Source organism: Drosophila willistoni, unplaced genomic scaffold, assembly GCF_018902025.1.
Source record: "Drosophila willistoni isolate 14030-0811.24 unplaced genomic scaffold, UCI_dwil_1.1 Seg533, whole genome shotgun sequence".
NCBI classification, from domain to species: domain Eukaryota; kingdom Metazoa; phylum Arthropoda; class Insecta; order Diptera; family Drosophilidae; genus Drosophila; species Drosophila willistoni.
The window spans coordinates 1-60,968 of record NW_025814461.1 but is presented as its reverse complement, the minus strand read 5'-3'; the positions used below and the strand labels follow the sequence as shown (position 1 = coordinate 60,968).

Genomic DNA, 60,968 nt, shown 5'->3' with positions numbered 1-60,968 from the left:
TGATTCAAATAAAATATTTAAAACTATAAACAAAAAACACTACTATAAAAATAGTATAACTTTCCCCAACTTTGTGATTCCCAAGGCACCCTCCAAAGTAAAAGGGAGCAAAACAGCCTCTGGTTTTCATACTCAAAAAAAAAAAGGAGAACAAATAGCTAAACGATACATAAGCTGTTTAAACCAACACATAAGTTGTTGTACAAATTTTTTTTTTTCGTGTTCTTATTGCGCTAGACGGTTATATGTGCCCACAAGTTTGTGTGTATGTGTAACCGGAACCTGCTGTATTGGACAGAGCTAATAAAAAAAAAAAAAAAAAACCCACAAAACACAAAAAAAAAAATTTAAAAACAAAAAAAAATAAAAAAAAAATATAATAAAAAAAAATAAAAAAAAAAACAAAAAAATATATATATCAATTTTGAAACAACAATAAAGATGTTGAATACACATAAAAGTTTGTCTATTCAAAAATAATAATAATTTTTTTTTATTAACAAGGCTTAATCTGGTGAAATTCACGGCTGACGACTGTCCGCCCTTAGTTGGACTACTGCATCGACCAACAATCTCAGCTAGCTTCAGCACAACCGCGAAATAAAACAACAAATATTTAAACCCATCATTTCATCGCTTGCCACACGGAGGGAAAACAATTCGTGAGTCAACAGATTCAAAAAAAGAAGAAGTTGGGACTACTGCAACGAGCAACAATCTCAGTTAGCTTCAGCACAACCGCGAAATAAAACAACAACTATTTAAAACCATCTTTTCATCGCTTGCCACACGGAGGGACAACAATTCGTGAGTCAACAGATTAAAAAAAAAAAAAAAAAAAAAAAAAAAAAGGAAGGACACCTTGCTTACACATAACACTAATTACAATAAATCATAAGTAAGAAAGATATATTAAGCTACGATTAAGTTAAAAAGTAAGAAACACGATCTAAGAGACTAGATAGTAACAAAACAAATTCAAAAAAAAAATAATTTTTCGAATTACCAATGAGTTTCGAATTATCAATGCCTTTAGATCAGGAGATTCCTCCAGACCAACCCACTGCCCCCCAAACACAGGAGCCATTGGGTGGGTTTAAGATATCCGATTTATTACAATTGATTCAGTCTATGCCTGTATATGAGGGAAATAAAGAGGGACTAAAAGAATTCATTAAAGAATTGTTTCTTAACCAATGTCTAACCACTTTTCTGAAGGGACTTCGTGGACCTTTAGGTTCAATAGTTCGAGGCAGAGACCTCACGGATATCGTTACAGCATATGAAATAGCAATTGCGGAAAAGGAAGTTTATACTAGTCAAAGAGAAGCTAGGCGAATAAATCAGAGCTTTGAAAGAACAACGTATAATGGTCGAAATTCGGAATCGTTTGGGCCCCGAAACCAACAAAAAAGGGAGAGAAATTGGTCTCAAGAGGGAAAAACAAATAATTACAGTAACAACAATCAAAGACCATTTAAACAAAAAAAGTACGACAATGAGCAACAAAGTGACCGACAGAGACAGAAAAATTGGGGAAACTATAGTACCCAAACTAGAAATTCCAACTTCTCTAACCAGTCTGCAAAATCCAACACAAACAACAGTAATCAAATAAAAAAAAGAGATGAGTTGCACAACATTAATGATGACCAAAATTTTCAGTATGTAGCCTCAACATCCAAGCAGGCTACATAACCAAGCACACACATGGCTCGATTTTACCATATGTTCAAATTCAATTCCCATTTGGTAAAAAATTAAACCTTTTGATCGACACAGGGTGTACTACTTCTTTTATTGACCCTCAATTTGTTCCAAGTGAACAACATATTAAACTAACCGAGCCAAGAATTATAAAAACAATTATAAATACACATGCACTATATTCAGCATGTTTACTAGACATGTTTAATGAATTTAACCAAAATGGTACACTAAAATTTTTATTATTTAAATTCCATTCATTTTTCGATGGCCTTATAGGAGTCGATTTACTAAAAACATTGAAAGCAAAAGTAGACTTAGAAAATTTCGTGTTGATCACACAAAATGCTAAACTCCCAATACTCACAAAAGAAAATTTAGCAGGAGAAAAGCTAGAGATTGAGCATTCAACCAGAAAACTAATCAAGATCCCTGTTAACCTTAAAGAAGGCACTTTTCTTTGTCAGGAAATACAACTAGATAATGACCTTTTTATTTCAAACGGATTATATTCAGCAGAAAATAACTTCAGTTGGGTCGAAATAACAAATTACTCCGACTCACATAAAAGTATATGTTTTGACCACCCCTTCAAGTAAATTCATATTCCAAGGGTCAGCATATAGAAGTAAACATCGCTTTCCAAAATGATAATGAAACAGATTTAAGCTCATTTGATTTTAACAAAGTAATTAGAACTGCACATATCAACTCAGAAGAAATCCAATTATTAAAAGACATTTGTGTTGAATTTTCTGACATCTTTTATGACGACAGTAAGCAACTATCATTTACAAACGAAGTCAAACATAAGATTTTGACTAAAGATGATATCCCGATTTATACAAGACCCTATAGGTATGGGTTCCATGAAAGAATTGAGGTAAAGGAACAATTAAAAAAATTACTCGATAATAAAATAATAAGACATAGTCACTCTCCTTGGAGTGCACCAGTTTGGCTTGTGCCAAAAAAAGCCGATGCCTCAGAAAAAAGAAAGTGGCGTCTAGTTGTAGATTTTAGAAAGCTAAATGAGAAAACCATAAAAGACAAGTACCCTATGCCAATAATAAACGATGTCTTGGATAGAATTGGGAAATCGAAATATTTTTCAATACTGGATTTAGCCAGTGGTTACCACCAGATAGAGATGCACAAGGACGACATCCAGAAAACAGCATTTTCGGCGGAGGGAGGACATTACGAGTTTATCAGAATGCCCTTTGGCCTGACTAATGCACCTGCAACTTTTCAAAGGGTAATAGATTCCTTATTTGGTGACTTATTTGGAACCTGTTGCCTTACATATATGAATGACATCATTGTTTTCTCGCCATCCTTACAGGAACATATCCAACATTTAAAAAAAGTCTTCATGAAAATTAGAAATGCAAATTTAAAATTACAACCGGATAAGTCTGAATTCTAGAAAAAGGAAATCGAATATCTGGGTCACATTGTTACCCCCGAAGGGGTAAAGCCAAACCCGACAAAGATTGAGACAATAAAGAAATTCCCTTTGCCTACTACACAGAAACAAATTAAATCATTCTTAGGTGTCATGGGTTATTATAGAAAGTTTATTAAAGATTTTGCTAAAATAACAAAACCACTAACTAAACAACTGAACGAGGACTTTATCAAAACTTTCGAATATTGTAAAACCTTGTTATGTAATGACCCGATCCTAATATACCCTGATTTCGATAAACCGTTTATACTTACTACAGATGCCAGTAATGTCGCTTTAGGGGCTGTTTTATCTCAAGGAAACTTGGGATCGGACAAGCCAGTTTCATTCGCTAGCAGAACACTAACGGACACCGAGGCGAACTACTCTACCGTCGAAAAAGAGATGCTTGCCATAATTTGGGCAATTAAGTATTTTAGACCGTATCTTTTTGGTCAAAAATTTAAAATTGTCACTGACCATAAGCCCCTGACATGGCTTATGAGTTTCAAGGAACCAAATTCCAAATTGGTGAGATGGAAGCTCAGACTGTTAGAGTACGATTACGAAGTTATATACAAAAAGGGGTCTCAAAACGTGATTGCTGACGCCTTGAGCAGAACAACACTTGATATCAACTTAAATGACCAAGAATCAGTCGAGGCGACATGTGAGGAAACCGTACATTCAGGCCTGGAGAACATTTCACAACTTATAGGAATTTCGGAAAAATGTTTAAACGATTTTAATATCCAAATTATCCTTAACAAAGATCCAGTTTCTAACATCAAAATCGAAAGCCCGTTTAAAAACAAACTTCGCCGCATTATATCAGAACCCATTTTTAATAAAAATGTCGTGATTAGAATTTTGAAAACTATTTTAAAACCAAATAAAACTTGTGCAATTTTTACCACTGACACAATATTCAAAATAGTACAAGAGGTTTTTTCACAGTTTTTTTCAAACAGTACACTCTATAAACTTGTTAGATGCACAGAGTTTTGGGAAGAACGTACCACACAGGATGAACAAGAAAAAGAAATTAGAGACTATCACTATTATAATAATCACAGGGGAATTGATAAAACTCTAGCCCATTTAAAAAGAACAATATATTTTCCACATATGAAGCAAAAAATTACAAAAACAATAAACAATTGTGACTTATGCCAAACCCTGAAATACGATAGACATCCGCAAAAAGTTCCCTATCAGGAAACAGAGGTTCCAAAACCTATTCCACTAAGTTTTGTCCGTCTTTGTATGTTAACTGTATTGTCTTTTCTTAATATTTCTTGTTTTATTAGTGATACATCAGCTCCTGTCTCTAATAGTAATTTTATTGTTCCTACATCGTCAAAGTTTAAAGTTATGTAGCTATTAAGGTTGCAATTTAAATTATATATTTTATTTGTTCGATTTTTTACACCAGAGGACTTTCGGAGTTTTCCGAATTTTCTTCTACATTTGTAAATCTGACATTATTATTTTGTTGTGTTTTAGGAGGATAATTAGTTTTGGTATTTCTATTGTTATAATTTCTTCGATTATAATTATTACTATAGTTATTGTAATTCCTAGTATTGTTATAGTTAGTATTATCATTTGGGTTTCTATTTTGGTAATTATTATTATAATTTCTATTATTATTGTACGAGTTCCTATTTGTGTAATTGTTTTTTTAGTATAAAACACGCTGTGATCTTGTTCTATATTTGTAGATGTATTTACAAATTTAGCTATAACATCATTCATTTCAGTAAAATTGCCTGCTTCTATTATTGTTCTGACCTTTTCGTTATCGCAGTTCTTTATGATTGATTTCACTGCTGTTTGAGTTGCATATTTCTTTGCTGTTTCAGGGTTTACGTTGTCTGTTATGAATGCGCGTTTCAATGATTAAGTAAGATTTTCTATTTCTGACATAAATAAACTTGCGTTCTTGCCATTTTGTTTTAAATTCATTAATCTTGCCTCTGCTACCTGAACTGTTTCACCCTTAATTTCTTTCTTTAATGTTTGGATTATTGATTAATTCCAGTGAATCTATGAAACTTTGAATTGTTTCTACTCCACCATCATACTCCTGAATCAGCTTAGAAGCTGTATTAGGAAATTCAATCTTTGTTTGTACCATCTTTGGTTTTGTATTATCTTGAATGTTTTCTGGGTTATCTTTTACAGCTGGTTCTCCTGTGTCTTTTGCTACTAGAGGTTCAAAAGTTGCTTCTAGATTCGAATCTACCGGTATTGTGAATTTTATATTATGTTTTGTTGCTATACTTATTAGTTTTTTATTTAAACTGTATATTAGCTCAGTAAAGCTGTTACTGCTAGATTCATTGCATATGTCTGTACTGCTACTCTTTATTCTATTGTAACTGTCGAAGATAGTTTCAAGGTGCTTATTTATGGTTTGCGGGTGTATATAAATTGTTTTATTTAGGCACTTGTATGCTTCTGAAATTTTTCTTTCAATATTTCTATGTTCTGGTCCATTGAAATTTTGTTACTTTTGGTTTTATCTTATTTTAATTCCCTTAAAATAATTTTGTTATCTTAATTATTTCATTTTCTGATTCTTCTATTTTTTTTCTTTGTTATTGTTTTTTCAAATTGTTTAAAATTCTATTTGCTAATATTTAATTATTTCCAAAAAAAAATTTTGTAATTTTTCTTATAGGGTATTTAGACTTCGTTATTGGGCAGTTTTGATCTTGTGGAGCTTGCTGCGATCAGAAAGCTTTATGTGTGCTTGCAAGCTTTGTGAAATTTTAATTGAGCTTTTTTTTTATAAGCTCGCTTTGATCGTGGCAAGCTTTACAACTGTGCTTATGTTGTTTGTGCAATTTTGAGTGCACATGGTTGACATGTGCTCTTTGTTAGGGTATGTTGGGGTATATGCGGCTGATTGGAATTTAATATTTAATTGTATAAATATATGTTTTTTTTTCTTTTTGTGTATTTTTCAATTATGCATATGTATATGTATATATGTGTATATATGTATTTTTTCTTTTTTTTCTTTTTTTCTAGGGTATTTTTGGGAATGATAGACTTATTCAAAAAAATTTTTCGGACAATATATTAGTTTTTTTCATTTTATTTTTTCTTTATTTTGTTAGTAATTATTTAATTAATTAATTATTTATAGTGGCAGCGCAAAAATCGCCTCTTGCCACAAAGGTGCCTACATATAGCACACTTTTTGTTTCGGGAACCGGACCTGGTGGCCGCCTCGGCGCTTCGGGCTTAACACCCGGGGCGATGGCCGTCAGTGCGTCCTCTTCTCTCCTCCTTCTAGCAAGCTCTGCTCTTGCTGCTGGTTGCCTGGCACGGTACTCGTCTATGCTTAGCGGCCGTGGGCCGTCCAGTGGGCACTCCTCCAATGCCTTCTGGAGCGCTTCCTTTGTATCCTTTGGCATTTGTTAATGTAGTCTGTCCTGATTTTGCCTTTTTTTTCTTATGGCAAGGATTTTTTTGTATTATTATTATTGCCTTTTTATTTATTGCCAATGTAAGGCAGGATAGCCATGAAATAGGCGAAGGCAAGGTTTGACTTGAAGTGATTTATTGGGGCCGCAAGCCCGGTATTTATAGGAGAACGTTTACATTGGTCTTATGGCTAGTGTCCTTAACGGTACTTAAAGCTAGACATTATGCTTAAGTTCTAATTACTTATAATCTATCCCTAAAAGTATGTGGCCTAATCTTATCCCTAAAAGTATACTACACTTGTTGAGGACACTATTAAACATCTATTAAGAGAAGCTCATTTGCAAGATGAGTGGACCAAGGCAGTAAAGACACTAGTCCAAAAGGAAAGCTATGAAGACTTCTATGTAGAGAACGAGATTCTCTATAAAGACCTATATAATATAATTGTGGCAATGGAACATGAGATTATTAAACTTGCACATAACCAGGGTCAATTTTCCGTCAAGAAAACGCAAGAGTTGATCGAGAAATCGTACCATATTCCCGAATTGAGAGATAAGGTTATTCGTGTGGTACATAGATGTGTGGAGTGTATTTTTGTTAACGCAAAAGCTGGCAAAAGACAGGGATATTTTACTTCAATAGAGAAGGGTGACAAACCACTTTGTTCTTACCATATTGATCACTTCGGACCAATGAAACTTAGAAATAAACGGTATAATTACTTGTTGGTTATTATAGATAGTTTATCTAAGTAAGTTTGGTTGTATCGCACCAGGAGCACAGGCGTAGATGAAGTGATACGGTGTTTAGAAGTTCAAGCAACAAACTTTGGGAACCCAGTACGATTGATATCTGATAGAGGCGCAGCTTTTACATCGCACATCTGGAAAAAGTATTGCGAGGATCACGACTTTGTGCATTTATTGATTACCACCGGAGTACCGCGAGGAAATGGGCAGGTTGAAAATCCTTTCAAGATAAGTGATTTGGCTGCTATTAAGCGTACCCCATATGGCGTTGGTCTGAAACTTAACGTTGGTCTGAAACTTAAGCAATTAAAAATCATGGAAGATATGATGTAGAGAAAGTCGGGCAGGCGGAAGGGCCCAATAGGACATCAACTGTATCGCAATAAATTGTGAAATTGTTGGTCGAATTCGGGTCGAATGTACCGTCAGAAGGGCCGAATGTGGGAAATGGCATTGAGAGAGAGTAGTCCAAAGTGATAGAAGAGAAAAGACAAACACGTAGTGGCCGAACATTCTAGTAGTAGTAGAGAGAGCATAGCATAGGATCATTACATAAGTTGAGAGCTTGTTAAAAAGGCCGTAAATCATTTCTCAAAGAGACTATCAACTGAGTCGCACGACAAGTAGTCCAGTGTCACCTGATGGCTTTTAATATTTCTTAACATTTCGTTTGGGATTAACAGATGAAAAAAAAATTGTTTTGATTTATATTTGAAAAGTTTAACGAAATTTTGATTTTAGCACCTTTGTAAACGACATTATTTGTTTTTTCGTGAAAACATGAATTTTTTAGATTAAGGCCAAATAGTCAAGGATTTGTCCTGTGATTTGTTGATCGTCATGGCGAAGGAAAGAAGAGTCAGGATCCTTGGAATACGATTTTCCTCATCTTAAAATTTTTCTTTAAGTATTGACGCGTGAATCACATCGGTCATCAGTTTTCTTATCAACGCTTTCCACTGCACATCCAAGCAGTTTAAAATACCTGTGTATTTCGCCGGTAAAATAGTCATTCGACCAACATTGAATATACACTTCCAAACGCAATTCACCTTGATTCAACCGAATAAAATTAAGGTGCTTCGTATTGTTTCGACATGTCAACGCAATATTGTCGAAGTAATAATTGTCAAAATTTTTACGAATCAGCAAACGGTATGCGTAGTATTTCATCGATCTAACCTTCTTGGTAGTTTCCTAACCTGAAACAAATTTGGTAAAAATTGTATTTTAGAACACCTAATACGTTAACGGCATTGATCTTACCATTCAATAAATTTTTCATTTTGATATTAAAGTTATATTCATCGTCACCTTGCCTTTTTTTTAACGTAAATTACCTTAAATGTTGGATTATATCATGTTCTTCGATAATTTCAGCCCCAAATAAAGTCACTTGGAAGCAGACATTGTATTTCGAAGTGTTCGCTAGAAAATTTCATATTTCTAGTGTTTCGCCATAAAGTAGGAAACACAATGGCACTGTTGGCGGGACCAATAATAACAATTTTACTTTACCACTAAGGCGGCACAAACCAGTCGTTTTACTAGCAAACTTCAATGAGCTACAATGCCACAAACTAATCGATGCAAGCTGTAGTCGATGGTGCAATCATATAGAAAGTCTGCTCGACTCAAATCTATTCTTGAACCATTTCTTCTTCCACTTATTATATTACTATATTATTGTTAGGACCTATGCTCTGTATTGTATATTTGCCTGTGTATTTGTTTTCTAATTTATGTCCTGTATCATTTTTATACCCTTGCAGAGGGTATTATAAAATTGGTCAGATGTTTGTAACGCACAGAAGGAGACGCTTCCGACCCATAAAGTATATATATTCTTGATCAGCATGAGAAGCTAAGTCGATATAGCCATGACCGTCTGTCCGTCTGTCCGTCTGTCCGTCGGTGCGTACGCGTTTTACTCAGCCATCTTAAGAGCTATCGGGATGAAATTTTTTTACCCGGGTGAGATAAAGTATGAAAATCTTTGGGATCGGACCACTATATCATATAGCTCTAGAAGAAACATTTTTGCAAAAATTGGAGTATCCCCATGAAATTTACCAATATGATAGTAATAGATATAAAATGTCAGATCCCAAAATTTGAATCTGATCCGATAAATAGAACACAAGTTACAGTCAATATAAATCGGTTCATACGCTGCCGGCAGCGCTGCTTGCTGCCTACTACTGCCATCATCAAATCAACAGAGCACACGCATACACACACAGACGCAACGCTACATGAACTGTATGTGTATGCGTGCCGTGCTTTGCTTAGAAAATGATGGAAGAAGAAAAACTTGTGGTAAAAAGAGAAATAATATTTTGTTTGTGTACTGATGAATTGAGTTGCAGGGAAAGAAATTTCAAAAAGGAAAAATATTATTGCCAAGTATACTGCAAGGGTATATAAACTTCGGCATAGCCGAAGTTAGCTTCTTTGATATTTTAAAAGTATTTCTTGTCCTTCAGTTAGCGATACTTTTTTTGTGTTTTTATCATATGTTTCTTTTTGTAATGCTTTAAATTTTTCGATAAGCAGTTTCGCTCTATTTTGTGCTATTTGTAAGTTAAATTTTATTTCTTGTAGTCGATGGTGCAATCATATAGAAAGTCTGCTCGACTCAAATCTATTCTTGAACCATTTCTTCTTCCACTTATTATATTACTATATTATTGTTAGGACCTATGCTCTGTATTGTATATTTGCCTGTGTATTTGTTATCTAATTTATGTCCTGTATCATTTTTTAAAAGTATTTCTTGTCCTTCAGTTAGCGATACTTTTTTTGTGTTTTTATCATATGTTTCTTTTTGTAATGCTTTAAATTTTTCGATAAGCAGTTTCGCTCTATTTTGTGCTATTTGTAAGTTAAATTTTTTTTCTTTATTGAAATCATCAATGTTGTAAATGGGTTCTACCGTTTCAGACGAGAATGGGACAGTTTTAGGATGTTTTGCAAAGACTAGTTCAAAAGGTGCATAACCATGTACGGTGGATGGAGTGGTGTTAAAGCAATATGTGAAGTATGCTATTTATTCATCCCAATCGTCTTTTTTTATGGATATATATGACCTGATGTATTCATTGAAAGTTCTATGGCTTCTTTCTACTGTTCCAAGAGTTTTTCCAAAAGAAATCTCTTTTTATTTTTCCTAGTGTTCTGTTTCCCCGCAGTGACCTCCCTCTATTGGGTCATTATGATATTTATTTAATGTATTTCTTATTTCTTCTTTATTTGTTATTACTTTTACTTGAGGTAGAACTGCTATTTCTAAATGTTTTAATGTGTCTTTTCCTTTTTGTTTTAGTTCATTAGGTGTAAGTGACCTAAATAGTTTTTCTGACATGTCTATCTTCAGTTTATAGATTTTTTGAGCACCGGCTTCTTTTTCAAGCCTTGGAAGGAATCGATCTAGATCTATTCTTCCACTAATGATCAAATCGCCTATGTTGAAGGAGAGTAATTTTTCTTTATTTTTGGTAATAAAACATTTGCATTTTTTGAATTTAATTTGCGCGTATTTTTTGGCTTCGTTAGGATTTATTATTTCATATATTCTTGGTGTTTCTATTCTGTTATTGTTAATTTTGTTTTCCTTATGTATTAATTTTTTTGTTTCTGATCTTGTTGCTACTTTAAGTATTTTATTAGTTTCTATGTTTTTTATATTTTCAAATTCAATTCTGGAGAGAGCATCCGCTGCGAAATTTTCTTGTCCCCTGATGTATTCTATAGTAAAATCGAAGTCTTCTAAATCTAGCCTTATTCTAGTAGGCTTTGACGATGGGTTTTTTAGAGAAAATAGGTATGTTAATGGCTGATGGTCAGTTCTAATTCGGAGTTTTTTCCCGTATATGTATGGTTTGAAATATTGAATTGCCCAATGTATTGCTGTTAATTCTTGCTCGATTGTTGACTTATTGCTTTCGCCTTTTGTAAATGCCTTAGATGCGTATGATATGGGTAATTGGAGTCCATCAAATTCTTGGCTGAGGACGGCTCCACATGCGATCTTGCTTGCATCAGTTGTGATACAGAATTTTTTATTAAAAATTATTATGGATATTGGAGTATTTGTGGGCTTAATAATTTGTTTTTTAAGTATTCAAAAGCTGCTTGACAGTTTGCATCCCAGTTAAATTCTACATTTTTCCTAGATAATCTATTGATAAATTGTGCATGGTATGCAAAGTTTGGAATGAATCTACGGTAGTAATTACAGAATGCTACAAATCTTTTGGCTTCGTCGCCATTCTTGGGAGTCGGGTAATCTTGAATCGTTTTGAATTTGCTTTCGTCTGGTAAAATTCCTTTATTTGTGCATTTGTGTCCTAAAAAGGTAACTTCATGTCTGAAGAAAGAGCATTTGTCAGGGTGCATTTTAAAGTTATATTTTCGGCAAGTTTCAAAAACATCCCTTAAGTTTCTGATCATGTGACTTTCAGAGCTCCCAATTACAATTAGATCATCCATATAAAGGAATGTTTGGGATGGTAATAGACCCGTGAATGCAAGGGACATCATTCTTTAAAACGAGTTTGGTCCAATTTTTAATCCGTATGGTAATCGTTTGAATCTGAATGAGCCCTTATCTGTGGAAAATTATGTTATGTCCCGAGATTTTTCTTCTAATTCTACTTGATGAAATCCTGACATTAAGTCTAAACAAGAGAAGTATTTAGCGGGTCCTAGCTGGTCAAGGATATCGTCCATTCTGGGTAGTGGGAATGTATCCGCTACTAGTTGTTTGTTAATTTTTCTATAATCAACTACCAATCTCCACCGTTTTTCCTTGCTGCCAGGTAGCGACTTTTTAGGAACCAATAAAATCGGACTATTGAACTCAGACATTGATGGTTCAATAATATCATCATTGATCAATTTGTCCACTTGTTTATTGATTTCGTTTTTTTGACTGTGTGCTATCCTGTAGTTTTTGGTGTAGACTGGTGTTGTGTCTTTGAGTCTTAATTTTTGTTTATAGAAATTGTTGGACGATATTTGTTCAGATTCTATTGCGAATACATCATCAAATTCTGAGCATAATTTATGTAGAGGTTCTTTCACGAAATCGGGAAAATGGGGTGCTAGTTTGTTCATTATTGTGGAGTTATGTTTTGAATCATGTTGTTTGTCTATTTTTAAGATTTCATAATCGGACAGTTTTTCATTTAATAGGTTTATATTTGTAATTTTCACGTCTGTGTTGTTAGTATTTAATATGCGGACATATGGGTTAGTCTTAGAAGCAATAGTGTTTGCGACGAATACCCCGGGTGTAATTCTTGATTAGGGATAAAGATGTTATTTTTGTTTGAGGATATTGTAAGGGTACAATTTTTTCTGTTCTAGGTGGGATATGGAATACATGTGTGTTTTGACTGATCCCTATATTGATTATAATTTTATATCTTGATTTATATGGATCTATTATCAATTTGTTGGTGGAATAATTGAGTGTGCAATTAAATTTTTTTATAAAGTCAAGCCCCAAAATTCCGTCACATGGGATGGGGAAATCATTTTCTATTACTTGGAAGATGTGTACCGTTGAGAGGTTGCTGATCTTTAGTTTGGTTTCGCCTATTGTAAATAGGACGTCTTTGCCTATTCCACTAAGTTTTGTCCGTCTTTGTATGTTAACTGTATTGTCTTTTCTTAATATTTCATGTTTTATTAGTGATACATCAGCTCCTGTCTCTAATAGTAATTTTATTGTTCCTACATCGTCAAAGTTTAAAGTTATGTAGCTATTAAGGTTGCAATTTAAATTATATATTTTATTTGTTCGATTTTTTACACCAGAGGACTTTCGGAGTTTTCCGAATTTTCTTCTACATTTGTAAATCTGACATTATTATTTTGTTGTGTTTTAGGAGGATAATTAGTTTTGGTATTTCTATTGTTATAATTTCTTCGATTATAATTATTACTATAGTTATTATAATTCCTAGTATTGTTATAGTTAGTATTATCATTTGGGTTTCTATTTTGGTAATTATTATTATAATTTCTATTATTATTGTACGAGTTCCTATTTGTGTAATTGTTTTTTTTAGTATAAAACACGCTGTGATCTTGTTCTATATTTGTAGATGTATTTACAAATTTAGCTATAACATCATTCATTTCAGTAAAATTGCCTGCTTCTATTATTGTTCTGACCTTTTCGTTATCGCAGTTCTTTATGATTGATTTCACTGCTGTTTGAGTTGCATATTTCTTTGCTGTTTCAGGGTTTACGTTGTCTGTTATGAATGCGCGTTTCAATGATTTAGTAAGATTTTCTATTTCTGACATAAATAAACTTGCGTTCTTGCCATTTTGTTTTAAATTCATTAATCTTGCCTCTGATACCTGAACTGTTTCACCCTTAATTTCTTTCTTTAATGTTTGGATTATTGATTAATTCCAGTGAATCTATGAAACTTTGAATTGTTTCTACTCCACCATCATACTCCTGAATCAGCTTAGAAGCTGTATTAGGAAATTCAATCTTTGTTTGTACCATCTTTGGTTTTGTATTATCTTGAATGTTTTCTGGGTTATCTTTTACAGCTGGTTCTCCTGTGTCTTTTGCGACTAGAGGTTCAAAAGTTGCTTCTAGATTCGAATCTACCGGTATTGTGAATTTTATATTATGTTTTGTTGCTATACTTATTAGTTGTTTATTTAAACTGTATATTAGCTCAGTAAAGCTGTTACTGCTAGATTCATTGCATATGTCTGTACTGCTACTCTTTATTCTATTGTAACTGTCGAAGATAGTTTCAAGGTGCTTATTTATGGTTTGCGGGTGTATATAAATTGTTTTATTTAGGCACTTGTATGCTTCTGAAATTTTTCTTTCAATATTTCTATGTTCTGGTCCATTGAAATTTTGTTACTTTTGGTTTTATCTTATTTTAATTAAAATAATTTTAATCTTAATTATTTCATTTTCTGATTCTTCTATTTTTTTTCTTTGTTATTGTTTTTTCAAATTGTTTAAAATTCTATTTTCTAATATTTAATTATTTCCAAAAAAAAAATTTTGTAATTTTTCTTATAGGGTATTTAGACTTCGTTATTGGGCAGTTTTGATCTTGTGGAGCTTGCTGCGATCAGAAAGCTTTATGTGTGCTTGCAAGCTTTGTAAAATTTAATTGAGCTTTTTTTTTTAGAAGCTCGCTTTGATCGTGGCGAGTTTTACAACTGTGCTTATGTTGTTTGTGCAATTTTGAGTGCACATGGTTGACATGTGCTCTTTGTTAGGGTATGTTGGGGTATATGCGGCTGATTGGAATTTAATATTTAATTGTATAAATATATGTTTTTTTTCTTTTTGTGTATTTTTCAATTATGCATATGTATATGTATATATGTGTATATATGTATTTTTTCTTTTTTTTTTTTTCTAGGGTATTTTGGGAATGATAGACTTATTCAAAAAAAATTTTTCGGACAATATATTAGTTTTTTTTCATTTTATTTTTCTTTATTTTGTTAGAAATTATTTAATTAATTAATTATTTATAGTGGCAGCGCAAAAATCGCCTCTTGCCACAAAGGTGCCTACATATAGCACACTTTTTGTTTCGGGAACCGGACCTGGTGGCCGCCTCGGCGCTTCGGGCTTAACACCCGGGGCGATGGCCGTCAGTGCGTCCTCTTCTCTCCTCCTTCTAGCAAGCTCTGCTCTTGCTGCTGGTTGCCTGGCACGGTACTCGTCTATGCTTAGCGGCCGTGGGCCGTCCAGTGGGCACTCCTCCAATGCCTTCTGGAGCGCTTCCTTTGTATCCTTTGGCATTTGTTAATGTAGTCTGTCCTGATTTTGCCTTTTTTTCTTATGGCAAGGATTTTTTTGTATTATTATTATTGCCTTTTTATTTATTGCCAATGTAAGGCAGGATCGCCATAAAATAGGCGAAGGCAAGGTTTGACTTGAAGTAATTTATTGGGGCCGCAAGCCCGGTATTTATAGGAGAACGTTTACATTGGTCTTATGGCTAGTGTCCTTAACGGTACTTAAAGCTAGACATTATGCTTAAGTTCTAATTACTTATAATCTATCCCTAAAAGTATGTGGCCTAATCTTATCCCTAAAAGTATACTACACTTGTTGAGGACACTATTAAACATCTATTAAGAGAAGCTCATTTGCAAGATGAGTGGACCAAGGCAGTAAAGACACTAGTCCAAAAGGAAAGCTATGAAGACTTCTATGTAGAAAACGAGATTCTCTATAAAGACCTATATAATATAATTGTGGCAATGGAACATGAGATTATTAAACTTGCACATAACCAGGGTCAATTTTCCGTCAAGAAAACGCAAGAGTTGATCGAGAAATCGTACCATATTCCCGAATTGAGAGATAAGGTTATTCGTGTGGTACATAGTTGTGTGGAGTGTATTTTTGTTAACGCAAAAGCTGGCAAAAGACAGGGATATTTTACTTCAATAGAGAAGGGTGACAAACCACTTTGTTCTTACCATATTGATCACGTCACCAATGAAACTTAGAAATAAACGGTATAATTACTTGTTGGTTATTATAGATAGTTTATCTAAGTAAGTTTGGTTGTATCGCACCAGGAGCACAGGCGTAGATGAAGTGATACGGTGTTTAGAAGTTCAAGCAACAAACTTTGGGAACCCAGTACGATTGATATCTGATAGAGGCGCAGCTTTTACATCGCACATCTGGAAAAAGTATTGCGAGGATCACGACTTTGTGCATTTATTGATTACCACCGGAGTACCGCGAGGAAATGGGCAGGTTGAAAATCCTTTCAAGATAAGTGATTTGGCTGCTATTAAGCGTACCCCATATGGCGTTGGTCTGAATATAGTCAAGGATTTGTCCTGTGATTTGTTGATCGTCATGGCGAAGGAAAGAAGAGTCGGGATCCTTGGAACACGATTTTCCTCATCTTAAAATTTTTCTTTAAGTATTGACGCGTGAATCACATCGGTCATCAGTTTTCTTATCAACGCTTTCCACTGCACATCCAAGCAGTTTAAAATACCTGTGTATTTCGCCGGTAAAATAGTCATTCGACCAACATTGAATATACACTTCCAAACGCAATTTACCTTGATTCAACCGAATAAAATTAAGGTGCTACGTATTGTTTCGACATGTCAACGCAATATTGTCGAAGTAATAATTGTCAAAATTTTTACGAATCAGCAAACGGTATGCGTAGTATTTCATCGACCTAACCTTCTTGGTAGTTTCCTAACCTGAAACAAATTTGGTAAAAATTGTATTTTAGAACACCTAATACGTTAACGACATTGATCTTACCATTCAATAAATTTTTCATTTTGATATTAAAGTTATATTCATCGTGACCTTGCCTTTTTTTTAACGTAAATTACCTTAAATGTTGGATTATATCATGTTCTTCGATAATTTCAGCCCCAAATAAAGTCACTTGGAAGCAGACATTGTATTTTGAAGTGTTCGCTAGAAAATTTCATATTTCTAGTGTTTCGCCATAAAGTAGGAAACACAATGGCACTGTTGACGGGACCAATAATAACAATTTTACTTTACCACTAAGGCGGCACAAACCAGTCGTTTTACTAGCAAACTTCAATGAGCTACAATGCCACAAACTAATCGATGCAAGCTGTAGTCTCGTTTCTAACCTAGCCGTTTCATAGGCTGTCCTCTGTGCTCTTGTGTTTGAGAAGCACGAATTAATGCCCTTCCTCGTTGAATACTAAAGCGGCGCTCTTCTCGTATAATTTCTCCTTGTTCATCGGATTATCTAGAACCTGGCATAATGATTAGATTGCCAATTGGTTTGGTTTGATAATATGGGTTACTAAACACTGCACAAAACACGATATTCGAAATTCTATTATGTTACTACACAAAACACAATATTCGAATTTTTCCTTTAGTTTTCACATTGTATATTACAGAGCACTACAATGACATTAAAATAACAGTTGACTTTATTTAAATTGACTGTTAGAAAACGTTTGTAACGGGAAAAGAAATTGGCTGTTTTAAGGGGTTTTCCGACAAATATTTAGTGTTTTTAAGATGTATTCTGCTATTCGGGGGGAAACAAAACCGAAGGCATCAATAACCACGAAGAGTGGTTCAGCAGATCTCGAGTTATATATAAGTGGTGTAACTCACACGAATAAAATTGAATAGAATAGAATAAATTTTTAGAAATATATTTCATGAACAACATGAAAGAACAACTTGATCGACGCCAAGGGAGTAATGCAGGAATGAAGCGAGCAATTATTGAAGACTTGCAGTGTCTGCTTCATGAACATCATGCGTTGGTCAGGTTGTTTAAAAGTGCTTTAGAGCGCATGACTATGACTATAAAGTTGATGACTATAAAGTTGTCATCAAAGCAAATAAGCGACCATCTGGAACACACGAACGCACATTTAATGCTTCAACAGTAGACGAAGTTGCTATCCTGATTGTTGGTGAACAATTGGAAAAACGCGATTTTGTGCTTACATGTCGCGATACTGGGCAATTACAACAAATATCTGAAACTCATCGATCATATGACGCATTGCAATACCTACTGATGTTTTGGCAAGGAGAAGATGGATATTATTTTAATATTAAATTGATAAATCCATTGAATGGTAAAGTATCAGTATCTTAATAATGGTTAATGTCTGTATTATTTGTCTTTGAAATGGTTAATTATCAAATTTTTAATTTCAGGTGAAGAAACTGCAATGAAAGTTAGCTCAATGATTTATTATGCATATCGTTTGATGATTCGACAACTATTTGCTGCGGTTTCGTCGATCGTTTCAGCAGTATTGCGTTGACATGTATGTAAAAATAGAAACGGAACGTTTAACATTTATTAGGTTGAACCAAGCCAAACTGCGTTCTGAGGAGTACATTCATTTACTTGATGCAGTTAGTTCTGAAGGAAATGCAGCTAATATTGGTCGATTAACTATTCTGCCGGCGACGTACATTGGTAGCCCACGTCATATCCATGAATATGCGCAAGATGCAATGACATATGTTCGTCTTTACGGCCGGCCGGCCAGATCTCTTTATTACTTTTACCTGTAATCCAAAATGGATAGAAATTACTCAATTGCTGCTTCCCGGATTACCATCAAGTGATAGACACGACATCACAGCACGTATATTTAGGGTAAAAATTCGGTCCCTGATGAACTTTATTGTTAAACAATGCGTCTTTGGATATACTCGATGCTGGATGTATTCAATCGAATGGCAAAAGCGAGGACTGCCGCACGCACACATTCTTATTTGGTTAGTGGAAAGAATTCAGCCTGACCAAATAGATGATATCATATGTGGCGAGATTCCTGATCATGAAGTCGATCCAGACCTACATGATGTTGTTACTACTAATATGATTCATGGACTTAATTCATGGAATTAACGGAGGAGACTGTTACTGGCAACGATGGGTATCCGCTGTATCCGCGTCGATTACCAGATGACAACGGTCGAACTGTCACAACGAAAGTGAAAAGAATGGATTTCGTTGTTGACAACAGTTGGATTGTTCCATATTCGCCACTTATTTCTAAAACGTGTAAGACACATTTCAACGTTGAATACTGCAATTCAGTTAAGTTCATAAAATATATTTGCAAAAATGTCACGAATGGCAGAGATATGGCGGTTTTTGGATTGCAATCCTCAAATACCAACGATAAAATTTCACGCTATCAAGTTGGTCGTTATGTGAACTGTAATGAAGCGATTTGGCGTATATTCGCATTTCCAATTCACGAACGTCATGCTACTGTTATGCCTTTGGCGGTGCATCTCGAGAATGGTCAACGAGTATATTTCACGGCTTCGAATGCTACGCAACGTGCTGAAACACCTCCAGCAACTACATTGACCAGTTTTTTTGCAATTTACCCAAGCGATCAGTTTGCACGAACATTGCTTCATCCAAAAATTTTCAAAGACGGAAGCAAGGTGATGCGGTTCCTGGGTATCCAGATGTGCGTTCTACTGATGCTCTTGGTCGTATGTATACAGTTCATCCAAAGAATGATGAATGTTTCTATTTGCGGTTGTTGCTGGTAAATGTGCGTGGGCCAACTTCATTTGAGACACTACGAACTGTTAATGGTGTAATATTTCCAACATATCGTGCTGCATGTGAAGAATTGAACTTATTAGAAAACGATACCCATTGGGATATGACAATCGCTGAAGCCATTATCTCTGCATCTCCAAGTCAGATACGCACATTATTCGCTATAATAATTTCGACATGTTTTCCATCAAACCCATGTAACCTGTGGCACATATACAAGGATAGTATGTCAGAAGATATTTCACATAAAAGTCGTGTCAGTTCCAGAAATCACGATATTGAGATGAATGAGGAGATACGTAATTGTGCTTTACTCTTGATCGAAGATATGTGTTACCTCATGTGCGGTAATCTATTAATGAAGTTAGGAATGCCAGCTCCAAATCGTCAAATGAATGACGCATTTAATCGAGAATTGGAACGAGAACGTGAATATGATCACCAGGAATTAGATTTAGTAGTTCAAAGGAATGTACCCCTGTTGAATTACTGTTTTGGTGAAATTCAACATAGCGGTTGCAGTGGCTTCTTCTGGAACAGCAGCCACATTGTTAGGATGCCGTACGGCTCATTCAGCATTCAAATTACCGTTAAATCTTCAAACTATTGAAGATACGTGTAATATTGCAAAACACTAAGCAATGGCCAAAGTTTTAGCGGCATCGAAAATCATCATCTGGGACGAATGCACAATGGCGCATAAACGTGCATAACAAGCCTTAACCGAACATTAAAAGATTTACGCAATGACTCGAGATGTTTTGGAGGAGCAATGATTTTACTGTCTGGCGATTTCCGCCAAATACTGCCAGTAATTCCAAGATCTACGGCTGCCGATGAAATAAACGCTTGCCTCAAATCGTCAAATCTATGGCGCTATGTGAAGAAATTGCAGCTGACAACAAACATGAGAGTTACAGTGCTTAATGATACATCTGCTGAAGATTTCTCGGAGCAATTGCTGACTATCGATATTGGTCAAGTACCTGTCGATGAATCGAGCGGATTAATATCATTTCCAAGTAATTTCTGTAACATTGTCTCATCAAAAGACGCACTTATCAACAATGTATTTCCAAATATTATTTCTAACTACAAAAATAATGAATGGTTGAGTGAGCGAGCAATTTTAGCGGCTAAGAATAAAGATGTAGATGACCTGAACTCAAAATAAGATCATTGGAACAATGCATTCATTCAAATCAATTGACTGCGTCACTGAAGATGAAGCCACCAACTATGCAATTGAATTTTTAAACTCTTTGGACGTGCCTGGCTTACCACCGCACAATTTGCGCCTAAAGGTTGGCTCCGTAATAATCATGCTTCGAAACATAAACCAACCAAAACTGTGCAACGGTACGCGTTTGGTGGTTAGTAAATTGATGAACAATGTAATTTACGCTACGATAATGATAGGAAAATTCAAAGGTGAGGAAGTTCTCATTCCGAGGATCCCGATGATCCCAACCGATATGCCGTTTGAATTTAAAAGACTTCAATTTCCTATACGTCTTGCATTTGCCATGACCATCAACAAATCACAAGGCCAATCCTTAAAAGTTTGTGGTTTAAGTCTAGAACATTCATGTTTTTCCCATGGTCAATTATACGTGGCATGCTCACGGGTCGGAAGACCATCTGCGTTCTTTTTCTTTGCGCCTGATAATAAAAAAAAAAATGTCGTGTATCACAAGGTACTTAAATGAAGAGCAACCTATGTACTAAATACAGAAATAATAATGAATGATTAATGTAGTTATTTAATTTTTTTTAATATTTTTTCCAAAATAAAAAACACAATCTGCTTATTTATTGTCATTGTTAAGGCGGAACAAAGTTCGCCGGATCTCTAGTTAATAAATAAATAAATATAGTAACGATCATTAAATCAGCGCTACATATATATACTGTGTGGGGTCGGAAACGTTTCCTTCTGTGCGTTACAAACACACATATATCTTTATTTAGTCATCAATAATCATTATTATTAATCAATAAATAACTTCATAATATTACTTTATTTTCTAAAAAGGGAAGGTATAGTATATTCATACCAAATATCATTTATTTATTATTTTATTTATTATTTTATTTTTTATTTATTTAATTATTTACGTCAACTAACCACCAGTCGACGAAAAAGCTTAAGCTAAAATATAGATAACAAATTAATTAAAGAAGGTGGGGGTGTTTTATTTGCACAAGGTGCCAGCTATGTCGCGATTCACAGCCGGTGTGGTCAGGGATGAGTTGCAAGCAACCCAAGTCCAAAACATATTCAGCAGTTTCGTCGTAGATAAAAAGAGTAGTTAGTCAGACATCTACTAAGGTGAATAAGAAAAAAGTTTCTGGTCCGACGTGAGAGAACACAAAAATATAGGGTATCTAGTAAATTAGAAGAAATGACTTTACCGTTGACTAGTTTATGGAGAAAGAGAATGCCACATACAAGCTTACGGTTGTAAAGTGAAGGAAGATTAATAAGAAGTCTGTCAGAATAAGAAGGTAGGCGAAGGTAGTCCGGGTAATGCGAACTTAAGGAATTGCTTCTGAACCGATTCAATACTACGCTCGTGAACATCATATTGAGGGTTCCACACTGGCGAGCAATATTCTAGAGTAGGGTGAACTAACGAAGTATATAAAACCTTTGTTACGTAAGGTTCATCAAAACCTTTGGTCCAACGTTTTATGAAACCATAAAGACTGCATGCTCTATTGACAATTGAAGAGATGTGAAAATTAAATGAAAGTTTTGGGGTCAAACATAACTCCTAAGTCTTTGAATGATGGTACACAATCTAACAGAACAGACTTTATAGAGTAATGTGCTAGGATCGGAGACAAACCACTGAATGTCATAGGAGAACACTTTAAGGCATTAAGATGTAATTTATTAACGTGGCAGCAATCACGCGCGTTGAGATATGATTGCAAGTACTGTTGGAAAGAAGAATAATTATAGAAACAACAAATCTTGACGTCATTAAGCCGTGGTGTACAAGGGTGGTCAATTCTAAAAGGTTGGTAAGCGACTGTCTGCCACAGATCGCAGAAAAATGAACGAATGTATGTGTCGCTGTGTTCTCGTTTTGCATATGTATGTGTACACTCGTCGGTACATGCTCAGGCTTCGTAGTGTGTGTGACGTGAAGTTGTACATTGTACAACATCGCATTTCAATGCGAAAATGAGATGCGGGCTTAACTTCAGAACTCGACGGCACTTTACAAAGTGTCGACGTGGCTCTGTTGGTAGTGTGCTCGCTTGGCGATCGGGAGGTCGTTTCCGACCCCATAAAGTATATAAATTCTTGATTAGCATGAGAAGCTGAGTCGATATAGCCACGTGTGCGTACCGTCTGTGCGTATGCGTTTTACTCAGCCGTCTTAAGAGCTATCGGGATGAAATTTTTTTTTGGGTGTTTTATTATCCGGGTAAGATAAAGTATGAAAATCTTTAGGATAGGAAAACTATATCAATAGCTCTAGAAGAAACATTTTCGCAAAAATTGGAGTATCCCCATGAAATTTACCAATATGATAGTATTGAATAAAATCTCAGATCCCAAAATTTGAATCTGATCGTATAAATAAAACACAAGTTTCAGTCAATATAAATCGGTTTAAACGCTGCCGGCAGCGCTGCTTGCTGCCTACTACGTCATCATCAAATCAACAGAGCACACGCATACACACACAGACGCAACGCTACATGAACTGTATGTGTATGGGTGTGCTGCAAGGGTATATAATTAAATATTCGATTTTCCCAATAAGGAAAAAAAGATATTTTTCGTGAGTTAAAAGCAACGTACTTTATTATTTGAAAGAAAACTTAGAACTGATTACAAAAATGTCTTATGGTTATATTTATAGCTAAATTTGGGAGCCCTTTGGTGGCGTGGTTGATATTTCGACGATTTGATTGGTCCGATTTTAATTGCTGAGTTAGCGTTCTCACGCCTTTGGTTGTTAGGGGGACAATTATTATTTCAAGTGTTCAATTGTTTATGTTAGTTTTTATGGATTAACGTTCATACGCTTTGGTTTTGAGGGGGACAATTATTACTTCAAGTGTTCAATTGTTTATGTTAATTTTTATGGATTAGCGTTCATACGCTTTGGTTTTGAGGGGGACAATTGTTTATAAAAACGGATGTTTACTTTAACGTTATGAATTTTAGGGGCCGAAATTTTTATATGTTATTGGGTATTGGAGTCAGATATATGACTCCCCCATCCTAAAGAAAATAGCCTGTCCTCAGGCGGATACATTGGGATATAGCGAGGGGTTTTTCTCAGCTGTAAATATTGGAGTATCAATTTTGTTTATAATTTGGGACTCGATTTTTTCAACAATTGGGGTTTCGATTATGTCTGTGGGACCACGATTGTTATTTGATCGGAAATGCTTAATTATTAATTTTTGTGGCATTGCCTTAAACTTATAGATTAAGTATGTAATAGTTTGAAATGCAGTATAATATTTCGTATGTTCGTTAATTATCTCTTTTGTTTGGATAAAGGAAATAGGTTCTAGCCTGGTGATATTGTTTGTTACATAAATGCTTTGGCTATAGTCAAACAATGAATTTATTATTGATATTTCGTTTAGTTGTAAGGCACAAATCGTAAATTTTTATTATGTTATTGCCTTCTATTATTAATTCGTTGTTTACGCAATTTTGATTAAGTTTAGTTTTTGGTAGATTCCATGTTACAATTATGTTTGGTTCAATGTAATTAGTTTGAAAATTCTTATATGTCTTAGTGTATTTACAAGTGGTTGGGATTTGATTTAAAATGCTTTTTGCTATTTGTTTTGTGTTTTTATTGAACAAAGTGTTGTTATTAAAATAGTATTTATCGTATGAATTTTCTGTCAAAATATTTTTATTCTCGTCTGGATAAGGAAGTATCTCAAAGATAGGGGTTTTTATTATTTCTTGAGGAATGTTTGAAATGATAAATATCTCGTTTGAACTTGGTTTAAGCCAGGTGGAAGTTTTTGTATTCAATAGTTTTTCCGAATTAACATGACTTAAGTGATTATGTTTTAAAAGTTTTGGGTTGAAAATTCCTAATCTAGTGAGCTGCATGCCCATTTCTATGTCTTCAATGTATTCTGTGAAATGCTCAAAATTAAAGATTAGAACTTCTAATCTTACTTCTTTTTCTTTTTCTTCCCTGAGGCTGTTTATTACTTCTAAACCTTTATTAACAGTGTCTATTACGTAATTTAGTTCGTTTGCTTGTACGCTATTGCTTTCAAGATTATTTATTTTTTCTTCTAATTCATCTTTATCTTCCTGATCAAGAGTACCAAAAAGATATTTGTATATTGAACCAATTCCGTTAATTAGTCCTCGTTTATTACGTTTTACAATGTGTATTCCATTAATTTCCCTACTTAGTTTTTCTGTTAAGTATTGAATATGGATTAGGTCTTTAAATTCTTGTGCTTGTTGCATTAAATTATTATATGTAATGTCTATTAGAGTTAAATTCACTTTTAAATAATGATATTCAAAGTTTGTCGGTAAGTCGGTGTGTGTTTGTATGTATATATCTGTGGATATGTGATGGGACATCTCTCTCTTTCTTTCTCTCTCTCTCTCTCTCTCTTTCCTCTCTCTCTATCTTTTCATTTGTGATAAAGTGAATACGAAATTTGCATACGTTGGCTTTATAGACAAAATGAAAACTAGTTCGAGTTGGAGTTTTAGTGTTTACGACGAGTATATCATCCAAATTGTTAGAGATCTGCATTTGCCTCCTTTACTATTTCACCCATCATCCCTTCAATTTGTTCAACTAAATTCCAACCAAAAAAAAAAAAGAAAAAAATGAAATATTTGTTTCAACCGCTTGATTGCGGTACTAAATGAAATTATGGCATTAATGTATATGTAAGAGACATATGTACGAGAATTGTAATGTAAATTATTTAGCTGAACTTGGCAAATGTTTTGAAGACTATTCATTATGAAACAGTTAAAAAGACCTTGTTGAGCTTCTAATAAACTTTTCGATACGAATATTTTCAGTGGTTAACAAATGCAATCCTATAACTTGTATACCACTCACAGGTAATGTTGTTTCATTTTTTAAAGAATTAAAATCTTCACTCCTTTAGTTTTTTTGCACAATTCAAACTCGAGAACTAATTAAACTCAACTCTTGATAAAGACTTTATTTAAAGCAGCTTTTGATCCGTTCGTGCAACAACTTGCCATCACTTATCCCCATAGCATGAAAATTAAAATTACTTTGGTTACGTCAAATAATGTTGCCGTTGGGTGAAGGCTGCAAAATGATTGCTAGCAAAAAACAAAAAAAAATGGACTGCCAAAGCCAATGCCGCCAACATCTTCCTGGAGCCCCCAAACAATTTATTGTGGCTGCCGGAAGAAAGTGCAGGTAGTGATAAATATGACATGGGCAAGTATTAAAAAAAAACAACAACAACAACATGAAAAGCAAAACAGAAAATTAGCCAAAAGATAGCTGTAAGGAAAGGATACTTTGATGGTTTTTTAATTATGCCGGAGGCGGCAACACATTTTCTGGGCAAGGCAGCAGAGCTTTGCTTAAAGGTAGTTGGCTGTTCGAGCTTGAAACATTGTAAAATCTTCATTATCATTCAAGAGGATCAGTCACGACTCATGTATTTCAAATCTTCTTAGTTGGCTAGTTTGATTTTACGCTTCTGGCTTATAAATTGGTTTGGTGGACTACAAAGTACTTAGAGGAAGCCTCAAGTTCAACTCCTCAGCGTTTTTTTTCTAGGATAACAGTACTTGTCCATATTGAAAATAATGTTGATAATATGTAAGACACGGACACACTAATAACATAAGTACAAGCAAAATAATAAGCAATTTACAGATATTCATGAATAAAAAAAACTGCAAACCCGAATTAATCGGTCTACAACACGTTTCAGTAATTTGGTTAACAAAGCAAGCGGTAAATTTATCGATAACTAAGAGTAGTCATCGATTATAGCTTAGTTCAAAATTCAAAAAGTTTTATTTCAAATCATTCATCCAAGTAGGCCTTTGTTCAAGATCAAAGCAATCCATGACTTGGATTTTTTCTCAAAAAAATCAAGGTACTCGGCTTCAACCCACAGAAAATCATTCCAAAACAAGCATCACAGTCAATCAGTTCTCTTATTTTAGATTATATATTTATTTTTCTAACTTGTAACTTTTAGTCCTTTACAAGTTTTATAAAATTAAAAGTGGTTTTCCGGCGAAAAAGCAAAACGTCAAGCAGCAGTACAAGTGAAATATAAAAGTTTTATCAAAGTTCGGTAAGTATGAAATAATTACCGAAATAATTAATATTAAGCGAAATGGTTAAGTATTTAAAAGACTTGGTCCTTAAGAATTGCCGATTCCGGTAGTACTTAATGAATCATTCTGGTCATGTGGCTAACCGCCTCATTCTGTAGATAAACAGGACTAACAATTTAACGACGAAAAAGTAATTTTATTTAGTGCCAATCCTCTGAATCTGAGATTAAATTTTTCGATAATTACTGGGTAAGTGACATGAAACTACAAGCTTTCTAGGCTTAAATTTTTAAGTTGCTTTCGAAATTAAGTAACTAATAGTGAAGTAAAAAGAAAAGATAGATTTTGAAGGTTTCCTATTGTTCCTCTAAATTCCGATTCTCTTAGCCCAAAATTAACGTAGTTCCACCTTAATTCCTTTAAATGCCGTGGGACATAATTGGTAATTTGTAATTTGTTTAAGATTTCTTTTTGTCCGTTTATTTTTGCGGTCTTTTGCAAATAAGACCAGCAGGTTAAATTGCCATTAACAAACAAACACCACCTCATCGCAAAACCAATTTCCAGTCCTCTCTGCTCTGACAGAATTGTTAGTTTTTTAAATGACGCGTTTTACATTGTTTAGTTTACATAGTGGAGGGAATGTCACAAAGTGAAAATGTCAGAAATGTCGCGAGTGAAAAACGGTGAGTGGAAGGGGCTATAAGCCGATTGCGTTGACTTTCCCAGCCCCACAGAATTTCGTCCCCTTCGAATTCAGCTTTGGGGATTTTGGGTTCAACACAACACAATGTCGAATGACAAGTCAATTGTTTGTCTTTGAAATTCGATAGGGAGAGACGGACAATAAAAAAAATTTATATGCAACCAGTACTGCAATGCTTCGGCGTATTTAGTTTCAATTTGTGGCCAAAACGATCTAATTGTTTACGATATGATGATTTGCCCCTGTTTGCATCGTCAAGCAAAGCAAATATAAGGCACTCCTCCACAAGCAATGAGGCAACTTCGATGAGGTTTATGGCAAACAATTGCGCTTAAGTGGACCCAACTTTACGAGCGTTCCACCAACTCGAACTCAATTCAAAATAGCACGCAAGGCAAATCAAGTTATGGAAGACAGGTAGGGTAAGATGTAGTCGTTGGTTTGTTAGGAGAGGGTGTTTGGAAGGGAAAGCTCAAGACATCTATAAAAAGCGAGTTATATTTGAATTAGAATATAGCCACATAGACCAAATTAATACCCTATAAAGGATATATTCACCGAAATTCTATCTTCATTCCAAGATTACCTTAATGTTTGCCATTCTTGGTCATTTGACTCGAATTTTTTCCCTTTACGTAATGTAAGACTACAAGAAACAGGATGGCAATCCATTGTAGATTGAGGAGCAGGAAGAGAGGGTCTGGCCATTGGTGCTTATGCTGAGCCAATATTTTATGAGTCAAGCAAGAGAATTTTAATTGGTGATTCTTTGCGCCATTATAGATTTTGACTGAGCTTTATTAAGTGAAGCACACCGCACCCCACCATCGACATGCTTTGCAATTTTTTTCTTTCTTCTTTCGTTGATTCGCTTTCAATGGGGTTAAGCACTTGAAATTCTTCAGCTCCATTTATGATTTTTATGCTGCCACCAAACCAAAAAATAAAACCAATACCCAGACTCTAGCATTTATTGGACATCAACGTAGACCACGTCCACGCTCTTTATTTCCCTTATCCACCGCCATCTTGGTCATCATTGACAACAGTTTGCTATTCTCTTTGTCTCCCTCTCTTTGGATGCCATCTTTTTGTTGCCACCTTTTGTTTTTTACAAGCACTTTGCAAATATTTATGGCAGAAAAGCAGCGTAAACAAACTCAACTGAAGGTCCCCGTCGACAGCGTCACAGGACATACTCAGATGCAAAGAGAAAACAGAAGGACCACGAAACCAGTTCGGTGTCTGTTTGCAGTTATGCAATATACACGATATCAAATGATAATGCTCTATCAAGTCACAAGGGTCCATCGCCTTCGTTAGATTAAAAGAATTTAGAAATTCGGTAGCTTAAGCTGAAAAATAAGCACCCAAGAATAATGAATGATAAAGGAATAAAAGGCGTGTTAGGGTATTAAGATAGTCGTTTAATTCTTGACTACATTATATATTATGCATCTTTATGTTCAAAAGTCTGGTTGACGTTATTGTTATTGCCGCTTTTCATGTTCATGATGTTTGCTCTGCACTTACCTTCAAAGGTAAAGGTAGTTGTATGCATTTTATAAATTGGGCAACAGCAACTCCTTGACCAAACGAAATATATGCATTCGAAAATTCTGTTTGCAAGTTTCACATTCGTTAAGTAAATAATTTGCTTCTACCAGGAGAAAGAGTAGGGCAAGTGGTAAGGGAACACACATCCGTAATTAGAAGGCGACGCTGCGTGAAATATTTGTAAATTTTGGGTGTAAACAAAAGCATCCCTGAAAACATTTTGGGGAAAGAGAACAAAACTACAAACAGAAATATAATTAGTCATGTTGCTTTTGATAAATATGTGTTTATTCGCTCAGACATAACAAATGTCTTATTTTACAGCCACCTTAAGTAAACTGGGGGTGGGGAAATTCAGTAATGAATGCACAAAGTGCAACGTATTTATTGCGAATACGAGAAATTCGGAAACGATGTACTCCAAATGTAGTTAGCGCCCACTGCTCTTTGCCCCTAGGACTACATATTCAAACACTCGAATTTGCCTCTGCTATTGGCAATCAACCCGAAATTGTAGACAATGCCAACGAAGAGCATCACTCAAAATGACATTTGGCTACTATTCATAAAAACACACATGCACAGTGTTGGACAGACGTGGCCATATAGATGTCTATACACTTTTGTAATCCTATTTTTCATTGTGGGAAATTGTGCAAATGCCATGACAACATTTCGTTGTCCCAGTTTTCTCTCGCTCACTCTTTTTTGTGCTACCTCTTTGAATCATGCGTGTGTTCAATTGCTTAAATGTGCTGTTACAACAACAAAACAGCAACAACAACCAGACAACATACACAGGGACACTAAATAGAACCAACTAATCAGACTAAAACAAGACAGATACATTGTGTGTTTGTAGTATTTGTTAATTCTGTTCAGTTGCTGTTTGCATATGTACATCAGACAGGCAAAACGACGAAGGACTGGAAGGGACATTCTGTTGTCGGGTTACTGTTTTACATAAGGCATTGTCTCATCAGTTTAATTAGTTGGCCATGCTTTTACTTTTAGCATTTCCCTTTTTCCTTTTGGTGGGCCCCCTCCAAAGAATATAATAAATGTTTGTATTTTGTTAGTATATTCAACCTGATGAGACAAACTTCTGCGAGGTTTGGCATTAAAGTTTTGCAGGAATCTATAATAAATTTGGGCAAAATTCATTTTATACAAATATTTTACTGACACATTTTAGCCCAGAAATTTGACATTCCTTTTGGTTTCATTTTTTTCAATAACAATTTCGAATTGCCTGTTATGCAGTTTCAACCTGTTGTTCGTTTTTGTTGCACAAAACAATTGAAAATAGTTTTTGCTTTTTATAAAATTGAAAAATTGTGCCACTCCCACAGAAAACCACTCTGCTAATTGCTTTTTCCCCAATACCACTAACCCATTTGGAAGTACATTGACTTTCATATTTCTAATATGATTGCAATTTTCATTTCAGAAAAACACACATGCCGAATGCATATGAAACCATACGAATTTTGCGCTTGCACGAGCCTGCTCGTGTGGGCAGTGGAGCATTCCTCAACTTTCTTCGGGAATTCCGTTCAAAGAATACCCAGCTTGATCTGAAGACATCCATTCGTCGGGGTACAAACATCTGGCAAACGATGAATAATACCGAAAGAAGCAAGTATGACTATACAATGCCAAGCAAAAGCCGAGAAGCCACTGCTCCCCAGGATAATGCCGACATGTGCTGTAACAAGAAAATGAAGAGAAAGCCCCCTTGTCCCATGAAGAGGCCATCTTGTCCCAAGAAACGTAAGCCACGTGGCTGCCCACGTAAGCCTGCTTGCCCCATGAGAAAGAAGCGTGCATGCGCCAAGAAACGTAAACCAGCTTGCCCCAAGAAGCGTAAACCAGCTTGTCGCAGGAAGCGCAAGGCCTGTCGCCCCAAGCGTAGAAACCCATGCGCCAAAAAGCGTGTCAAGTGCAGCAAACCTGGTCCCGTTATGAATAATGGGTATCTGAATTTCGTTCGATCGTTCCGCAAGAAGCATTGTGGTCTAAAGCCACAGGAATTGATCAAAATGGCCGCGCGTGCCTGGTGCAGTTTATCGGAAGATAAGAAGAATCGTTATCGTCGCATGGCAAGAAACAAACCTAATAACCTATTTGAAAGCATTTAATTATAACTTCTTTTTTTTGCAGGCCTGCAAGGTAACGAAGAGCTGTCGGCATAAACATCGCCGTGTTTGCACTGGGAAGTAAGATGTCTAAAGTTATTGATTGTATCCATCCTCCAAATCGTAGTCGTGTGTGTGTTCATGTTTCCCCCCCAAAAAAAAGTAACTGCTGCTTACCATGTAATGTAATAATTTAAACTTGTAGCGAATGTAATAGTGTGTAAATTTTAAGTAATTACAAGTACAAATGTAAAAATAAAACTGTATAATTTTATTTTTTGAACCAAATTGATAGTGGAAAAAGACCGGGGTCACTCGCACATTATTTTTTTACATCTTAAATGGCTCACTGCGTTCATTTACGAACCTCTTCTAGTAGTACAAAACATGAATTGTTGAATAAATGTTGGAGAAAGAGTTCAAATGTTCAATTCAAACGTTCAAACTAGTTTCTTAATCTATATAGCAAATTTAATGATGCTTCCAATTTATTATTAGGAAAAAGGAATGTATAACGAATGATTAGATTACGACCTTTTTTAAATTTAAGTCAAACTTTACATTAACCTTTTTGTGGTGCCTTTGAAAGAATCTTGTTTTTGAACATTGACCTCGAGACGGCTCAAATGCAAGGTTTGTCTTTAATATTAGCTCATAGCAAGTTTTCTAAAAATGGTTTTTAGGTGTTCAAGAGAACAAAGCTATTTAGTTAAACATTTTAGATCTGTATACATAACTTTGACTTGTAAAGCCACGTCAAAAGTATATGCGGGATTTCTAAGTTTTAAAAGCTTTCGGGTTTTTCTATATCGTATGGTTAGTTATATTCGTAGGGTTAGTAAAGTATGTGTTTGTTGCATAATGAATCATTTCCTGCATTTTGTAATTTTGTGAATTTTTAAAAATGTTTTTATCTTCACTCCTTTAGTTTTTTTGCACAATTCAAACTCGAGAACTAATTAAACTCAACTCTTGATAAAGACTTTATTTAAAGCAGCTTTTGATCCGTTCGTCCAACAACTTGCCATCACTTATCCCCATAGTTGAACCGTTTAGAAATACAATGTATGCTCCAAGTATCGCCATTTTGTAACATTTCATCTCTCAATTTTCTCACTCAAGTTTCTCTACCCATTTTTTCACCTGGCAGTCTGGGCGAAAAGCAAACGCAGCTCAATATGCAGTCTATATATACAATATGCTTAAGCAACCAGACTTTTCCTTGCCTTCCCCGGGACACAACTCTACTCTATAGTCTTCTGCTGCTCCTGGTTGAGTGCATTGTAGTGCCACTTGGTTGTTCCTTCGTTCCTCCGTTCAAAGTGCTGCAGTGAAAATTAAAATTACATTGGTTACGTCAAATAATGTTGCCGTTGGGTGAAGGCTGCAAAATGATTGCTAGCAAAAAACACAAAAAAAAGGACTGCCAAAGCCAATGCCGCCAACATCTTCCAGGAGCCCCCAAACAATTTATTGTGGCTGCCGGAATAAAGTGCAGGTAGTGATAAATATGACATGGGCAAGCATTAAAAAAAAACAACAACAACATGAAAAGCAAAACAGAAAATTAGCCAAAAGATAGCTGTAAGGAAAGGATAGTTTGATGGTTTTTTAATTATGCCGGAGGCGGCAACACATTTTCTGGGCAAGGCAGCAGAGCTTTGCTTAAAGGTAGTTGGCTGTTCGAGCTTGAAACATTGTAAAATCTTCATTATCATTCAAGAGGATCAGTCACGACTCATGTATTTCAAATCTTCTTAGTTGGCTAGTTTGATTTTACGCTTCTGGCTTATAAATTGGTTTGGTGGACTACAAAGTACTTAGAGGAAGCCTCAAGTTCAACTCCTCAGCGTTTTTTTTCTAGGATAACAGTACTTGTCCATATTGAAAATAATGTTGATAAATGTAAGACACGGACACACTAATAACATAAGTACAAGCAAAATAATAAGCAATTTCCAGATATTCATGAATAAAAAAAACTGAAAACCCGAATTAATCGGTCTACAACACGTTTCAGTAATTTGGTTAACAAAGCAAGCGGTAAATTTATCGATAACTAAGAGTAGTCATCGATTATAGCTTAGTTCAAAATTCAAAAAGTTTTATTTCAAATCATTCATCCAAGTAGGCCTTTGTTCAAGATCAAAGCAATCCATGACTTGGATTTTTTCTCAAAAAAATCAAGGTACTCGGCTTCAACCCACAGAAAATCATTCCAAAACAAGCATCACAGTCAATCAGTTCTCTTATTTTAGATTATATATTTATTTTTCTAACTTGTAACTTTTAGTCCTTTACAAGTTTTATAAAATTAAAAGTGGTTTTCCGGCGAAAAAGCAAAACGTCAAGCAGCAGTACAAGTGAAATATAAAAGTTTTATCAAAGTTCGGTAAGTATGAAATAATTACCGAAATAATTAATATTAAGCGAAATGGTTAAGTATTTAAAAGACTTGGTCCTTAAGAATTGCCGATTCCGGTAGTACTTAATGAATCATTCTGGTCATGTGGCTAACCGCCTCATTCTGTAGATAAACAGGACTAACAATTTAACGACGAAAAAGTAATTTTATTTAGTGCCAATCCTCTGAATCTGAGATTAAATTTTTCGATAATTACTGGGTAAGTGACATGAAACTACAAGCATTCTAGGCTTAAATTTTTAAGTTGCTTTCGAAATTAAGTAACTAATAGTGAAGTAAAAAGAAAAGATAGATTTTGAAGGTTTCCTATTCCTCTAAATTCCGATTCTCTTAGCCCAAAATTAACGTAGTTCCACCTTAATTCCTTTAAATGTCTTGGGACATAATTGGTAATTTGTAATTTGTTTAAGATTTCTTTTTGTCCGTTTATTTTTGTGGTCTTTTGCAAATAAGACCAGCAGGTTAAATTGCCATTAACAAAACACCACCTCATCGCAAAACCAATTTCCAGTCCTCTCTGCTCTGACAGAATTGTTAAGTTTTTTAAATGACGCGTTTTACATTGTTTAGTTTACATAGTGGAGGGAATGTCACAAAGTGAAAATGTCAGAAATGTCGCGAGTGAAAAACGGTGAGTGGAAGGGGCTATAAGCCGATTGCGTTGACTTTCCCAGCCCCACAGAATTTCGTCCCCTTCGAATTCAGCTTTGGGGATTTTGGGTTCAACACAACACAATGTCGAATGACAAGTCAATTGTTTGTCTTTGAAATTCGATAGGGAGAGACGGACAATAAAAAAAATTTATATGCAACCAGTACTGCAATGCTTCGGCGTATTTAGTTTCAATTTGTGGCCAAAACGATCTAATTGTTTACGATATGATGATTTGCCCCTGTTTGCATCGTCAAGCAAAGCAAATATAAGGCACTCCTCCACAAGCAATGAGGCAACTTCGATGAGGTTTATGGCAAACAATTGCGCTTAAGTGGACCCAACTTTACGAGCGTTCCACCAACTCGAACTCAATTCAAAATAGCACGCAAGGCAAATCAAGTTATGGAAGACAGGTAGGGTAAGATGTAGTCGTTGGTTTGTTAGGAGAGGGTGTTTGGAAGGGAAAGCTCAAGACATCTATAAAAAGCGAGTTATATTTGAATTAGAATATAGCCACATAGACCAAATTAATACCCTATAAAGGATATATTCACCGAAATTCTATCTTCATTCCAAGATTACCTTAATGTTTGCCATTCTTGGTCATTTGACTCGAATTTTTTCCCTTTACGTAATGTAAGACTACAAGAAACAGGATGGCAATCCATTGTAGGTTGAGGAGCAGGAAGAGAGGGTCTGGCCATTGGTGCTTATGCTGAGCCAATATTTTATGAGTCAAGCAAGAGAATTTTAATTGGTGATTCTTTGCGCCATTATAGATTTTGACTGAGCTTTATTAAGTGAAGCCCACCGCACCCCACCAACGACATGCTTTGCAATTTTTTCTTTCTTCTTTCGTTGATTCGCTTTCAATGGGGTTAAGCACTTGAAATTCTTCAGCTCTATTTATGGTTTTTATGCTGCCACCAAACCAAAAAACAACCAATACCCAGACTCTAGCATTTATTGGCCATCAACGTAGACCACGTTCACGCTCTTTATTTCCCTTATCCACCGCCATCTTGGTCATCATTGACAACAGTTTGCTATTCTCTTTGTCTCCCTCTCTTTGGATGCCATCTTTTTGTTGCCACCTTTTGTTTTTTACAAGCACTTTGCAAATATTTATGGCAGAAAAGCAGCGTAAACAAACTCAACTGCAGGGCCCCGTCGACAGCGTCACAGGACATACTCAGATGCAAAGAGAAAACAGAAGGACCACGAAACCAGTTCGGTGTCTGTTTGCAGTTATGCAATATACACGATATCAAATGATAATGCTCTATCAAGTCACAAGGGTCCATCGCCTTCGTTAGATTAAAAGAATTTAGAAATTCGGTAGCTTAAGCTGAAAAATAAGCACCCAAGAATAATGAATGATAAAGGAATAAAAGGCGTGTTAGGGTATTAAGATAGTCGTTTAATTCTTGACTACATTATATATTATGCATCTTTATGTTCAAAAGTCTGGTTGACGTTATTGTTATTGCCGCTTTTCATGTTCATGATGTTTGCTCTGCACTTACCTTCAAAGGTAAAGGTAGTTGTATGCATTTTATAAATTGGGCAACAGCAACTCCTTGACCAAACGAAATGTATGCATTCGAAAATTCTGTTTGCAAGTTTCACATTCGTTAAGTAAATAATTTGCTTCTACCAGGAGAAAGAGTAGGGCAAGTGGTAAGGGAACACACATCCGTAATTAGAAGGCGACGCTGCGTGAAATATTTGTAAATTTTGGGTGTAAACAAAAGCATCCCTGAAAACATTTTGGGGAAAGAGAACAAAACTACAAACAGAAATATAATTAGTCATGTTGCTTTTGATAAATATGTGTTTATTCGCTCAGACATAACAAATGTCTTATTTTACAGCCACCTTAAGTAAACTGGGGGTGGGGAAATTCAGTAATGAATGCACAAAGTGCAACGTATTTATTGCGAATACGAGAAATTCGGAAACGATGTACTCCAAATGTAGTTAGCGCCCACTGCTCTTTGCCCCTAGGACTACATATTCAAACACTCGAATTTGCCTCTGCTATTGGCAATCAACCCGAAATTGTAGACAATGCCAACGAAGAGCATCACTCAAAATGACATTTGGCTACTATTCATAAAAACACACATGCACAGTGTTGGACAGACGTGGCCATATAGATGTCTATACACTTTTGTAATCCCATTTTTCATTGTGGGAAATTGTGCAAATGCCATGACAACATTTCGTTGTCCCAGCTTTCTCTCGCTCACTCTTTTTTGTGCTACCTCTTTGAATCATGCGTGTGTTCAATTGCTTAAATGTGCTGTTACAACAACAAAACAGCAACAACAACCAGACAACATACACAGGGACACTAAATAGAACCAACTAATCAGACTAAAACAAGACAGATACATTGTGTGTTTGTAGTATTTGTTAATTCTGTTCAGTTGCTGTTTGCATATGTACATCAGACAGGCAAAACGACGAAGGACTGGAAGGGACATTCTGTTGTCGGGTTACTGTTTTACATAAGGCATTGTCTCATCAGTTTAATTAGTTGGCCATGCTTTTACTTTTAGCATTTCCCTTTTTCCTTTTGGTGGGCCCCCTCCAAAGAATATAATAAATGTTTGTATTTTGTTAGTATATTCAACCTGATGAGACAAACTTCTGCGAGGTTTGGCATTAAAGTTTTGCAGGAATCTATAATAAATTTGGGCAAAATTCATTTTATACAAATATTTTACTGACACATTTTAGCCCAGACATTTGACATTCCTTTTGGTTTCATTTTTTTCAATAACAATTTCGAATTGCCTGTTATGCAGTTTCAACCTGTTGTTCGTTTTTGTTGCACAAAACAATTGAAAATAGTTTTTGCTTTTTATAAAATTGAAAAATTGTGCCACTCCCACAGAAACCACTCTGCTAATTGCTTTTTCCCCAATACCACTAACCCATTTGGAAGTACATTGACTTTCATATTTCTAATATGATTGCAATTTTCATTTCAGAAAAACACACATGCCGAATGCATATGAAACCATACGAATTTTGCGCTTGCACGAGCCTGCTCGTGTGGGCAGTGGAGCATTCCTCAACTTTCTTCGGGAATTCCGTTCAAAGAATACCCAGCTTGATCTGAAGACATCCATTCGTCGGGGTACAAACATCTGGCAAACGATGAATAATACCGAAAGAAGCAAGTATGACTATACAATGCCAAGCAAAAGCCGAGAAGCCACTGCTCCCCAGGATAATGCCGACATGTGCTGTAACAAGAAAATGAAGAGAAAGTCCCCTTGTCCCATGAAGAGGCCATCTTGTCCCAAGAAACGTAAGCCACGTGGCTGCCCACGTAAGCCTGCTTGCCCCATGAGAAAGAAGCGTGCATGCGCCAAGAAACGTAAACCAGCTTGCCCCAAGAAGCGTAAACCAGCTTGTCGCAGGAAGCGCAAGGCCTGTCGCCCCAAGCGTAGAAACCCATGCGCCAAAAAGCGTGTCAAGTGCAGCAAACCTGGTCCCGTTATGAATAATGGGTATCTGAATTTCGTTCGATCGTTCCGCAAGAAGCATTGTGGTCTAAAGCCACAGGAATTGATCAAAATGGCCGCGCGTGCCTGGTGCAGTTTATCGGAAGATAAGAAGAATCGTTATCGTCGCATGGCAAGAAACAAACCTAATAACCTATTTGAAAGAATTTAATTATAACTTCTTTTTTTTGCAGGCCTGCAAGGTAACGAAGAGCTGTCGGCATAAACATCGCCGTGTTTGCACTGGGAAGTAAGATGTCTAAAGTTATTGATTGTATCCATCCTCCAAATCGTAGTCGTGTGTGTGTTCATGTTTCCCCCCAAAAAAAAGTAACTGCTGCTTACCATGTAATGTAATAATTTAAACTTGTAGCGAATGTAATAGTGTGTAAATTTTAAGTAATTACAAGTACAAATGTAAAAATAAAACTGTATAATTTTATTTTTTGAACCAAATTGATAGTGGAAAAAGACCGGGGTCACTCGCACATTATTTTTTTACATCTTAAATGGCTCACTGCGTTCATTTACGAACCTCTTCTAGTAGTACAAAACATGAATTGTTGAATAAATGTTGGAGAAAGAGTTCAAATGTTCAATTCAAACGTTCAAACTAGTTTCTTAATCTATATAGCAAATTTAATGATGCTTCCAATTTATTATTAGGAAAAAGGAATGTATAACGAATGATTAGATTACGACCTTTTTTAAATTTAAGTCAAACTTTACATAACCTTTTTGTGGTGCCTTTGAAAGAATCTTGTTTTTGAACATTGACCTCGAGACGGCTCAAATGCAAGGTTTGTCTTTAATATTAGCTCATAGCAAGTTTTCTAAAAATGGTTTTTAGGTGTTCAAGAGAACAAAGCTATTTAGTTAAACATTTTAGATCTGTATACATAACTTTGACTTGTAAAGCCACGTCAAAAGTATATGCGGGATTTCTAAGTTTTAAAAGCTTTCGGGTTTTTCTATATCGTATGGTTAGTTATATTCGTAGGGTTAGTAAAGTATGTGTTTGTTGCATAATGAATCATTTCCTGCATTTTGTAATTTTGTGAATTTTTAAAAATGTTTTTATCTTCACTCCTTTAGTTTTTTTGCACAATTCAAACTCGAGAACTAATTAAACTCAACTCTTGATAAAGACTTTATTTAAAGCAGCTTTTGATCCGTTCGTCCAACAACTTGCCATCACTTATCCCCATAGTTGAACCTTTAGAAATACAATGTATGCTCCAAGTATCGCCATTTTGTAACATTTCATCTCTCAATTTTCTCACTCAAGTTTCTCTACCCATTTTTTCACCTGGCAGTCTGGGCGAAAAGCAAACGCAGCTCAATATGCAGTCTATATATACAATATGCTTAAGCAACCAGACTTTTCCTTGCCTTCCCCGGGACACAACTCTACTCTATAGTCTTCTGCTGCTCCTGGTTGAGTGCATTGTAGTGCCACTTGGTTGTTCCTTCGTTCCTCCGTTCAAAGTGCTGCAGTGAAAATTAAAATTACATTGGTTACGTCAAATAATGTTGCCGTTGGGTGAAGGCTGCAAAATGATTGCTAGCAAAAAACAAAAAAAAAAGGACTGCCAAAGCCAATGCCGCCAACATCTTCCAGGAGCCCCCAAACAATTTATTGTGGCTGCCGGAATAAAGTGCAGGTAGTGATAAATATCACATGGGCAAGCATTAAAAAAAAACAACAACAAATGAAAAGCAAAACAGAAAATTAGCCAAAAGATAGCTGTAAGGAAAGGATACTTTGATGGTTTTTTAATTATGCCGGAGGCGGCAACACATTTTCTGGGCAAGGCAGCAGAGCTTTGCTTAAAGGTAGTTGGCTGTTCGAGCTTGAAACATTGTAAAATCTTCATTATCATTCAAGAGGATCAGTCACGACTCATGTATTTCAAATCTTCTTAGTTGGCTAGTTTGATTTTACGCTTCTGGCTTATAAATTGGTTTGGTGGACTACAAAGTACTTAGAGGAAGCCTCAAGTTCAACTCCTCAGCGTTTTTTTTCTAGGATAACAGTACTTGTCCATATTGAAAATAATGTTAATAAAATGTAAGACACGGACACACTAATAACATAAGTACAAGCAAAATAATAAGCAATTTCCAGATATTCATGAATAAAAAAAACTGAAAACCCGAATTAATCGGTCTACAACACGTTTCAGTAATTTGGTTAACAAAGCAAGCGGTAAATTTATCGATAACTAAGAGTAGTCATCGATTATAGCTTAGTTCAAAATTCAAAAAGTTTTATTTCAAATCATTCATCCAAGTAGGCCTTTGTTCAAGATCAAAGCAATCCATGACTTGGATTTTTTCTCAAAAAATCAAGGTACTCGGCTTCAACCCACAGAAAATCATTCCAAAACAAGCATCACAGTCAATCAGTTCTCTTATTTTAGATTATATATTTATTTTTCTAACTTGTAACTTTTAGTCCTTTACAAGTTTTATAAAATTAAAAGTGGTTTTCCGGCGAAAAAGCAAAACGTCAAGCAGCAGTACAAGTGAAATATAAAAGTTTTATCAAAGTTCGGTAAGTATGAAATAATTACCGAAATAATTAATATTAAGCGAAATGGTTAAGTATTTAAAAGACTTGGTCCTTAAGAATTGCCGATTCCGGTAGTACTTAATGAATCATTCTGGTCATGTGGCTAACCGCCTCATTCTGTAGATAAACAGGACTAACAATTTAACGACGAAAAAGTAATTTTATTTAGTGCCAATCCTCTGAATCTGAGATTAAATTTTTCGATAATTACTGGGTAAGTGACATGAAACTACAAGCATTCTAGGCTTAAATTTTTAAGTTGCTTTCGAAATTAAGTAACTAATAGTGAAGTAAAAAGAAAAGATAGATTTTGAAGGTTTCCTATTCCTCTAAATTCCGATTCTCTTAGCCCAAAATTAACGTAGTTCCACCTTAATTCTTTTAAATGCCTTGGGACATAATTGGTAATTTGTAATTTGTTTAAGATTTCTTTTTGTCCGTTTATTTTTGTGGTCTTTTGCAAATAAGACCAGCAGGTTAAATTGCCATTAACAAACAAACACCACCTCATCGCAAAACCAATTTCCAGTCCTCTCTGCTCTGACAGAATTGTTAGTTTTTTAAATGACGCGTTTTACATTGTTTAGTTTACATAGTGGAGGGAATGTCACAAAGTGAAAATGTCAGAAATGTCGCGAGTGAAAAACGGTGAGTGGAAGGGGCTATAAGCCGATTGCGTTGACTTTCCCAGCCCCACAGAATTTCGTCCCCTTCGAATTCAGCTTTGGGGATTTTGGGTTCAACACAACACAATGTCGAATGACAAGTCAATTGTTTGTCTTTGAAATTCGATAGGGAGAGACGGACAATAAAAAAAATTTATATGCAACCAGTACTGCAATGCTTCGGCGTATTTAGTTTCAATTTGTGGCCAAAACGATCTAATTGTTTACGATATGATGATTTGCCCCTGTTTGCATCGTCAAGCAAAGCAAATATAAGGCACTCCTCCACAAGCAATGAGGCAACTTCGATGAGGTTTATGGCAAACAATTGCGCTTAAGTGGACCCAACTTTACGAGCGTTCCACCAACTCGAACTCAATTCAAAATAGCACGCAAGGCAAATCAAGTTATGGAAGACAGGTAGGGTAAGATGTAGTCGTTGGTTTGTTAGGAGAGGGTGTTTGGAAGGGAAAGCTCAAGACATCTATAAAAAGCGAGTTATATTTGAATTAGAATATAGCCACATAGACCAAATTAATACCCTATAAAGGATATATTCACCGAAATTCTATCTTCATTCCAAGATTACCTTAATGTTTGCCATTCTTGGTCATTTGACTCGAATTTTTTCCCTTTACGTAATGTAAGACTACAAGAAACAGGATGGCAATCCATTGTAGGTTGAGGAGCAGGAAGAGAGGGTCTGGCCATTGGTGCTTATGCTGAGCCAATATTTTATGAGTCAAGCAAGAGAATTTTAATTGGTGATTCTTTGCGCCATTATAGATTTTGACTGAGCTTTATTAAGTGAAGCCCACCGCACCCCACCAACGACATGCTTTGCAATTTTTTCTTTCTTCTTTCGTTGATTCGCTTTCAATGGGGTTAAGCACTTGAAATTCTTCAGCTCTATTTATGGTTTTTATGCTGCCACCAAACCAAAAAACAACCAATACCCAGACTCTAGCATTTATTGGCCATCAACGTAGACCACGTTCACGCTCTTTATTTCCCTTATCCACCGCCATCTTGGTCATCATTGACAACAGTTTGCTATTCTCTTTGTCTCCCTCTCTTTGGATGCCATCTTTTTGTTGCCACCTTTTGTTTTTTACAAGCACTTTGCAAATATTTATGGCAGAAAAGCAGCGTAAACAAACTCAACTGCAGGGCCCCGTCGACAGCGTCACAGGACATACTCAGATGCAAAGAGAAAACAGAAGGACCACGAAACCAGTTCGGTGTCTGTTTGCAGTTATGCAATATACACGATATCAAATGATAATGCTCTATCAAGTCACAAGGGTCCATCGCCTTCGTTAGATTAAAAGAATTTAGAAATTCGGTAGCTTAAGCTGAAAAATAAGCACCCAAGAATAATGAATGATAAAGGAATAAAAGGCGTGTTAGGGTATTAAGATAGTCGTTTAATTCTTGACTACATTATATATTATGCATCTTTATGTTCAAAAGTCTGGTTGACGTTATTGTTATTGCCGCTTTTCATGTTCATGATGTTTGCTCTGCACTTACCTTCAAAGGTAAAGGTAGTTGTATGCATTTTATAAATTGGGCAACAGCAACTCCTTGACCAAACGAAATGTATGCATTCGAAAATTCTGTTTGCAAGTTTCACATTCGTTAAGTAAATAATTTGCTTCTACCAGGAGAAAGAGTAGGGCAAGTGGTAAGGGAACACACATCCGTAATTAGAAGGCGACGCTGCGTGAAATATTTGTAAATTTTGGGTGTAAACAAAAGCATCCCTGAAAACATTTTGGGGAAAGAGAACAAAACTACAAACAGAAATATAATTAGTCATGTTGCTTTTGATAAATATGTGTTTATTCGCTCAGACATAACAAATGTCTTATTTTACAGCCACCTTAAGTAAACTGGGGGTGGGGAAATTCAGTAATGAATGCACAAAGTGCAACGTATTTATTGCGAATACGAGAAATTCGGAAACGATGTACTCCAAATGTAGTTAGCGCCCACTGCTCTTTGCCCCTAGGACTACATATTCAAACACTCGAATTTGCCTCTGCTATTGGCAATCAACCCGAAATTGTAGACAATGCCAACGAAGAGCATCACTCAAAATGACATTTGGCTACTATTCATAAAAACACACATGCACAGTGTTGGACAGACGTGGCCATATAGATGTCTATACACTTTTGTAATCCTATTTTTCATTGTGGGAAATTGTGCAAATGCCATGACAACATTTCGTTGTCCCAGCTTTCTCTCGCTCACTCTTTTTTGTGCTACCTCTTTGAATCATGCGTGTGTTCAATTGCTTAAATGTGCTGTTACAACAACAAAACAGCAACAACAACCAGACAACATACACAGGGACACTAAATAGAACCAACTAATCAGACTAAAACAAGACAGATACATTGTGTGTTTGTAGTATTTGTTAATTCTGTTCAGTTGCTGTTTGCATATGTACATCAGACAGGCAAAACGACGAAGGACTGGAAGGGACATTCTGTTGTCGGGTTACTGTTTTACATAAGGCATTGTCTCATCAGTTTAATTAGTTGGCCATGCTTTTACTTTTAGCATTTCCCTTTTTCCTTTTGGTGGGCCCCCTCCAAAGAATATAATAAATGTTTGTATTTTGTTAGTATATTCAACCTGATGAGACAAACTTCTGCGAGGTTTGGCATTAAAGTTTTGCAGGAATCTATAATAAATTTGGGCAAAATTCATTTTATACAAATATTTTACTGACACATTTTAGCCCAGACATTTGACATTCCTTTTGGTTTCATTTTTTTCAATAACAATTTCGAATTGCCTGTTATGCAGTTTCAACCTGTTGTTCGTTTTTGTTGCACAAAACAATTGAAAATAGTTTTTGCTTTTTATAAAATTGAAAAATTGTGCCACTCCCACAGAAACCACTCTGCTAATTGCTTTTTCCCCAATACCACTAACCCATTTGGAAGTACATTGACTTTCATATTTCTAATATGATTGCATTTTCATTTCAGAAAAACACACATGCCGAATGCATATGAAACCATACGAATTTTGCGCTTGCACGAGCCTGCTCGTGTGGGCAGTGGAGCATTCCTCAACTTTCTTCGGGAATTCCGTTCAAAGAATACCCAGCTTGATCTGAAGACATCCATTCGTCGGGGTACAAACATCTGGCAAACGATGAATAATACCGAAAGAAGCAAGTATGACTATACAATGCCAAGCAAAAGCCGAGAAGCCACTGCTCCCCAGGATAATGCCGACATGTGCTGTAACAAGAAAATGAAGAGAAAGTCCCCTTGTCCCATGAAGAGGCCATCTTGTCCCAAGAAACGTAAGCCACGTGGCTGCCCACGTAAGCCTGCTTGCCCCATGAGAAAGAAGCGTGCATGCGCCAAGAAACGTAAACCAGCTTGCCCCAAGAAGCGTAAACCAGCTTGTCGCAGGAAGCGCAAGGCCTGTCGCCCCAAGCGTAGAAACCCATGCGCCAAAAAGCGTGTCAAGTGCAGCAAACCTGGTCCCGTTATGAATAATGGGTATCTGAATTTCGTTCGATCGTTCCGCAAGAAGCATTGTGGTCTAAAGCCACAGGAATTGATCAAAATGGCCGCGCGTGCCTGGTGCAGTTTATCGGAAGATAAGAAGAATCGTTATCGTCGCATGGCAAGAAACAAACCTAATAACCTATTTGAAAGCATTTAATTATAACTTCTTTTTTTTGCAGGCCTGCAAGGTAACGAAGAGCTGTCGGCATAACATCGCCGTGTTTGCACTGGGAAGTAAGATGTCTAAAGTTATTGATTGTATCCATCCTCCAAATCGTAGTCGTGTGTGTGTTCATGTTTCCCCCCCAAAAAAAAGTAACTGCTGCTTACCATGTAATGTAATAATTTAAACTTGTAGCGAATGTAATAGTGTGTAAATTTTAAGTAATTACAAGTACAAATGTAAAAATAAAACTGTATAATTTTATTTTTTGAACCAAATTGATAGTGGAAAAAGACCGGGGTCACTCGCACTTCATTTTTTACATCTTAAATGGCTCACTGCGTTCATTTACGAACCTCTTCTAGTAGTACAAAACATGAATTGTTGAATAAATGTTGGAGAAAGAGTTCAAATGTTCAATTCAAACGTTCAAACTAGTTTCTTAATCTATATAGCAAATTTAATGATGCTTCCAATTTATTATTAGGAAAAAGGAATGTATAACGAATGATTAGATTACGACCTTTTTTAAATTTAAGTCAAACTTTACATTAACCTTTTTGTGGTGCCTTTGAAAGAATCTTGTTTTTGAACATTGACCTCGAGACGGCTCAAATGCAAGGTTTGTCTTTAATATTAGCTCATAGCAAGTTTTCTAAAAATGGTTTTTAGGTGTTCAAGAGAACAAAGCTATTTAGTTAAACATTTTAGATCTGTATACATAACTTTGACTTGTAAAGCCACGTCAAAAGTATATGCGGGATTTCTAAGTTTTAAAAGCTTTCGGGTTTTTCTATATCGTATGGTTAGTTATATTCGTAGGGTTAGTAAAGTATGTGTTTGTTGCATAATGAATCATTTCCTGCATTTTGTAATTTTGTGAATTTTTAAAAATGTTTTTATCTTCACTCCTTTAGTTTTTTTGCACAATTCAAACTCGAGAACTAATTAAACTCAACTCTTGATAAAGACTTTATTTAAAGCAGCTTTTGATCCGTTCGTCCAACAACTTGCCATCACTTATCCCCATAGTTGAACCGTTTAGAAATACAATGTATGCTCCAAGTATCGCCATTTTGTAACATTTCATCTCTCAATTTTCTCACTCAAGTTTCTCTACCCATTTTTTCACCTGGCAGTCTGGGCGAAAAGCAAACGCAGCTCAATATGCAGTCTATATATACAATATGCTTAAGCAACCAGACTTTTCCTTGCCTTCCCCGGGACACAACTCTACTCTATAGTCTTCTGCTGCTCCTGGTTGAGTGCATTGTAGTGCCACTTGGTTGTTCCTTCGTTCCTCCGTTCAAAGTGCTGCAGTGAAAATTAAAATTACATTGGTTACGTCAAATAATGTTGCCGTTGGGTGAAGGCTGCAAAATGATTGCTAGCAAAAAACAAAAAAAAAAGGACTGCCAAAGCCAATGCCGCCAACATCTTCCAGGAGCCCCCAAACAATTTATTGTGGCTGCCGGAATAAAGTGCAGGTAGTGATAAATATGACATGGGCAAGCATTAAAAAAAAACAACAACAACATGAAAAGCAAAACAGAAAATTAGCCAAAAGATAGCTGTAAGGAAAGGATAGTTTGATGGTTTTTTAATTATGCCGGAGGCGTCAACACATTTTCTGGGCAAGGCAGCAGAGCTTTGCTTAAAGGTAGTTGGCTGTTCGAGCTTGAAACATTGTAAAATCTTCATTATCATTCAAGAGGATCAGTCACGACTCATGTATTTCAAATCTTCTTAGTTGGCTAGTTTGATTTTACGCTTCTGGCTTATAAATTGGTTTGGTGGACTACAAAGTACTTAGAGGAAGCCTCAAGTTCAACTCCTCAGCGTTTTTTTTCTAGGATAACAGTACTTGTCCATATTGAAAATAATGTTGATAATATGTAAGACACGGACACACTAATAACATAAGTACAAGCAAAATAATAAGCAATTTCCAGATATTCATGAATAAAAAAAACTGAAAACCCGAATTAATCGGTCTACAACACGTTTCAGTAATTTGGTTAACAAAGCAAGCGGTAAATTTATCGATAACTAAGAGTAGTCATCGATTATAGCTTAGTTCAAAATTCAAAAAGTTTTATTTCAAATCATTCATCCAAGTAGGCCTTTGTTCAAGATCAAAGCAATCCATGACTTGGATTTTTTCTCAAAAAAATCAAGGTACTCGGCTTCAACCCACAGAAAATCATTCCAAAACAAGCATCACAGTCAATCAGTTCTCTTATTTTAGATTATATTATATTCTCTTTGTCTCCCTCTCTTTGGATGCCATCTTTTTGTTGCCACCTTTGTTTTTTACAAGCACTTTGCAAATATTTATGGCAGAAAAGCAGCGTAAACAAACTCAACTGCAGGGCCCCGTCGACAGCGTCACAGGACATACTCAGATGCAAAGAGAAAACAGAAGGACCACGAAACCAGTTCGGTGTCTGTTTGCAGTTATGCAATATACACGATATCAAATGATAATGCTCTATCAAGTCACAAGGGTCCATCGCCTTCGTTAGATTAAAAGAATTTAGAAATTCGGTAGCTTAAGCTGAAAAATAAGCACCCAAGAATAATGAATGATAAAGGAATAAAAGGCGTGTTAGGGTATTAAGATAGTCGTTTAATTCTTGACTACATTATATATTATGCATCTTTATGTTCAAAAGTCTGGTTGACGTTATTGTTATTGCCGCTTTTCATGTTCATGATGTTTGCTCTGCACTTACCTTCAAAGGTAAAGGTAGTTGTATGCATTTTATAAATTGGGCAACAGCAACTCCTTGACCAAACGAAATGTATGCATTCGAAAATTCTGTTTGCCAGTTTCACATTCGTCGGAATTAAGTAAATAATTTGCTTCTACCAGGAGAAAGAGTAGGGCAAGTGGTAAGGGAACACACATCCGTAATTAGAAGGCGACGCTGCGTGAAATATTTGTAAATTTTGGGTGTAAACAAAAGCATCCCTGAAAACATTTTGGGGAAAGAACAAAACTACAAACAGAAATATAATTAGTCATGTTGCTTTTGATAAATATGTGTTTATTCGCTCAGACATAACAAATGTCTTATTTTACAGCCACCTTAAGTAAACTGGGGGTGGGGAAATTCAGTAATGAATGCACAAAGTGCAACGTATTTATTGCGAATACGAGAAATTCGGAAACGATGTACTCCAAATGTAGTTAGCGCCCACTGCTCTTTGCCCCTAGGACTACATATTCAAACACTCGAATTTGCCTCTGCTATTGGCAATCAACCCGAAATTGTAGACAATGCCAACGAAGAGCATCACTCAAAATGACATTTGGCTACTATTCATAAAAACACACATGCACAGTGTTGGACAGACGTGGCCATATAGATGTCTATACACTTTTGTAATCCTATTTTTCATTGTGGGAAATTGTGCAAATGCCATGACAACATTTCGTTGTCCCAGCTTTCTCTCGCTCACTCTTTTTTGTGCTACCTCTTTGAATCATGCGTGTGTTCAATTGCTTAAATGTGCTGTTACAACAACAAAACAGCAACAACAACCAGACAACATACACAGGGACACTAAATAGAACCAACTAATCAGACTAAAACAAGACAGATACATTGTGTGTTTGTAGTATTTGTTAATTCTGTTCAGTTGCTGTTTGCATAAAAACGACGGCAAAACGACGAAGGACTGGAAGGGACATTCTGTTGTCGGGTTACTGTTTTACATAAGGCATTGTCTCATCAGTTTAATTAGTTGGCCATGCTTTTACTTTTAGCATTTCCCTTTTTCCTTTTGGTGGGCCCCCTCCAAAGAATATAATAAATGTTTGTATTTTGTTAGTATATTCAACCTGATGAGACAAACTTCTGCGAGGTTTGGCATTAAAGTTTTGCAGGAATCTATAATAAATTTGGGCAAAATTCATTTTATACAAATATTTTACTGACACATTTTAGCCCAGAAATTTGACATTCCTTTTGGTTTCATTTTTTTCAATAACAATTTCGAATTGCCTGTTATGCAGTTTCAACCTGTTGTTCGTTTTTGTTGCACAAAACAATTGAAAATAGTTTTTGCTTTTTATAAAATTGAAAAATTGTGCCACTCCCACAGAAAACCACTCTGCTAATTGCTTTTTCCCCAATACCACTAACCCATTTGGAAGTACATTGACTTTCATATTTCTAATATGATTGCAATTTTCATTTCAGAAAAACACACATGCCGAATGCATATGAAACCATACGAATTTTGCGCTTGCACGAGCCTGCTCGTGTGGGCAGTGGAGCATTCCTCAACTTTCTTCGGGAATTCCGTTCAAAGAATACCCAGCTTGATCTGAAGACATCCATTCGTCGGGGTACAAACATCTGGCAAACGATGAATAATACCGAAAGAAGCAAGTATGACTATACAATGCCAAGCAAAAGCCGAGAAGCCACTGCTCCCCAGGATAATGCCGACATGTGCTGTAACAAGAAAATGAAGAGAAAGCCCCCTTGTCCCATGAAGAGGCCATCTTGTCCCAAGAAACGTAAGCCACGTGGCTGCCCACGTAAGCCTGCTTGCCCCATGAGAAAGAAGCGTGCATGCGCCAAGAAACGTAAACCAGCTTGCCCCAAGAAGCGTAAACCAGCTTGTCGCAGGAAGCGCAAGGCCTGTCGCCCCAAGCGTAGAAACCCATGCGCCAAAAAGCGTGTCAAGTGCAGCAAACCTGGTCCCGTTATGAATAATGGGTATCTGAATTTCGTTCGATCGTTCCGCAAGAAGCATTGTGGTCTAAAGCCACAGGAATTGATCAAAATGGCCGCGCGTGCCTGGTGCAGTTTATCGGAAGATAAGAAGAATCGTTATCGTCGCATGGCAAGAAACAAACCTAATAACCTATTTGAAAGCATTTAATTATAACTTCTTTTTTTTGCAGGCCTGCAAGGTAACGAAGAGCTGTCGGCATAAACATCGCCGTGTTTGCACTGGGAAGTAAGATGTCTAAAGTTATTGATTGTATCCATCCTCCAAATCGTAGTCGTGTGTGTGTTCATGTTTCCCCCCAAAAAAAAGTAACTGCTGCTTACCATGTAATGTAATAATTTAAACTTGTAGCGAATGTAATAGTGTGTAAATTTTAAGTAATTACAAGTACAAATGTAAAAATAAAACTGTATAATTTTATTTTTTGAACCAAATTGATAGTGGAAAAAGACCGGGGTCACTCGCACATTATTTTTTTACATCTTAAATGGCTCACTGCGTTCATTTACGAACCTCTTCTAGTAGTACAAAACATGAATTGTTGAATAAATGTTGGAGAAAGAGTTCAAATGTTCAATTCAAACGTTCAAACTAGTTTCTTAATCTATATAGCAAATTTAATAATGCTTCCAATTTATTATTAGGAAAAAGGAATGTATAACGAATGATTAGATTACGACCTTTTTTAAATTTAAGTCAAACTTTACATTAACCTTTTTGTGGTGCCTTTGAAAGAATCTTGTTTTTGAACATTGACCTCGAGACGGCTCAAATGCAAGGTTTGTCTTTAATATTAGCTCATAGCAAGTTTTCTAAAAATGGTTTTTAGGTGTTCAAGAGAACAAAGCTATTTAGTTAAACATTTTAGATCTGTATACATAACTTTGACTTGTAAAGCCACGTCAAAAGTATATGCGGGATTTCTAAGTTTTAAAAGCTTTCGGGTTTTTCTATATCGTATGGTTAGTTATATTCGTAGGGTTAGTAAAGTATGTGTTTGTTGCATAATGAATCATTTCCTGCATTTTGTAATTTTGTGAATTTTTAAAAATGTTTTTATCTTCACTCCTTTAGTTTTTTTGCACAATTCAAACTCGAGAACTAATTAAACTCAACTCTTGATAAAGACTTTATTTAAAGCAGCTTTTGATCCGTTCGTCCAACAACTTGCCATCACTTATCCCCATAGTTGAACCGTTTAGAAATACAATGTATGCTCCAAGTATCGCCATTTTGTAACATTTCATCTCTCAATTTTCTCACTCAAGTTTCTCTACCCATTTTTTCACCTGGCAGTCTGGGCGAAAAGCAAACGCAGCTCAATATGCAGTCTATATATACAATATGCTTAAGCAACCAGACTTTTCCTTGCCTTCCCCGGGACACAACTCTACTCTATAGTCTTCTGCTGCTCCTGGTTGAGTGCATTGTAGTGCCACTTGGTTGTTCCTTCGTTCCTCCGTTCAAAGTGCTGCAGTGAAAATTAAAATTACATTGGTTACGTCAAATAATGTTGCCGTTGGGTGAAGGCTGCAAAATGATTGCTAGCAAAAAACACAAAAAAAAGGACTGCCAAAGCCAATGCCGCCAACATCTTCCAGGAGCCCCCAAACAATTTATTGTGGCTGCCGGAATAAAGTGCAGGTAGTGATAAATATGACATGGGCAAGCATTAAAAAAAAACAACAACAACATGAAAAGCAAAACAGAAAATTAGCCAAAAGATAGCTGTAAGGAAAGGATAGTTTGATGGTTTTTTAATTATGCCGGAGGCGGCAACACATTTTCTGGGCAAGGCAGCAGAGCTTTGCTTAAAGGTAGTTGGCTGTTCGAGCTTGAAACATTGTAAAATCTTCATTATCATTCAAGAGGATCAGTCACGACTCATGTATTTCAAATCTTCTTAGTTGGCTAGTTTGATTTTACGCTTCTGGCTTATAAATTGGTTTGGTGGACTACAAAGTACTTAGAGGAAGCCTCAAGTTCAACTCCTCAGCGTTTTTTTTCTAGGATAACAGTACTTGTCCATATTGAAAATAATGTTGATAATATGTAAGACACGGACACACTAATAACATAAGTACAAGCAAAATAATAAGCAATTTCCAGATATTCATGAATAAAAAAAACTGAAAACCCGAATTAATCGGTCTACAACACGTTTCAGTAATTTGGTTAACAAAGCAAGCGGTAAATTTATCGATAACTAAGAGTAGTCATCGATTATAGCTTAGTTCAAAATTCAAAAAGTTTTATTTCAAATCATTCATCCAAGTAGGCCTTTGTTCAAGATCAAAGCAATCCATGACTTGGATTTTTTCTCAAAAAATCAAGGTACTCGGCTTCAACCCACAGAAAATCATTCCAAAACAAGCATCACAGTCAATCAGTTCTCTTATTTTAGATTATATATTTATTTTTCTAACTTGTAACTTTTAGTCCTTTACAAGTTTTATAAAATTAAAAGTGGTTTTCCCGCGAAAAAGCAAAACGTCAAGCAGCAGTACAAGTGAAACATAAAAGTTTTATCAAAGTTCGGTAAGTATGAAATAATTACCGAAATAATTAATATTAAGCGAAATGGTTAAGTATTTAAAAGACTTGGTCCTTAAGAATTGCCGATTCCGGTAGTACTTAATGAATCATTCTGGTCATGTGGCTAACCGCCTCATCCTGTAGATAAACAGGACTAACAATTTAACGACGAAAAAGTAATTTTATTTAGTGCCAATCCTCTGAATCTGAGATTAAATTTTTCGATAATTACTGGGTAAGTGACATGAAACTACAAGCATTCTAGGCTTAAAGTTTTAAGTTGCTTTCGAAATTAAGTAACTAATAGTGAAGTAAAAAGAAAAGATAGATTTTGAAGGTTTCCTATTGTTCCTCTAAATTCCGATTCTCTTAGCCCAAAATTAACGTAGTTCCACCTTAATTCCTTTAAATGCCTTGGGACATAATTGGTAATTTGTAATTTGTTTAAGATTTCTTTTTGTCCGTTTATTTTTGTGGTCTTTTGCAAATAAGACCAGCAGGTTAAATTGCCATTAACAAACAAACACCACCTCATCGCAAAACCAATTTCCAGTCCTCTCTGCTCTGACAGAATTGTTAAGTTTTTTAAATGACGCGTTTTACATTGTTTAGTTTACATAGTGGAGGGAATGTCACAAAGTGAAAATGTCAGAAATGTCGCGAGTGAAAAACGGTGAGTGGAAGGGGCTATAAGCCGATTGCGTTGACTTTCCCAGCCCCACAGAATTTCGTCCCCTTCGAATTCAGCTTTGGGGATTTTGGGTTCAACACAACACAATGTCGTCAAGCAAAGCAAATATAAGGCACTCCTCCACAAGCAATGAGGCAACTTCGATGAGGTTTATGGCCAACAATTGCGCTTAAGTGGACCCAACTTTACGAGCGTTCCACCAACTCGAACTCAATTCAAAATAGCACGCAAGGCAAATCAAGTTATGGAAGACAGGTAGGGTAAGATGTAGTCGTTGGTATGTTAGGAGAGGGTGTTTGTGTGTGTTTGCCATCATCTTGTTGCTTCACATACACCAAAGAGCTCAAGGGAAAGCTCAAGACATCTATAAAAAGCGAGTTATATTTGAATTAGAATATAGCCACATAGACCAAATTAATACCCTATAAAGGATATATTCACCGAAATTCTATCTTCATTCCAAGATTACCTTGATGTTTGCCATTCTTGGTCATTTGACTCGAATTTTTTCCCTTTACGTAATGTAAGACTACAAGAAACAGGATGGCAATCCATTGTAGGTTGAGGAGCAGGAAGAGAGGGTCTGGCCATTGGTGCTTATGCTGAGCCAATATTTTATGAGTCAAGCAAGAGAATTTTAATTGGTGATTCTTTGCGCCATTATAGATTTTGACTGAGCTTTATTAAGTGAAGCCCACCGCACCCCACCAACGACATGCTTTGCAATTTTTTCTTTCTTCTTTCGTTGATTCGCTTTCAATGGGGTTAAGCACTTGAAATTCTTCAGCTCTATTTATGGTTTTTATGCTGCCACCAAACCAAAAAACAACCAATACCCAGACTCTAGCATTTATTGGCCATCAACGTAGACCACGTTCACGCTCTTTATTTCCCTTATCCACCGCCATCTTGGTCATCATTGACAACAGTTTGCTATTCTCTTTGTCTCCCTCTCTTTGGATGCCATCTTTTTGTTGCCACCTTTTGTTTTTTACAAGCACTTTGCAAATATTTATGGCAGAAAAGCAGCGTAAACAAACTCAACTGCAGGGCCCCGTCGACAGCGTCACAGGACATACTCAGATGCAAAGAGAAAACAGAAGGACCACGAAACCAGTTCGGTGTCTGTTTGCAGTTATGCAATATACACGATATCAAATGATAATGCTCTATCAAGTCATTAGATTAAAAGAATTTAGAAATTCGGTAGCTTAAGCTGAAAAATAAGCACCCAAGAATAATGAATGATAAAGGAATAAAAGGCGTGTTAGGGTATTAAGATAGTCGTTTAATTCTTGACTACATTATATATTATGCATCTTTATGTTCAAAAGTCTGGTTGACGTTATTGTTATTGCCGCTTTTCATGTTCATGATGTTTGCTCTGCACTTACCTTCAAAGGTAAAGGTAGTTGTATGCATTTTATAAATTGGGCAACAGCAACTCCTTGACCAAACGAAATGTATGCATTCGAAAATTCTGTTTGCAAGTTTCACATTCGTTAAGTAAATAATTTGCTTCTACCAGGAGAAAGAGTAGGGCAAGTGGTAAGGGAACACACATCCGTAATTAGAAGGCGACGCTGCGTGAAATATTTGTAAATTTTGGGTGTAAACAAAAGCATCCCTGAAAACATTTTGGGGAAAGAGAACAAAACTACAAACAGAAATATAATTAGTCATGTTGCTTTTGATAAATATGTGTTTATTCGCTCAGACATAACAAATGTCCTATTTTACAGCCACCTTAAGTAAACTGGGGGTGGGGAAATTCAGTAATGAATGCACAAAGTGCAACGTATTTATTGCGAATACGAGAAATTCGGAAACGATGTACTCCAAATGTAGTTAGCGCCCACTGCTCTTTGCCCCTAGGACTACATATTCAAACACTCGAATTTGCCTCTGCTATTGGCAATCAACCCGAAATTGTAGACAATGCCAACGAAGAGCATCACTCAAAATGACATTTGGCTACTATTCATAAAAACACACATGCACAGTGTTGGACAGACGTGGCCATATAGATGTCTATACACTTTTGTAATCCTATTTTCATTGTGGGAAATTGTGCAAATGCCATGACAACATTTCGTTGTCCCAGCTTTCTCTCGCTCACTCTTTTTTGTGCTACCTCTTTGAATCATGCGTGTGTTCAATTGCTTAAATGTGCTGTTACAACAACAAAACAGCAACAACAACCAGACAACATACACAGGGACACTAAATAGAACCAACTAATCAGACTAAACAAGACAGATACATTGTGTGTTTGTAGTATTTGTTATTCTGTTCAGTTGCTGTTTGCATATGTACATCAGACAGGCAAAACGACGAAGGACTGGAAGGGACATTCTGTTGTCGGGTTACTGTTTTACATAAGGCATTGTCTCATCAGTTTAATTAGTTGGCCATGCTTTTACTTTTAGCATTTCCCTTTTTCCTTTTGGTGGGCCCCCTCCAAAGAATATAATAAATGTTTGTATTTGTTAGTATATTCAACCTGATGAGACAAACTTCTGCGAGGTTTGGCATTAAAGTTTTGCAGGAATCTATAATAAATTTGGGCAAAATTCATTTTATACAAATATTTTACTGACACATTTTAGCCCAGACATTTGACATTCCTTTTGGTTTCATTTTTTTCAATAACAATTTCGAATTGCCTGTTATGCCAGTTTCAACCTGTTGTTCGTTTTTGTTGCACAAAACAATTGAAAATAGTTTTTGCTTTTTATAAAATTGAAAAATTGTGCCACTCCCACAGAAAACCACTCTGCTCCCCAATACCACTAACCCATTTGGAAGTACATTGACTTTATATTTCTAATATGATTGCATTTTTCATTTCAGAAAAACACACATGCCGAATGCATATGAAACCATACGAATTTTGCGCTTGCACGAGCCTGCTCGTGTGGGCAGTGGAGCATTCCTCAACTTTCTTCGGGAATTCCGTTCAAAGAATACCCTGCTTGATCTGAAGACATCCATTCGTCGGGGTACAAACATCTGGCAAACGATGAATAATACCGAAAGAAGCAAGTATGACTATACAATGCCAAGCAAAAGCCGAGAAGCCACTGCTCCCCAGGATAATGCCGACATGTGCTGTAACAAGAAAATGAAGAGAAAGTCCCCTTGTCCCATGAAAAGGCCATCTTGTCCCAAGAAACGTAAGCCACGTGGCTGCCCACGTAAGCCTGCTTGCCCCATGAGAAAGAAGCGTGCATGCGCCAAGAAACGTAAACCAGCTTGCCCCAAGAAGCGTAAACCAGCTTGTCGCAGGAAGCGCGAGGCCTGTCGCCCCAAGCGTAGAAACCCATGCGCCAAAAGCGTGTCAAGTGCAGCAAACCTGGTCCCGTTATGAATAATGGGTATCTGAATTTCGTTCGATCGTTCCGCAAGAAGCATTGTGGTCTAAAGCCACAGGAATTGATCAAAATGGCCGCGCGTGCCTGGTGCAGTTTATCGGAAGATAGAAGAATCGTTATCGTCGCATGGCAAGAAACAAACCTAATAACCTATTTGAAAGCATTTAATTAGAACTTCTTTTTTTGCAGGCCTGCAAGGTAACGAAGAGCTGTCGCATAAGCATCGCCGTGTTTGCACTGGGAAGTAAGATGTCCAAAGTTATGCGGAGCTGTATTGATCCTCCAAATCGTAGTCGTGTGTGTTCATGTTTCCCCCCAAAAAAAAGTAACTGCTGCTTACCATGTAATGTAATAATTTAAACTTGTAACGAATGTAATAGTGTGTAAATTTTAAGTAATTACAAGTACAAATGTAAAAATAAAACTGTATAATTTTATTTTTTGAACCAAATTGATAGTGGAAAAAGACCGGGGTCACTCGCACATTATTTTTTTACATCTTAAATGGCTCACTGCGTTCATTTACGAACCTCTTCTAGTAGTACAAAACATGAATTGTTGAATAAATGTTGGAGAAAGAGTTCAAATGTTCAATTCAAACGTTCAAACTAGTTTCTTAATCTATATAGCAAATTTAATGATGCTTCCAATTTATTATTAGGAAAAAGGAATGTATAACGAATGATTAGATTACGACCTTTTTTAAATTTAAGTCAAACTTTACATTAACCTTTTTGTGGTGCCTTTGAAAGAATCTTGTTTTTGAACATTGACCTCGAGACGGCTCAAATGCAAGGTTTGTCTTTAATATTAGCTCATAGCAAGTTTTCTAAAAATGGTTTTTAGGTGTTCAAGAGAACAAAGCTATTTAGTTAAACATTTTAGATCTATACATAACTTGACTTGTAAAGCCACGTCAAAAGTATATGCGGGATTTCTAAGTTTAAAAGCTTTCGGGTTTTTTCTATATCGTATGGTTAGTTATATTCGTAGGGTTAGTAAAGTATGTGTTTGTTGCATAATGAATCATTTCCTGCATTTTGTAATTTTGTGAATTTTTAAAAATGTTTTTATCTTCACTCCTTTAGTTTTTTTGCACAATTCAAACTCGGAACTAATTAAACTCAACTCTTGATAAAGACTTATTTAAAGCAGCTTTTGATCCGTTCGTCCAACAACTTGCCATCACTTATCCCCATAGTTGAACCCTTTAGAAATACAATGTATGCTCCAAGTATCACCATTTTGTAACATTTCATCTCTCAATTTTCTCACTCAAGTTTCTCTACCCATTTTTTCACCTGGCAGTCTGGGCGAAAAGCAAACGCATCTCAATATGCAGTCTATATATACCAATATGCTTAAGCAACCAGACTTTTCCTTGCCTTCCCGGGACACAACTCTACTCTATAGTCTTCTGCTGCTCCTGGTTGAGTGCATTGTAGTGCCACTTGGTTGTTCCTTCGTTCCTCCGTTCAAAGTGCTGCAGTGAAAATTAAAATTACATTGGTTACGTCAAATAATGTTGCCGTTGGGTGAAGGCTGCAAAATGATTGCTAGCAAAAAACAAAAAAAAAAGGACTGCCAAAGCCAATGCCGCCAACATCTTCCAGGAGCCCCCAAACAATTTTGTGGCTGCCGGAATAAAGTGCAGGTAGTGATAAATATGACATGGGCAAGCATTAAAAAAAAACAACAACAACATGAAAAGCAAAACAGAAAATTAGCCAAAAGATAGCTGTAAGGAAAGGATACTTTGATGGTTTTTAATTATGCCGGAGCGGCAACACATTTTCTGGGCAAGGCAGCAGAGCTTTGCTTAAAGTAGTTGGCTGTTCGAGCTTGAAACATTGTAAAATCTTCATTATCATTCAAGAGGATCAGTCACGACTCATGTATTTCAAATCTTCTTAGTTGGCTAGTTTGATTTTACGCTTCTGGCTTATAAATTGGTTTGGTGGACTACAAAGTACTTAGAGGAAGCCTCAAGTTCAACTCCTCAGCGTTTTTTTCTAGGATAACAGTACTTGTCCATATTGAAAATAATGTTGATAATATGTAAGACACGGACACACTAATAACATAAGTACAAGCAAAATAATAAGCAATTTCCAGATATTCATGAATAAAAAAACTGAAACCCGAATTAATCGGTCTACAACACGTTTCAGTAATTTGGTTAACAAAGCAAGCGGGTAAATTTATCGATAACTAAGGTAGTCATCGATTATAGCTTAGTTCAAAATTCAAAAAGTTTTATTTCAAATCATTCATCCAAGTAGGCCTTTGTTCAAGATCAAAAGCAATCCATGACTTGGATTTTTTCTCAAAAAATCAAGGTACTCGCTTCATCCCACAGAAAATCATTCCAAAACAAGCATCACAGTCAATCAGTTCTCTTATTTTAGATTATATATTTATTTTTCTAACTTGTAACTTTTAGTCCTTTACAAGTTTTATAAATTAAAAGTGGTTTTCCGGCGAAAAAGCAAAACGTCAAGCAGCAGTACAAGTGAAATATAAAAGTTTTATCAAAGTTCGGTAAGTAGAAATAATTACCGAAATAATTAATATTAAGCGAAATGGTTAAGTATTTAAAAGACTTGGTCCTTAAGAATTGCCGATTCCGTAGTACTTAATGAATCATTCTGGTCATGTGGCTAACCGCCTCTCTGTAATAAACAGGACTAAACAATTTAACGACGAAAAAAGTAATTTTATTTAGTGCCAATCCTCTGAATCTGAGATTAAATTTTTTGATATTACTGGTAAGTGACATGAAACTACAAGCATTCTAGGCTTAAATTTTTAAGTTGCTTTCGAAATTAAGTAACTAATAGTGAAGTAAAAGAAAAGATAGATTTTGAAGGTTTCTATTGTCCTCTAAATTCCGATTCTCTTAGCCCAAAATTAACGTAGTTCCACCTTAATTCCTTTAAATGCTTGGGACATAATTGGTAATGTTGTAATTTGTTTAAGATTCTTTTGTCCGTTTATTTTGTGGTCTTTTGCAAATAAGACCAGCAGGTTAAATTGCCATTAACAAACAAACACCCACCTCATCGCAAAACCAATTTCCAGTCCTCTCTGCTCTGACAGAATTTTTTAAATGACGCGTTTTACATGTTTAGTTTACATATGTTCTTCTTCTTCCCTATTCCCAAAGCAAAGCAACGCACGCATACACATACAGTTCATGTGCGTTGCGTCTGTTTGCTGTTATATTTATCCGATCACATTCTATTTTGGCATCTGGGTTTTATAAACCAATATTATCACATACGTAAATTTCATAGCATACTCCGATTTGAATGAAAATGTTTCTTCTAGTTCTTCTAGAGCTATATGATATAGTGGTCCGATCCTTATGGTTTTCATACTTTATTTTCCCGGGTAATAAAAAACCCGAAAAAAAATTTCAGCCCGATAGCTCTTAAGACGGCTGGAGTAAAACGCATACGCACAGACGACGGACAAGACGTACAACGGACATGGCTATATGACTCAGCTTCTCATGCTGATCAAAAATACATATACTTTATGGGGTCGGAACGTCTCCTTCTCTGACCAATTTATAATCCACTCTGCAAGGGTATAATGAATTTTCCCAAATTTATTAGAGATCCTGCAAAACTTTAATGCCAAACCTCGCAGAAGTTTGTCTCATCAGGTTGAATACAGCATGAAAGCTAAGTCGATATAGCCATGTCCGTCTGTCCGTCTGACCGTCTGTCCGTCTGTCCGTCGGTACGTACGCGTTTTTACTCGGCAATCTTAAGAGCTATCGGGATGATAACTTTTTTGGGAGCTTTTTTTTACCCGGGTGAGATAAAGTATGAAAATCTTTGGGATCGGACCACTATATCATATAGCACTAGAAGAAACATTTTTGCAAAAATTGGAGTATCCCCATGAAATTTACCAATATGATAGTAATAGATATAAAATCTCAGATCCCAAAATTTGAATCTGATCCGAATAAATAGAACACCAAGTTACAGTCAATATAAATCGGTTCAAACGCTGCCGGCAGCGCTGCTTGCTGCCTACTACTGCCATCATCCAATCAACAGAGCACACGCATACACACACAGACGCAACGCTACATGAACTGTATGTGTATGCGTGCCGTGCTTTGCTTAGAAAATGATGAAGAAGAAAAACTTGTGGTAAAAAGAGAATAATATTTTGTTTGTGTATTGATGAATTGAGTTGCAGGGAAAGAAATTTCAAAAAGGAAAAATATTATTGCCAAGTATACTGCAAGGGTATATAAACTTCGCATAGCCGAAGTTAGCTTCTTTGATATTTTTTATTACAAATATTTTACTGGACAATTTTAGCCCGACTTTGACATCCTTTTGGTTTCATTTTTTTCAATAACAATTCGAATTGCCTGTTATGCAGTTTCAACCTGTGTTTCGTTTTTGTTGCCACCAAAACAATTGAAAATAGTTTTTGCTTTTATAAAATTGAAAAATTGTGCCACTCCCACAGAACCACTCTGCTAATTGCTTTTTCCCCAATACCACTAACCATTTGAAGTACATTGACTTTTATATTTTAATATGATTGCATTTTTCATTTCAGAAAAACACACATGCCGAATGCATATGAAAACCATACGAATTTTGCGCTTGCACGAGCCTGCTCGTGTGGGCAGTGGAGCATTCCTCAACTGTTCTTCGGGAATTCCGTTCAAAGAATACCCCAGCTTGATCTGAAGACATCCATTCGTCGGGGTACAAACATCTGGCAAACGATGAATAATACCGAAAGAAGCAAGTATGACTATACAATGCCAAGCAAAAGCCGAGAAGCCACTGCTCCCCAGGAAATGCCGACATGTGCTGTAACAAGAAAATGAAGAGAAAGTCCCCTTGTCCCATGAAGAGGCCATCTTGTCCCAAGAAACGTAAGCCAC

General features: G+C 36.0%; 5 protein-coding genes across 7 annotated transcripts; all 5 read left to right on the top strand.

Annotated features, from left to right (window-relative positions):
* Positions 1-26,940: 26,940 nt before the first annotated feature.
* On the top strand, positions 26,941-31,416 carry LOC6653462 (protamine-like protein 99C). Its single transcript, XM_047013096.1, has 3 exons — positions 26,941-27,003; positions 30,468-31,119; positions 31,181-31,416. The coding sequence occupies exons 2-3, from the start codon at positions 30,478-30,480 to the stop codon at positions 31,238-31,240; spliced, it is 702 nt and encodes a 233-aa protein (XP_046869052.1). The 5' UTR covers positions 26,941-27,003; positions 30,468-30,477; the 3' UTR covers positions 31,241-31,416.
* A 2,293-nt stretch (positions 31,417-33,709) lies between these two features.
* Positions 33,710-38,182, top strand: LOC124461578 (protamine-like protein 99C). Its single transcript, XM_047013095.1, has 3 exons — positions 33,710-33,779; positions 37,235-37,886; positions 37,948-38,182. Exons 2-3 carry the CDS (start codon positions 37,245-37,247, stop codon positions 38,005-38,007), a joined length of 702 nt encoding a protein of 233 aa, XP_046869051.1. The 5' UTR covers positions 33,710-33,779; positions 37,235-37,244; the 3' UTR covers positions 38,008-38,182.
* Positions 38,183-40,472: 2,290 nt separating this feature from the next.
* On the top strand, positions 40,473-44,946 carry LOC124461579 (protamine-like protein 99C). Its single transcript, XM_047013097.1, has 3 exons — positions 40,473-40,542; positions 43,999-44,650; positions 44,712-44,946. Exons 2-3 carry the CDS (start codon positions 44,009-44,011, stop codon positions 44,880-44,882), a joined length of 813 nt encoding a protein of 270 aa, XP_046869053.1. The 5' UTR covers positions 40,473-40,542; positions 43,999-44,008; the 3' UTR covers positions 44,883-44,946.
* Positions 44,947-48,495: 3,549 nt separating this feature from the next.
* LOC124461582 (protamine-like protein 99C) lies at positions 48,496-49,851 on the top strand. 2 transcript variants are annotated; one of them, XM_047013101.1, is made up of 3 exons: positions 48,496-48,516; positions 48,904-49,555; positions 49,617-49,851. In XM_047013101.1, the coding sequence occupies exons 2-3, from the start codon at positions 48,914-48,916 to the stop codon at positions 49,674-49,676; spliced, it is 702 nt and encodes a 233-aa protein (XP_046869057.1). In that variant the 5' UTR covers positions 48,496-48,516; positions 48,904-48,913; the 3' UTR covers positions 49,677-49,851. The 2 variants fall into 2 exon arrangements, with proteins under 2 accessions (XP_046869057.1, XP_046869056.1); XM_047013100.1 differs by lacking the exon at positions 48,496-48,516 and adding an exon at positions 48,527-48,565.
* A 2,074-nt stretch (positions 49,852-51,925) lies between these two features.
* On the top strand, positions 51,926-56,320 carry LOC124461581 (histone-like protein 18C). Of its 2 annotated transcripts, none has more exons than XM_047013099.1 (2): positions 51,926-51,982; positions 55,524-56,320. In XM_047013099.1, the coding sequence occupies exon 2, from the start codon at positions 55,534-55,536 to the stop codon at positions 56,038-56,040; it is 507 nt and encodes a 168-aa protein (XP_046869055.1). In that variant the 5' UTR covers positions 51,926-51,982; positions 55,524-55,533; the 3' UTR covers positions 56,041-56,320. The 2 variants fall into 2 exon arrangements, with proteins under 2 accessions (XP_046869055.1, XP_046869054.1); XM_047013098.1 differs by lacking the exon at positions 51,926-51,982 and adding an exon at positions 55,162-55,196.
* The last annotated feature ends 4,648 nt before the right edge of the window (positions 56,321-60,968 follow it).

Bases quoted from the DNA above. Each gene is read 5' to 3' on its own strand.
- LOC124461582 (XM_047013100.1), top strand. From the start codon at position 48,546: ATGAGACAAACTTCTGCGAG. The intron at 48,566-48,903 runs GTTTGGCATTAA...TTTTCATTTCAG, and splicing joins ATGAGACAAACTTCTGCGAG to AAAAACACACATGCCGAATG. The intron at 49,556-49,616 runs GCAAGAAACAAA...TTTTTTTTGCAG, and splicing joins AGAATCGTTATCGTCGCATG to GCCTGCAAGGTAACGAAGAG.
- LOC124461578 (XM_047013095.1), top strand. From the start codon at position 37,245: ATGCCGAATGCATATGAAACCATACGAATTTTGCGCTTGCACGAGCCT. The intron at 37,887-37,947 runs GCAAGAAACAAA...TTTTTTTTGCAG, and splicing joins AGAATCGTTATCGTCGCATG to GCCTGCAAGGTAACGAAGAG.
- LOC124461581 (XM_047013098.1), top strand. From the start codon at position 55,177: ATGAGACAAACTTCTGCGAG. The intron at 55,197-55,523 runs GTTTGGCATTAA...TTTTCATTTCAG, and splicing joins ATGAGACAAACTTCTGCGAG to AAAAACACACATGCCGAATG.
- LOC6653462 (XM_047013096.1), top strand. From the start codon at position 30,478: ATGCCGAATGCATATGAAACCATACGAATTTTGCGCTTGCACGAGCCT. The intron at 31,120-31,180 runs GCAAGAAACAAA...TTTTTTTTGCAG, and splicing joins AGAATCGTTATCGTCGCATG to GCCTGCAAGGTAACGAAGAG.
- LOC124461579 (XM_047013097.1), top strand. From the start codon at position 44,009: ATGCCGAATGCATATGAAACCATACGAATTTTGCGCTTGCACGAGCCT. The intron at 44,651-44,711 runs GCAAGAAACAAA...TTTTTTTTGCAG, and splicing joins AGAATCGTTATCGTCGCATG to GCCTGCAAGGTAACGAAGAG.